This window comes from Humulus lupulus, chromosome 2, assembly GCF_963169125.1.
Source record: "Humulus lupulus chromosome 2, drHumLupu1.1, whole genome shotgun sequence".
Taxonomy (NCBI): Eukaryota; Viridiplantae; Streptophyta; class Magnoliopsida; order Rosales; family Cannabaceae; genus Humulus; species Humulus lupulus.
This window is the reverse complement of record NC_084794.1, coordinates 294,529,828-294,601,916: the sequence shown is the minus strand read 5'-3', so window position 1 is coordinate 294,601,916 and position 72,089 is coordinate 294,529,828. Positions and strand designations below refer to the sequence as shown.

Sequence of the window (72,089 nt, the reverse complement as noted above, 5' to 3'; positions counted from 1 at the left end):
ACTATGAAAAATGTGACAAGATCAATGAGCATCATCTCAGGGGGAAAGGAAATAAGGAATACCTGACCCATGTCACCAAGTATTACATCACCTTCAACCTCTCTCTCCAATGCAACATCTACAATTTAAAACAAGATTAGAGAAAATATAATATACATACATACATACACACACATATATATATAATAGAAACAAAAAAAAATTATATTAAATACAAAACCAAAATAACTGAGTATATGTATTCACATACTAAGCATCGAGTCAGAGATATCCAAACCGATCCACTCGTGACCATTCTCTGTCAGTGTCTCTCCACTAAGTCCTGATCCGCAACCTGAAATCCAAACCCATATATATACATTGAAATCTCAAAGTGGACGCAAAAACCTGAAAATCAAATTCACTAAATTATTTCAATAGAAGAAAGTAAGGGGTTGTTTACCAATGTCCAGAAGCAGCCTGGGAACTCCATCGTCGGGCAAAGCAAGAAGCTCAAGAGCTCTCTCCGTGAGCTCTGATTGGATTTTGATGATACGAGAAGAAGAGGTGTACTTCCTAGCTTCACTGTCATCGTAAAATATCTCAGGCGGTGCTTGGAGTTCTGGCCGAGATGACATGTTGTTTAGAGAGGGACTGCTTCAGCTGGCAGCGAGAACAAGAGAGAGAGAATGTTTTTAGCTGAGTGCTACTGATGTTTTAATTGGAGTTGGATTCAATCATGGAGTTTTTAATTAATAATAAAAGAAAGAAAATAAAACAATAGAATATGTAGCCATCACTATAGATAACATCAAATATCATTCCATTTGAAGAAAATTTCTGGACTAGTCCATCCAGCTAGTAAAATGCCAATTTATTAAACATATAAGTAAGCACATAATTATATAATGCATAAATAGGTTCTTTCATAGTAGTTATTATTGCCTAATTATAAGATTAATTATATCGTCATTTTATTATAAGGAATACAAAAAAAGAATGAAAGTTTTAATTTTGACTTGCAGAACAGAACAGATTAAACACATACTGTTTAAGATGAAACATTCGATATTTTGAAGAGCATGGTGACTAATACTCCAAAAACACTACCACTCAATGGCATTCTCCGTGACTAATAACAAACCAACATAAATAATTAAATATACATCTATATGTGTATGCTGTTGCCTCCTCAGGAGATTCTCTTGTTATCAATTCGTTGAACACCTTAGCTGCATTATTTAACAAGTTGACTACATCTTATTCCTAGTTTTGGGAAGACAAATTAAACATACTGAAATTAACCTATTAAGTGGCTTCATTCCACAATGTATAACTATATACATATATATATTTATATGAATATATACATAAAGAGTCACATCTCTTTTTCTATTTCGCATGCTATAAATTAATAAAAGCCAAAAGAATCCAAAGTTTGAAACTTTCGAACACACTACTTCCATGTCCAAATAATTTTTTCTGGTAACAGAACAAAAAAGCTAAGCAACCACCAGACAAGTGAGATCAGATTCTTATATGTTTATTTTGTATCTTATAGGTAATCATGTATTTTATAGTGTTCAACCAACCCAATGTATATATCGGGTGGAAAAAATCCAATTGTAAACTGCCCAAACTGATCTTAGTTTTTTTTAGTGTTTAAAAATCAGATTGATTACAAGATCATGATATATATATATGTATATTCTCTGAGACATTCTTACTATTCAAACAAACAATCATTTAAAATATGCTTATAATTCTCCGAGACATTTTGTGAAAACAAACAATAAGTTCAAAACATCAAATATTCCTAATATTCTCTGACACATTTTGCCAAACACTTGTGTGCTTTAAAAATGAAAAACTGAGCAAAATAAAAGATGTGAAACCAAATGTCCAAATGAATCTTCTCAAGTGGATACAAGATATTAAGCAATATATAAACCAGTAACCACATCAATTACTCTCATAATATAAAGTATAAACCCACTGCTCAATTCTATATTATCTATTTCAGCATTCAATCTTCTCAATGATAATTATTTCAGCTTTCAATCAATTCGATAATAACAAAGAAAAAGATGAATACAAAGAAAGAAGAGAGCTGACAGAACCTGTTGGAGGAGTCCCTTCCTGCGCCGCTGCTAGTCAGAGAGAGCGAGCCGAGAGCCTGTTGGAGAAGTCGCCGTCGGTGGGTGCTCTGCCTCCTCCGCTGCTCGGCTTGCTGGACTGTCCGATGCCGATAAATATGGAGAGAGAGTGTGAGAGCAGAGGTCGGGGGAGGCCGGAGGTACAGAGAGAAAGACACGCGAGGGAGTGTAGGTTTAGGGCTTTTTCAGATTTTATTACTTTAATTTTTTAAATTTATATATATAAAGGGGATTGACTTTGAACCTATAGTGTTCTATGCCTTTATAATCCGTAAATAATTTTCGGTGTGATTTTTTTTTATAACTGTCTATATTATAGTTACTTAGAGTATTTACAAATTTTCAGAAAATTCTGAATAGTTTATAGTAGCGAAAATTAGGTTCAAACATATTGTTACACACGTGACTAATTTTTTTTATGCGCGTGAAAAACAATATATTTGAACTTAATTTTTGGTATTGTAAACTATTCAGAATTTTCTAAAAATCTGCAGGAGGCTCTAAATAGCTACAATATATACGCTCATAAAAAAAATAGCACAAAAAACTGTTCAAAGGTCGAGAAACACTAAAAGCTCTACCAGGAGAAGGGGTGCCTCCTCACAAAGGGGGTCGCAGTGACCAGGCCTGGGCGACTGTTTACCAAAAACACAGGTCTCCGCAAAGTCCTAAGACCATGTATGGGGGCTGACGCCTGCCCAGTGCCGAGAGGTCAAGCAAGTTGGTGATCTGATAACAGGGGAGCCGGCGACCGAAGCCCCAGTGAACGCCGGCCGTAACTATAACGGTCCTAAGGTAGTGAAATTTCTTGTCGGGTAAGTTCCGACCCGCACGAAAAGCATAACGATCTGGGCACTGTCTCGGAGAGAGGCTCGGTAGTTCACAAATTTTTAAAAAATTACATATAACTTAGTACGAGGAAATCAATATTTAAATATATTGAAACTAATAATATAGGAATAAAGTAGATTTTCCCTTCTAACATTACTTAAAATTTTGTGGAAAATTTCGTATAATTACATAATAAAATAATTAGAGTTGTAACTTATTATGTATTAAAAATACTTATAAGTAGTAATTGAAAATAAACACTAGCATAATGGTACCTGAATAAAATATGTATTGATTGTTAATGCTCATTCGACATATCAAATTATATTGGGTGAGCTGAAATATATTTCCAAACCACTCAATATAACATATAATAACCAAGTTTAATTTTCATCAAAATCTTGTTTAGATAACTTGGATCAACAGTTTTATACAAAGAGATAATGAAATTTTCCTTTTTTTTTCTTCTTCTTAATATTGTTAGAAACATTGTTTGTGTATGTATTAATCCTCCTATTAATATAATAAGAAAAATGAATATGAATATAATATAGAAAAATCATAACTATTGTTTTGTATTATATTATTTATTAAAACTGAATGGAAAGATAATCAAAATTATTTTATCTTGATTACATAATCTTGGAAACATAATTAGAGTGGTCAAATTAACTAAATTGTCCTTTAAATTTAGAAATAATCTTATTTAATTTTTCTATTTATTAAAATATATAAATTAAAAAAATTAATTAAATATTTAATAAATGTATGTAGTATGGTCTATATATTTTTTAAAAGTAATGCTATAATTATAAAATATTGCACATAAAGATAGTAACATTTTTTTACATTATTTATCAAATCTTAGACTTACTAAGTTTAATTAGCATAATATTATTAAAATAAAATTACCAACATATTATTTTAAAAGTCACATAAAAATAATGAAGAAGACAAGAAGAGAATAAGATGATAAAATGATGTTCACCTTAGACACATATTTGTAGGATAGAAATGTCTTTTGATTATTGAATATAAAAAACAAAAAAGTTTTCCTCATTCACGTAGGTTCCACTACTCTTTTTCATTTTTAAATTTTAATAAATAAGTGTACGAGAACTATTACCATGCAAGTGAATCTTATTCCTTACAAGTAGATACGCTATTAATGTAAAGAATGTTGAAGAAGAAAAAAAGAGAATTGCTAAGGGGTACCAACACCATAAGTAGGTGGCATACTGTTATTGGTGCAATCTAATATCGGGTCTCACTTATTTGAATTTAATAAGGGTTATGGGGTATCGCTAACCAATCATGAGGCGATACCTCATGTGGTGTTGGACACTTTAAGATGCCAAATAGCAACACTCAGAAAAAAATAATAATAGAGCCACCAATTAATAGATTGGTGAGGGTTTTTAAGCTTAAACACCTCTAAACCCAAATGTTTGAAATTCAATCATTGGATGAATAATAAGTAGTAAATACCAATATATCATTAGGATTATTGGTTGGAAATAATAACTTGGGAATAATTAGTCTTGTAAATTCAAATTATTAGATAGATTCCACTCTTCAATTTTATGTTAGAATATTTATTTAAATGGTATATAAAATCAACTAATTGATTTAATATATCAAAGCCAATATTTTATTTATTAACAAAATATTCTAATTAATGGTCAACATTATTTGTTACCTGATTTTGGTTGTTACCCGATTTTGCATATCCCAACTGATTGAGAAAATATCTCAATCTGTGGCAGAGACTCTGATGGTAGGTCTCACTCTATAAATATAGAGTGCTCATTCTAACTCCATCTAAAAGAGTTAGTGAAAGCTTGGAAACCCGAGTACTCGCTCTAATTATTTTCCTTTTCTTTTGTAGATCTAAAGCTAGATCGAGGTTATCAATTGCAATGGCTGGAGGTATACAATATTCGATCCTCTTTTGTATATGTTCATTCTATATATTAATTTCGCCTACATATATATAGGATTGTTCATATGCATACATTTCATATTATTCTAACATTTGGTATCAGTCGCCAGATTTATCCCTGCCTTGTTAATTTTATTTGCATATACATATTTATTTGCTTTAAATATGCCTTTATATTCATATTCATATTCATATATATATATATATATTGTTTGAGGGCTATATTCATAATTTTTTTTTATTTTGATAGAGAGTTTTAATGTCTCATATTTTTTTATTTTTTGTTTCAAAACTAATTTTCCACATAAGTACCATTAGAAATCCTTCAGATTATTTTTTCTAGTGATTTATGTTTCCAAATCAAGTTTTGAGAATCCAAAATCTGTTTTGCAACCTTCATGTACCCGGTTATGGCCAAAAATAATTTTGATATTAAAGTTTGATTTGTTGTTGTTGTTTAATCAATCTAACGTCTTGAATCTCTGTAGAGTCCAAGAACTTTACTTAGCTAATTGTTTAGTAGTATTATAGTATGTTTAGTGTTATCATTGTTACTTTGGATTTTTGGTTCAGACCGGGAGTTATTTGGACACTCATAGTAGTACTTATAGATTTTCTAAGTTTAACCTATAGTTTAAGAATATTAAGTATAACCTAAGGTTTGATTAATGTGTCTGATATTAAGGATTATATTATTATATTATAAGGTTTAGACATCAACCAATAGGATTTTAAGCACATGTTTTGAATGGTAATTAAGGATTAAGTATTTTTGAGGATTAAATTAAATAAGGGTAAAAGTTTGAATGTATAGGGTCAGTCAGCAGCTTTGAGCACGTTGAGGGCTTAGTCAAGGCTGTTTACTCCATTCAAACTCAGCTAAAAATGTGTAAATTCGTGTTTAAATATTCAGCGTATGCCGATATATCGCAGCTATAGGGGGCGATATGTCGCAGCACGTAGATACGGAAAACACGAATCGATGCACGGTCGCCTCGGGAACAAAGGTCCAGGCGATATATCGCCTATAGGGGGCGATATATCGCCTCCACCAGCATGAATTCAAATACATTTGAATTCTTTTCCCTTCAGCCATTCAAACTCCTTCAACAGTCCAGCATCTTCTGAACGAGTCTTCAGCCTCTGCTGAACGATTATTCAAATGATTTTCACTTAAAAAGCCATTATTTTTATTCAAGTAAAATCAAGATATTTTCATTCCCAAACTCTATAAATAGGACCTAGTACCCAGCCATTATTCACCATTTTCTCTAAGTTCAGAGGCTGCTAGTGTTAAGTGAGTGTGAGAGTGTAAACACTTGGTTTGGGGAAAAACTATAAGCTTAAACATCATAAGCTTATCAAACACTTTGGGAAGTGAGTGCTATAGTATTTCGGTGGATGTTAGATTGGTCTTGCAATCTTTGAGGTAAACCCAAGACTCTAGTTCTTTTCTGTATTTTTATGTTATTTCCTTTCTCAAAACCTTCTACTCAGTCCCCTAACCTTATTCTTATTTTGGTTAGGGAATCCAAGCTTTTAAGCATATAAGTCGGTAAGTATGTTTTCTATGGTTTAGTCTTTCCATCTCTTTCATTTCATCTCCTTTCTTTAGACTTACTCTTTCTTATGGTTTTAGGAGTGTTCCAACAATCCCAACTCAGTCCATAATCTCGGTAACTTTGGTAAGGAAAATAGGCTAGAATTAATATGTTATGTGCTTATGTTATCTATATGTTTATGTTATTAAAAGTGTTATGATATGTATATGTGTATGTAGGCTTGGGCATATGACCCATATGACTAACAAGACCCCAAATGGGTTATGGGCATATGACCTACTTAGCTAGTAGGACCCCATTAACCCCATGGGCATATGCTTGTTTAGTCTATGGGACCCCAAGTAATAATGGCCATTATAATAAGTGTATGTTATGTGTATTATGTTAAGTCTTTATGTTTTCTTATGAAATTATGTATGTAACTTTGTGTTAGATTTTCCTTACTGGGCATTAGGCTCACTCCTTTCTGTTTATGTGCAGGAAAATAAGTTTAGAGGCGGAAAGATTCGTGACGCTTGGAGAATGTGTATCGATGATGAATGGAGTCAAGGATCCGAGCGTTATTCGATTCGAGGATATAGTCTCCTTTTATGTTTTTATGGTTTTTATGTGTATTTTCCGCATTATTATGTAATGTCTTTTATTTTAAATCTTGTTTTGTTTTAAAGACAATGGGATCCCAAAATCCTTCTTAGTATTCTGTTTATTTGTAAATAACTCTTATTTTCAAGTTACTTAATAAATTATGGTATTTTCGTAAAAATGTAAGTTTTATGTATAGTTTCGATAATGGTCCAATTAGTCTAGATTAGTGGGTCATTACAATCTCTTTAGACATGAGTTTCGAACCAATATGGACAAAAATATATGATTTTGGACGTGAAAATCATTGTTTTCCATCGGGTTTTTTCATTCGGACCCGTCTATGGCCAAAAAAAAATTTGTAATTAAAACCCCGATTTTAGTTATTTTGTATGCAAAATAATCCCATGAATCTCTTCATATAAGGTTTTATAATTGATCTGGGCTTTAAAATCTTGAAAATAGACGTCAAAATGGGGTTTTAAATTCGGGTTGGAGACCAGGTTCCGTACGACCCGTTTGCAGGAAACCGGGTCAAAACGACCTGGATTGGCTGAAGAAGATGACGAAAACGACATGTCGTTTTCGTCTTTGCTGCAGAAACGACCCGTCGTTTGACGGGTCCTACGACGCCAAACCGGGGAAAACGACATGCCTGCTGCAGAAAAACGACTTGTCGTTTGACGAATCCTTTGACGATTATAAGGGGAAAACGACCTGGTACATTTAAAAAATAATAATAATTAAGAAAAATTGAAGAAAATTCCAAAAAATTAAAATTTTCATTTATTTTGGGATTTTATTATTTTCTTGATTTTAATGCTTATCTAGATAATAAATTTCATGTTTAATTTTTGCAAATTTTATTAAAACATATAATTTTGGTATATTATATATTTGGAAATTAATTAAAATGTGCAATTACTTGATTTTGGTGATATGATTTCATTATGCAATATTAAATAATTGTGCTATTTTAAGAATGTAATTGCCTTTTGTTTTACAATTAAGTTTGTACAATTATTTTATTAATTCACCAAATTAATAAATGATTTTATTGTCTTATTTATCATGAATTTTTCTGCCATTAAGTATATATATATGAAATTATTGTATTTTCGTACATATAATTAATTATACTAATTTGTATGATTATTTTGTTCGTATTCATGCAAAATTTATTCTTAGTATAATTATCTTTAATTTTATATGTATGCATTTATAATTTTAAATACGTTGTATATTCCATAATCTTGCTAGATATATTTAGATTATATTCAAACATTAAGATAGGTTGAATAATATTTAGCATATTAATCTTCATAATTTATTCATAAAACATTTAGGGTGAATAAAATTATGAATAATTCATAAACAATTTTGTGGTTGACATAAAAACGCATGAAACTAAGACAAATGCTCAATCTAGAACGGTTTTTAATGATCTTCGGACGACCACACTAGGAGCACTACTCTCTGTGATTGCCTATTATGTTATAACGAAATTGTTCTTAGGTTTCCTTAGAGCCTAAAACATAATGTCTAGTGAACCATATAATTTTAAATAATTAGGGATTAGCCACAACATCTTTAATTATATAAAATTATATATTAATTTGAAAGGATCACATAATGGACATAAATTGTAATTGATTATATAGATATAATAATTTTACCCCACAGGGATTTTATTAGATTTATATAATTAATTAGGATAATATATTAAATTAATTTTCTTAATTTACTCACAGGAGTTATGAAAATTAATTTAATAGTTTTATCATAAAGTTTAATAAAGATAGAAGTATCAAACCTTAATTTAGCCCAAATAATTCGTTTGAATAATCTATCATTCTTTACATCCAATTTTATTAAATAAAAAATTTAGCCCACAGACAATTTTTGTTTAATAAAATTTCATTATTCAGCATGTTATACATTGGTAAAACATGACTTCATTTAGCCTCAATCTTCGAAATCTAAGTTTGTAATCCTATTCATGCAACTTCTTCATTATCCTCTAGTTTCGCTGAAAGGAACAAGTTCTTCATTTAGGCTGCGCCGACATGGACTACGCAATAAGGAAGGACGAACCTGCTACAATCACTGCGACTAGCACTACTGCTCAGATCGCACTATATGAAAAATGGGAGCGGTCCCATCGCCTCAGCATCATGTTCATCATGTCCAAGATCCCTCTGGGAATGCGTGGATTGGTGGAGCAACCTGAGAAAGTCAAAGACTTTATCAAACTGATCGATGAGCAGTTTGACACTTCGGACAAACCACTTTACACCAACCTTATCCACCAGTTCTCATCCACAAAACTCACTGGTGTCAAAGGAGTTAGAGAACATATTTCAAGGATGAGGGCATTTCTTCTCAACTGAAGAAGCTCGATGCAGTCATTCCTGAAACCTTCCTGGTCCACTACATCCTTAACCATCTTCCACCTCAATACGGGCCTTTCAAAATTTCCTACAACACACATAAGGACAAATGGAGTATCAATGAACTGATAACCATGTGTGCTCAAGAAGAAGCAAGGCTCCTGCAGGAACAAGGTGAAAGTGCTCACATGACCACCCAAGGCAAGAAACGCAAACCATCCAAGAAGGACAAGGGGAAAAATAAAGTGCCTCCCCAAGGCGATATAAAGAAGGATTCCATCAAGTGTTTCTTCTGTAAAAAGAAGGGACATTCAAAAAAGGAATGCGCCAAGTTCAAGAAATGGATGGACGGCAAAGGTAATCCAATTTCCTTCGTATGTTATGAATTTAATATGGCTAATGTTAATATTAACACATGGTGGATTGATTATGGATCAACAATTCACATTTCAAATTCCTTGCAAGGTTTACAAAACCTAAGGAAGCCAGTGGGAAGTGAGCAAAGCGTCTTATCTGGAAACAAGATGGGCTCACATGTGGAGGCTATTGGAACGTGCCATTTAGTTTTAAGTAGCGATTTTGTTTTAAAGTTAGAAAATACATTTTATGTACCAAGTTTCTCTAGAAACTGTATTTCCGTTTCAAGACTTGTATCTTTTGGTTTTTCCTTTACATTTTCAGACAAATCTTTTAATTTATATAATAAATCTGAATGTGTTGGAAATTGTATTTTGTCTGATGGTCTTTACTGCCTTAATTTACAAAACAATACCGCTTATAATATTGTGCACGTTCACGCTGGCATTAAAAGATGTGTTATGAATGAGAATTCCTCTACATTATGGCACCGAAGATTGGGACATATCTCCATTGATAGAATTAGAAGGTTAGTAAACACTACAAAAAACGGGACTTTTGCGCCAGCAAAATCCAGGAAGTTTTTGCCGACACAATTTTGCGCCGGAAAAGGACAACGACGTACCCCCGTCGCTAATTTCACTTTTGCCGACATAAATGTAATGCGCCGGTAATGGTATCTTTTGGCGACGCAAAAATACGCCGGAAAAAATAAGAATGCGCCGGCAAATTTTTTTGTCACGTTGTTGTGGAAAACACTTTTAGCGGCGCAAAAATGCGCCGGTAAAAGTTGACTCTTTTAGTGGCGCATTTTTGCACCGGTAAAGGTGTATATATATAGTGAGGATTGAAACTTTTGCCGACGTAATTTTGCGCCGGTAAAAGTATTTTTTAAATAATATTTTTGATTAAATTACTAATTTTATTTTCAATATATTAATATTAATTAATAATTTTTTATTTTAATATATTAATAATTATTTAATTTTTTAGTAATATTATTTAATTAGAAATAAAATTAAAATTAAAATTTTATAAATAAATAAAAATTACAACTATTAATATTTATTGTCTCCACCAAACATGAAAATATAAAAGTAGTTTAGTAAAATAAATGTCTCATAAATTAAACTTTAAATAAATAAATAAAAACTTCTACAAACGAGTATTGCCCACCTCATCATCCCCGCCCCCGTCAGCATCATCGTCATCGTCCAGATCCTAGTCTGGTAAGTCAACGGTAAAATCAGGAGTCAATTCACCAACTTGCTTCAACAAAGCACTGAGCAGGAGATCTTGACGCCGTTGCCGACTCTCAAGTATGGTATTATGCTTTTTTAGGTTATGATTTTCTAGCATAATGTCTTCAGTTCGCTGCAAAAGGCTGTCCATTTCAGGTGGCAATTGCCCGGACATTTGAGAAGTTGACAAAAAACATATATTATAAAAGTAACTTAAATATAGTTGTTATTAAGATAAACAAATAACATATAAAACATTAAAATAAAAATTAATGTTAACGGCTATATTTTTTGTAATTAATGTTAATTTTCCTAACACTAACAAAATTTGGGCAGCATAACAACTATATTTTAAACTATCACAAAATTTTATAAAACATGCAAACTACACACAAAAATATACATAATATTACTAGATCAATATAGAGAATATTCCCAGAGCATGCACAACATAAACGTATATTTACTTAAAATTTCTAAAATATTTTAAAATTTGATTTTTAATTGCTAAAATTTAATCTTATTATAATACCAAATCTAATCTCATAATCTTAAGATTAATCGAATACTAATTAAATTAATTTCTAATTATGAGATTATATTAGATCATCTAATGTAATGATTTTTACTATACTATCATGCACAACATAAAATTTGATTTTTTCTTGTACCTCTTTTTCTAAAATTTAAAACAGAAAAAAAAAATTAAATCATATATAAACAGAAATAAATAAATAAAAAATAAAAAAATACAAAACAGAAAAAAAAACATAAATATAAATATAACCATATACATTTTTCGGTTTAAATATATATCAGTTTATATAATATATATATATATCCGTTTATATATATATAATATAACATATATAAATATATATAGGTATATCTGTGGTCCGGTCGGTGTGGTGGTCTGGTGGTGGCGCGGTGGTCCGGTCGGCAAGGTGTGGCGGAGTGGTCCGTCGGCGCGGTGGTGGCGTGGTGGTGGTCCGGTCGGCGTCCTAAAACAGAGAAAAAAAATGAAATGAGTAGAAAATTTAGGGGCAAAAAAAAAATTAATAAAACAACTTACCCTTGAGAGAGATAGAGTCGTTGAAGAAGATAGTGTCTGAAAAAAAAAATGAGAGAAAGAGGGTCGGAGAAATTAACACAGAGGAGAGAGAGACTTTCATTTTTTGTGAAAAATGGAACTGAAATGGGGAAGAAGAAGGCTTGCGGCTGTATAATATCGTTATGACTTTTGCCGGCGCGTTTCGTTGCGCCGGCAAAAGTCAAAAAATGCGCCGGCAAAAGTATTTAGTAAACCCTACCACAAAACGACATCGTTTTACTAATGCCCTCTTTTGCTGGCGCATTTTTTGACTTTTACCGGCGCAACGAAACACACCGGCAAAAGTATACCCACCTACTTTCTTGAAAATGTGCAAAATTCAAAAAACACGTTTGACTTTTGCCGGTGCGTTAGGTGAAATGCGCCGGCAAAAGTTTGTGGGTTTTATTTAAAAATATGATGATACTTTTGCCGGCGCAATTTGGGGTTGCGTCGGCAAAGGTACTGCCTTTTTTTAAAGCGATCACTTTTGCCGGCGCAACCCCGAATTGCGCCGGCAAAAGTCACCTGTGCCGGCGCAATTTTGCGCCGGTAAAAGTATTTGTTTTTGACGGCGCAATTCGCCAGTTGCGCCGGTGAAAGTTGCTTTTGCTGGCACAATTCCGAATTGCGCCGTTAAAAAGCTTGTTTCTTGTAGTGAAAAGATGGGGTACTCAATACCTTAGATTTTACTGATTTTGATACTTGTGTGGATTGCATTAAGGGAAAGCATACCTCCAAGTTTAAGAAAAGTGGTGTCCATAGGAGTTCCGACCTATTAGAAATCATACATACTAATATATGTAGTCCAGACATGGACTCATATTGTAATGCCCCAAATTTCCTAATAAGGTTTAGGACCTTGATTAGGAGGTCGGGAGGGCCATAATTGATTTATTATGGTATTTAATGATTATATGCATGTTTACGTGAATTATATGGGAGTATTTATTATTATAAGGGTATTCTGGTAATTTGGCCACTGTGGGCGTAATTGTATATTTTGGGTGCATGGTTGCGATTAATTAATATAGCCACATTATAAGGTGGATTGGTTCGAGCTAATTGACATGAGACGATCATGAGATGTAAGTGTTCGGTCTAGTCATAACGGGTTTAAGTTCGGGGCTCGGGGTGAGTCTCGGGGTGAATTTAATGGTTAGAGCATTACTGGGAATTAAATGGTAATGGGATATGATTTATTGGTATTTGGGAATATTGAGAATAGCGGGAATTGGAGAGCGTTAATTACAATTAACGAGATAGGCGAAAAAGAACGGTTTTACCCTCGGAAGCTTTTAGAGGGGTTTTAAGGGCATTATGGTCTTTTGACCTTAAGGATTTATATCAGCCTAAGGGAATTTGGGAATGCTGTGGAATGATAATAAAACAGAGCCTATCTTCATCTTTCTCCCTTTCTTCCCGTACAAGTTCTTCCTTTATCCTTTCCTTGAATTTTGAGAGCCATTTTGAGGAGTTGAGCTAGGAGATCAAAGGTGGGAGTTAGGGAACTTGATTCAGACATTTAAGGAGACTCAAAATCGTTTCTAAGGTGATTTCTAGCCATTGAATTCAGGTTATGCTCTGTTTTCCTTTTGGTTTTCAGCTTAAGGTTTTTGATGTAGAAAGTGGGAATCAAGGGGAGTTTTTGTGTATGTTTGGTTGGGTTTTGATGAGGGGAGTTATGGGTGATGTTTAGAGGTTTAATTGAGTGTTTGGAGAAGGTTTGGAACTAGTTTGAAGGCTTGGTTCTAAGGGAATATGCAGGGGAAGTCGAGCTGGTGCGTTGCTGATTTTTGGCTGATCTGGGTAATGAGCCGCGGCCTAAGGTGACTTATGAGGAAATTATGCCTCTGTCAGGGAGATGAGCCGCGGCATGGTTGTGGTGAGCCACGGCCCATCAGGGCATATTTGGCTAAAATTGTGTTTTTAACTAAGGGATGCTTACCATAGGCCTCGGGGTTGAACCTAGTACCCGGTTAAGTGGGGATTGATGTCCCGGAGGCTAGATATTGATTTGGGAACTTATGTTGATCATTTTTATTGATGATACCTTATATTTGGTTATGACTAGATGACCGCTAAAGGACTAAAAGTTGATCGTTCTCAATGGTCGTTCTTTTAATCGTTCTAGCTCGACTTTGAGGTAAGAAAACTACACCCTGTGTATATGTGACATGCATGGCTACTAATGATGCATGTTGGTTGATTATTGGGTATGACATGCATGACTATTATGATGCATGTTGGTTGATTATTACGTATGACATGCATGGCTATTCTTGATGCATGTTGGTTGACTATTAAACGTGACATGCATGGCTGTTATTGGTGCATGTTGGATTGCTGGATATATTGCATATGATGCATAAGAAACATGTGATTAGGACATGCTTTGTATACTGAGTATGATATCGTTCAGAGCTTGAGCCTCTGTGTTTATGCATGGTCCTAATTGTACTAATACCTGTCTAGTAAGCATGCTGAATACCTTGTTTATGGATATGGAACATGTGATATATGATTGGAGCATGACTTACTTGTGTATGACACTGACTAGTCAGGGACCGACTCTAAAGTCGAGAATCACGCATTGAATGGATCTATGGCATTAATGCTAGACCGACCCTAAGGTCGATGAATCATGCATTGAATGGCTCCATGGCATTAATGCTGGACCGACTCTAAAGTCGAGAATCACGCATTGAGTGGCTTTATGGCACTAATGCTAGACCGACCCTAAGGTCGATGATCACGTATTGAATAGCTCCATGGCATTAATTCGGGACCGACCCTAAGGTCGAAGAACTTATAAGCGCTTGCCTTGTCTATGACCAGATGTTTATAGCCAAAGTATATGACCCCGGTGACTGTTTGTCACATGGCTAGGGGACGCTGTCCATAGCACGACTTTAGAGTCGGGAGGAAGGTTATGTTAGTGACCATTCACCATGCACCTGTCCTAATCAAACTTATGGAAGAATCACTTATTAGTTAAGCCCTGGTGATCCTATCGTCACATGGCTAGAGGGAGCTATGCTCATTATTGTGACTTTTGGCTATTGTCACCTATTTTCTTGGACTGATAGTTCTGAATGGTTATTATGATCGTTGTTGATATTATATCATGCTTTATTGTGTTTTCTTGCTGGGCTTTGGCTCACGGGTGCTACGTGGTGCAGGTAAAGGCAAGAGGAAGCTGGACCATCCTTGAGTTGAAGAGCTTAGGTGATGATGTGTACATATGCAGCTGCTCGTCCTCCATGGCCAAGGTTTAAAGTGGAACTAGGGTCGAACCCTGTTTTGCCGCTTAGAACGGCTTGTTGTAAATATTTTCTGTAATAGACTCTGAAATTAAATTTTCGGGATCCCAAAGTATAAATTAAACGTTCTAGTGAAACGTTCTATCTTATCCAAAGTTTTTAATCCCTAAACCGCTAATCATACTTAGTTCACGATTTTGGCCAAATGACTCGATTAGCGAGTTTAGCACTGTTTACAAGGCACACCGTAACGGTCCCTGAACTTTGGGGAGTTACACATATGGTAAGAAATACTTATTCTCTTTCATTGATGATTACTCACGCTACATGTATATCTACTTACTTCATAACAAAAGTGAAGCGTTAGATGTCTTTAAGATATTTAAAGCTGAAGTAGAGAAACAATGCAATAAGCAAATTAACTTAGTGAGATCAGATAGAGGTGGAGAATATTATGGTAGATACACTGAAGATGGACAAGCACCTGGCCCTTTTGCAAAGTTTCTTAAAGAAAATGGGATTGTTGCCCAATATACCATGCCCGGTACACCCGAGCAAAATGGTGTTGCAGAAAGGAGAAACCGAATATTGATGGACATGGTGCGGAGTATGCTTAGCAGCAACCCTAAACTTCCTAAATCCTTGTGGACTGAAGCTCTAAAGACATCCATGTACATATTAAATCGAGTTCCAACCAAGGCAGTCTCCAAAACTCCTTTTGAATTATGGAAAGGTTGGAAACCGAGTTTGCAACATGTACGCATTTGGGGATGCCCATCTGAAGTTAGGGTATACAATCCACAAGAAAAGAAACTGGACCCAAGGACCATAAGTGGATACTTTATTGGTTACGCTGAAAGGTCTAAAGGTTACAAGTTTTATTGTCCATCTAATAGCACTAGGATTGTGGAATCAAGGAAGGAAAAATTTATTGAAAATGCCTTGATTAGTGGGAGTGATCAATCCAAGGACTTAGGTTCTGAGAAAGATCCTTCAGAACCTTCTACCTCAAGAGCAAGATTGATTGTGGTTGATAACACTCCTCTAGTCCAAATGGATGTTGAACCACCACAACCAATTGTTGAAGATCCACAAGTCAATGATGAAGTTCAAATGGATCAAGTTGTTTAAGAGTTGCCTTTGAACAACAAGCTGAACCACCCGCTCCCCAAGAGCCTGTTGGTGTATCCTTAAGAAGATCCACTAGGACGACAAAATCGGCGATACCTAGTGACTACATTGTGTATTTGCAAGAATCTGACTACAATAATGGAGCCGAAAATGATCCAGAAATGTTTTCACAAGCTATGAATAGCAAAGAATCGGAACTGTAGTACAATGCCATGAATGAAGAAATGAATTCTATGAAGAGCAACAGAGTCTGGGATCTTGTTGAGTTGCCTAATGGGGCGAGGGCTATTGGGTGTAAATGGGTCTTCAAAACAAAGAAAGACTCATTAGGCAACATTGAGAGACACAAAGCGAGACTCGTTGCTAAGGGATTCACTCAAAAAGAAAGAATTGACTACACGGAGACCTTTTCTTCGGTATCTAAGAAAGATTCCCTCACAATTATCCTGGCATTAGTTGCTCATTTCGATTTAGAGCTGCAGCAGATGGATGTGAAAACTGCCTTCCTAAATGGTGACCTAGAGGAGGAGGTATACATGAAACAACCAGAAGGATTCTCCTCTCGTGATGGTGAGCCTTTGGTGTGCAAGCTTAAGAAGTCCATTTATGGTTTAAAACAAGCGTCCCGCCAATGATATTTAAAATTCCATGATGTCATCTCTTCTTTTGGATTTGAAGAGAATGTCATAGATCAATGTATATACCAGAAGGTCAGTGGGAGTAAGATTTGTTTTCTTGTTTTATATGTGGACGATATTCTTCTTGCAACTAATGATCAGGGCATGCTACATGAGGTGAAGCAATTTCTCTCAAAGAACTTTGAGAAGAAGGATATGGGTGATGCGTCTTATGTCATTGGCATTAAGATCCATCGAGATAGATTCAAAGGTATCTTAGGTCTATCTCAATCTATCTCAAGAAACCTACATTAACAAAGTTTTAGAGAGATTTCAGATGAAAGATTGTTCACCAAGTGTTGCTCCTATCGTTAAGGATGATAAATTAAATTTGAGCCAGTGTCTAAAGAATGATTTTGAAAAGGAAGAAATGAAGAACATCCCATATGCTTATGATGTTGGAAGCTTGATGTATGCTCAGGTGTGCACACGACCCGACATTGCCTATACTGTCGGAATGCTAGGAAGATTTCAGAATAACCCGGGATTAGACCACTGGAAAGCTGCAAAGAAAGTTTTGAGGTATCTTCAGGGTACTAAGGATTACAAACTCATGTTCAGACGAACCGACAACCTAGAAGTAGTTGGCTACTCAGATTCAGACTTTGCTGGTTGTACTGATTCACATAAATCAACCTCTGTTTACATGTTTATGTTTGCCGATAGAGCTATATCATGGAGGAGTAACAAACAGACCTTGACTGCTACTTCTACTATGGAAGCCGAGTTCGTTTCGTGTTTTGAGGCTACATCGCATGGTGTATGACTAAAGAGTTTAATTTAGGCCTTAGAGTCATAGATTCTATATCTAGGCCATTGAGAATGTTCTGCGACAATTCAGCTGCTGTATTCATGGCTAAGAACAACAAGAGTGGTAGTCGAAGCAAGCACATCGACATCAAGTACTTAGCTGTGAGAGAACGTGTTAAAGAAAATAAAGTGGTCATTCAACACATTAGCACTGAATTGATGATTATTGATCCTATGACGAAAGGTTTGCCACCTCATAAATTCAAGGATCATGTAGTGAACATGGGACTTGGTTCCCTTATGTAAATTTATTGTACAAACTAAAGTTATTATCAATGAAACTCTAATTTTGATGTTTTCTCATATTTATGCGCATCTTAATTTTATTTGAGAAAATTTTATCTTCATAGGACCTGAATAAACATAAGGTTTATTCGTTTAAGTACAAAGCCACATAAATTACATTGTTATGTAATAAATATATTGTAATACATGGAAGATAATACTCGTCATAAAAAGAGGACCTATCGCCATGATTCGTGTGTTTATTATCTAACAGGGATGATCGTCAAGCTTAAATAATACATTAATTTAAATGCTGACCAAGTGGTAGAATGTTAGAATATTTATTTAAATGGTATATAAAATCAACTAATTGATTTAATAAATCAAAGTCAATATTTTATTTATTGACAAAATATTCTAATTAATGGTCAACATTATTTGTTACCTGATTTTGGTTGTTACCTGATTTTGCATATCCCAACTGATTGAGAAAATATCTCAATCTGTGGCAGAGACTCTGATGGTAGGTCTCACTCTATAAATATAGAGTACCGGTCCCCAAGCTCACTGCTCATTCTGACTTTCAGTAACTCCATCTAAAAGAGTTAGTGAGAGCTTGGAAGCCCGAGTACTCGCTCTAATTATTTTCCTTTTCTTTTGTAGATCTAAAGCTAGATCGAGGTTATCAATTGCAATGGCTGTAGGTATACAATATTCGATCATCTTTTGTATATGTTAATTCTGTATATTAATTCCGCCTACATATATATAGAATTGTTCAAATATAGGATTGTTCAAATGCATACATTTCATATTATTCTAACATCTTACACATTAGATATAAGGAATATTGATTTGTATGTTATGCCTCATAAATAAAAATCAAACAAAATCAACTACCTCCACCAAACCAAAATTTCCAAGAAGGGAAAATTACTCAAACCAATCTTCCAGCCATCCTTAAAAAGGATCTAAAAACAAGATAAGATAAGGCGCTTTCAAAATTGAGCCTTTATTTTCCTAGCAATGTATTTTGTATCTGCAAGTACAACATTTCTTCTTTTTCTCATTTGTTCTTTCTTTTTCAATATTAACTCCATTCATTCCTTTTTTTTTCCCGCTATTCTCTACTTTTTCCTTGACCTATGCCTGTTAGAACACATACTTGATAAAAAAAAAAACCTAATTCGAATCCACTCATGATCCAACCTCGCTAAGCAACAAGCCTTGAATTCTGAGACCAAAGAATGTGTGAAGCTTTTGTATAGAGATAAGTAAAGGGAGTAGTGTTCTGTAAAAGCTTATTGTTTGGTTTTCTTCATCTCCCCTAGTATCGTCGTCTTCAAAGTAACTTTATCTATCCCAGCCTTTGCCTTTTGGAAGACTTGTGTCAAGAGATGGTGGGTTGCAAGTCTAAACAAGGTATTCTTTTCTTGGGGTTAGAACGGTAACAATCAACACCAATCACAAAACTTTAACTACTAATAGGTTAACTTTTGTTGGCGCTTTGCAAAAGAGTTTTTCCTGGCGCTTTTTGTCAAATATGAGTCTGGAAAAATCACCTTTTTGTTCGGAAGTCTAAAGCCATCTCTCTTAATAGTTTTGGTCGCTTCCTCCTGATTCATAATCATCTTGGTTGACATTAAGTGGCTAAGCGGCACTTTGATTTCTTTTTCTCTTCTCTTTTGTTTACTACCCAAGATGTTGTAATGAGCTTCACTAGCTCATATTCAATAACATATGACATTTTTTTATTTATTAAATTTAATATCATGCATCATATATTCTAATTTAAAAATTAAAGTCATTAAAGTTAATCGTCTATAGGATATCACATTAACGAGCTTTTGATATCATATAGTGTCCCATAACAATAGGAGAGATTTGGATTTAAATTCAATTACACACAATATACCATCTCACTATAATTATGAAGTGACGTGGCTTTTTCCCATTAAATGTTGGAATGAGAATTTAATTTCACCAAAAGTTTCTATGGAAGAACCAATAAAAGAAGGCTATAAAGCCACCTCACCTCTTATTGTTGGTGGGACTCACTACAACAAAAACCTGGTATACCGGCGGCACTATTACTGGCGGAGTCAGTCCGCTGGTAATAATACTATCTTTACCGGCGGAAAACTGAATCCGCCGGTATTAATCACGTTTTTTAATTTTTTTTTAATTTTTTAAATTATTTGATTATTACCGGCGGAAAATCTATTATTACCGGCGGACAATCCGCCGGCAATAACCAAATTTTATTCACGCGGTAAACCAGCCGCCCAATTTAATTTTCGATTATAGCTGGCGGATTATTCCAGGCGGGCTCCGCCGGTAATAATAATAAAATATTACCGTTAAATACTATTACCGGCGGAACTATTATTGCCGGCGGACCTCCGCCGGCAATAATATTCTATATATTGTGGCCATCCGTCTCCTTCGCCTCCGTTCGTCCGAGTGCCCAGAATTCTCAAAAAACTCTAAAAATCTCCGTTCGTCCGAGGCAATATCCACCATTTTCAAAGGTTTTTGGGATTATATTCAGCATTATTTCATCACAAGCTGTCTGGGTATGTAGTTATATATTTTTTATTGTAATCTATTTTATTTTTCTGATGTTGTTTGAGTTATAATTACAATTTTTTGTTTTTCTAATATCATGTATATCTTTACATATCTTTATATTTCAGGGCTTTATTGGGAGAGTACTGAATCTTGCTATTGTTTGAGTACAGGTAAGTAATTTTGTATTTCATACATTTTTATTTAGTTTATTTAGTTTTAAAATATATGAAAATATTGTTAGATATTAGGATATGGATAATTTTTTATTATTGTTAAATTGTTATTATAATGTTAGAATGTTATAATGTATTATTGTTATAGTTTAATTAAAATTATTTTAATTTTATGAAGTTTAGATTTTAATAAATTTGTTATTAATAAATTGTTATTATTAAAAAAATAGTTTAATGGTAGATAAATAAAATATTAATAAATAATATAATAAATATTAAATTATAGAAAAAAGTTATTTTAATAACTTAGAAAGGAATTGATATGAGAATATGATAAATAAATAATTAAATAAATAAATAATTAAGTATTAATTAAATAATTTATTTTAAGTAAAGGAAAAATTAGATAATAGATAAATAATTAAATAAATAAATAAATAATTAATTAATTTAGTAATTAATTAATTTAATTATAATTAATTAAATAATTAGGAAAGATTTAAATTAATAATATGATAAATAAATAATTAAATGAATATTAAATAAATAAATAATTAAGTATTAATTAAATAATTTATTTTAAATAAAGGAAAAATTAGATAATAGATAAATAAATAAATAATTAATTTAGTAATTAATTAATTTAATTATAATTAATTAAATAATTAGGAAATATTTAAATTAATAATATGATAAATAAATAATTAAAAATTAATTAAATAATTTATTTTAAGTAAAGGAAAAATTAGATAATAAATAAATAAATAATTAATTAATTAATTTAGTAATTAATTAATTTAATTATAATTAATTAATAATTAGGAAAGATTTAAATTAATAATATGATAAATAAATAATGAAATGAATATTAAATAAATAAATAATTAAGTATTAATTAAATAATTTATTTTAAATAAAGGAAAAATTAGATAATAGATAAATAATTAAATAAATAAATAATTAATTAATTTAGTAATTAATTAATTTAATTATAATTAATTAATAATTAGGAAAGATTTAAATTAATAATATGATAAATAAATAATTAAATGAATATTAAATAAATAAATAATTAAGTATTAATTAAATAATTTATTTTAAATAAAGGAAAAATTAGATAATAGATAAATAATTAATTAATTAATTTAGTAATTAATTAATTTAATTATAATTAATTAATACTTAGGAAAGATTTAAATTAATAATATGATAAATAAATAATTAAATGAATATTAAATAAATAAATAATTAAGTATTAATTAAATAATTTATTTTAAATAAAGGAAAAATTAGATAATAGATAAATAATTAAATAAATAAATAATTAATTAATTAATTTAATTATAATTAATTAAATAATTAGGAAAGATTTAAATTAATAATATGATAAATAAATAATTAAATAAATAAATAATTAAGTATTAATTAAAAAATTTATTTTAAGTAAAGGAAAAATTAGATAATAGATAAATAATTAGATTGCTTAAAATATGATGACAAAACATAAAATAACATAAAACTATTAAATGTTTATAATAGACTATTATAAACATTTTATAACACTTTAAAATATAAGACTATTCACATATCGTAAACTTATATACTTTTATAACACTTTAGATGGCGATTGACAAGACTTGGACGACATTGAGAAATCGTGCTTGTCGAGAATATTGGAACGGTCTACAAGCTTTCTTGACGATGGCGTCGGAATATAAGGATTCCTCTGGTAGAATTAGGTGTCCGTGTGTTAGATGCATAAACAATAGGCTTGAAACTTTACCTATGGTGAAAGCACACGTATTCGATTGGGGTTTTCATCAAGGTTACGAGAAGTGGATATATCACGGTGAAGCAGAAGCAGATGTTGCCAATGTGGTGGACGCCAACGATGATGATGTTGATGAGATGATTCCGATGGTCGAAGACTTCCTTCTACCTACAACCGAAGAAGTTGAAAATAATCCTGCGGCGGGACAATTTTATGACGATCTGTTTGACGAGATAGAGGCTGAGTTATATCCTGGTTGTAATTGGATATCTTCTCTTAACTTTTTAGCAAAATTATTGCATTTGAAAGTTAGAGGCAAGATTCCGAATAAAATCTTCGATGAATTACTGAAATTACTAAAGCTTGCATTTCCGAAGGGAAATAAAATTCCATCAACCTACTACGAGGCTAAAAAAAGATTACAGAAATTAGGGTTAGGGTACGAGTCAATTCATGTATGTGAACATGACTGTTGTTTGTTTTACAAAGAGCATTCAACTAAAGAGACTTGTCCAATTTGCGGAAGTAGTAGATGGATTTCTCCTGAAAAAACGGATGGAAAAAAGGTACCACATAAGGTGATGCGTTACTTTCCATTGACTCCTCGATTAAAAAGACTGTACAGTTCAAGACTTACAGCGAAGCAAATGTTATGGCACTATACTGGGAAATCAAAAGACGATGGGATAATGAGACACCCAGTGGATGGGTTAGCGTGGAAGGATTTCGATGCCAAACATCCTGATTTTGCTAGTGAACCTCGGAATGTTCGTTTAGGTTTAGCTGCAGATGGTTTCAATCCGTTTGGCAACATGAGTCAAGCATATAGTATGTGGCCTGTGGTGTTGGCTAACTACAATCTTCCACCTTAGATGTGTATGAAAGATAATAATTTCATATTATCCATTCTTATTCCTGGACAAAAATCACCGGGAAAGGACATGGATATATTCTTGAGACCATTGGTTGATGAGTTAAAGGAGTTGTGGGTTAATGGTGTCGATACAAGAGATAGTATAACCAACACTATGTTCAAGTTGCGTGCAACCTTATTGTGGACAGTTAACGATTTTCCTGCTCGTAGCTATTTATCTGGATGGAGTGGTCAGGGATACAAAGCTTGTCCGACGTGTAATGAAGACACAACTTCTGTTCGAGTAATCGGTAAGACATCCTACATTGGTCACAGAATATTCCTTCCAAGTAACCATCGAATGAGAAGAGACACTCAGTTTGACGGACAAATCGAGAGAAGACGTCCACCAAGACGTTTTACTTGTGACGAAATATTAGAACAAGTAAACAAACTTGTACCACAAGTTCCTGGAAAACACGAGATGTTTGGAGGTGTCAAACGTAGGCGTATTGCAGAAGATCAAAATTGGAGGAAGAAAAGCATATTTTATGAGCTTGATTATTGGTCTTCGAACACGTTAAAACACAACATTGATGTCATGCATGTGGAGAAGAATGTGTGTGATAGTTTGTTAGGCACTATCTTGGATAATGATAAATCCAAGGACACCACTAATGCAAGACATGATTTGAAAAAGTTTGGAGTAAGGGAATCGTTGTGGATATATGAAGATGACAGCGGAAAGTTAATGAAGCCTCATGCCCCTTATGTTCTCACATCTGATCAACGAATGCAGTTTTGTAAATTTATTCGAGATGTGAAATTTCCAGATAATTTTTGTTCCAATTTAAAGAAGAAAGTAAATGCTGATTTAACAAATATCAGCAGTTTAAAGTCCCACGACAGTCATGTAATAATGCAACGATTACTATCAGTGGGTGTTCGCAAGTTTCTTTCAAAAAGTATATCGACTACCATTTCTGAGTTATGTAACTTCTTCAGGCAAATTTGTGCAAGAACTATAAAGGTTAGCGATATGGAGGAAGCACAAAAAGATCTTATTCTAATATTATGTAAAATGGAACTCATATTTCCTCCAGCCTTTTTTGATATAATGGTGCATTTGATTTTACATTTGCCTGAATAAGCAATTCTGGGTGGACCGGTATTTATGCGTTGGATGTATCCTTTTGAAAGATACATGAAAAAATTAAAGAATTACGTTGGAAATAAAGCTCGTCCTGAAGGGTCGATAGCCGAGGGTTATGTTGCAGATGAGGCTTTGACATTTTGTTCGATGTATTTCAAAGGTGTTGAAACAAGATTTAATCGTCTTGATCGCAATGAAGATGAGGTGACACCAAGAAATCTTTTTGTATTTCAATCGCAATGTCGACCTATAACAAAAGAAACTCTAAAGCCTCTTGATCGTGCGACTCGTGAACAAGCAGAGTGGTACATATACAACAATTCACCTGAAATTCAGAAATATTTGGAGTAAGTTTCTTCCCAAAAGTTGCTTTTATTTCATTGAAAATGCTTTCAACTGATTCAAAATTTTTGTTCTTATTTAAAGTGAACACTTAGAATAAATCAAACACAAATATCAGGATGGAGATCATAACATTTTACATAAGAAATATTTTCAGCGATGGTTTCACAAGAAGGTGAAAAAAAAAACCTACCCTATATTCTTTCATCCTTTTAAGTATTTTTTTCAATTCTAAAATAATTTTATTCATTCTTTTAGATATACGACTTACAAAAGCTTGGATCGTTAGATAATGGTGACGAGTTGCTAGCTTTAGCATCTGGATCAGATCATTTAGGAGCTTATTACGAAGGTTGTATAGTGAATGGTGTTCGATTTATGTCAACCAAACGAGATTTAAAGAGGAGCACTCAAAACAGTGGAGTATTTGTTGCTGGAATAGAAGATTTTAACTATTATGGAATACTTGAAGAAGTATTAAAGTTAACATTTACTGGCACATATTCTGTGACATTGTTCAAGTGTAAGTGGTTTAATACAGATCCAAGAAGGAAGAAAATAATTATAGAGAATAATATTACTAGTATAAACACTAGCGGGGAATGGTACAAGGATGACCCATATATACTTGCAAATCAAGCGAAGCAAGTATTTTATCTCGATGATTTACTTAGAGGAAATCAGTGGAAAGTTGTTGAGGGTGTAAACCATCGACAAATTTGGGACGTCGAGAACTGTGAAGCTAATTCAGATATTGATGTGGTACATGATATTAGCTCATCAAATTTTGTGTTGACTGTGGATCTTGGCGAGTTGGTTATGCTACCTACTCAAAATTCGATTGACATTAGTACAGTACAAAATTTAAATGTTAGTCAAGAGGATCATGAGTTAGGCGATGAAGAAGCAGATGAAGAATTAGATGAAGAAGATGATTTATTAATTGATTTTTGTGAAGATGATGTTAATGCTAATTTAGTTAATGATGGAAGCGATAGTGATTATTAGTTTTATGTAATGATTACCTTTGTAACAAACACAAAAATTTGAATTTGATTTGTATTTTCCAATTTATGCTGATTTTGATTTTGTTTAATGTTATTTAATTACTTAATTAAATTTGATGATATTAAATCTTAAATTTGATTTCTATTCTTATTATTAAATCTTAAATTTGATTTCTATTCTTATTATTAAATCTTAAATATTTATGAATACAAGAGACATGTCAGCTGATATAGTATCCCATCACGGTGGAGATGGTGGTGGTCAAGACCCCACAGATCCTAGCAGGATACCCTCAACTTGCGAGTCAGGTTAATATCTAAATTTTAGTTATGAGATATATTATAATCGCAATATGTTTAAATGTTTAAGATTTACTAATATTTTTATTTTTATGTATTAAACAAATTAATAGATCGTCTTGCAAGAAGGAGGGGACGTGGCCCTGCCAGTAATGTTAATATTGAAAAACGAAGGCGGGATGCTGGCAAACCACTTGAATTGCAACTTGATCCGGCGACAGACAAAGTGGTTGGTACTGAGCACCAAGCTTTTGTTCGTCAATTGAGTACTGAAGTTACATTACTATTGCCGGGACATTATTTAGATTTTAAAGATGTTCCTCAGCAATATAAAGACCAGGTCGTTCAAAAGATGAAGGTAAAAAAAAATATATAATTTTTTTATATTATACATTTTAGTCTATAAAAATTTAAACTAACAATTTTTTTTTTTTAGTATTACTATAATATCGATGGGCATCCAGAACCTGAAAGAGTTATGGGAACTCTGTATACGGAGATGCGCAAAAGATATTCAGAGAGAAAGAATATTAGGCATTCTCATTTCCAAAAATATTATTCTGGAAATCCGAATGATTTGGATAGTGCTCTCAATGCTATTCCTGACTTGTGCTCAAAGGAGAGCTGGAAAGAAATCGTCGATTTGTTTCTGAGCCCAAAGTTTGTAGCGCGATCCACGCAGAACAAGAAAAATAGAAAGGAAATGAAGTATTTGTCGACGCAAGGCTCTAAATCAATGGCAGCGATCCGTAACGAATATGTAAGTAAAATACTTAACTTTATTTGATATTATTATATTATTAATTAAACTAACACTATTATTTTGTAGGATGAACCTGATGATCATGCTATTGATGCTTGGAGAGATACTCATATAAAAAAATCTACGAAGACTTGGGTTAGCGAAACTTGCAAAGAACTACATGTAAGTTAAAGTTTTTTCTTTCTTTATTGATCTTAAACTATAGTAATATTGGTTTTTTAACATTTTCTTTTGGCAGGAACAAATGACCCAAGAGATGGAGAGGCAAAATATTCAAAGTAGTCGGTCAGGTTCGGAATCTGCTTCTAGTGAAGGTTCTACTGCTAAATCAATACAGTATCAGGTTATGGATAAAGTCCTTGGCTCGAGATCTGATTATCAAATAGGAGTGGGATACAGGCCTAGAGGCAAAGGGAAGAAATCAACATCTAGCTCCACAAGTCAAAGTTCAAGCCAAACTCATTCACAAGTTCCTACTAATGTGACTCCAGAGATGATGGGAGTTTTGGCTGAGATGTGGGTTAAGATGCGTGATAAGGTCGAGTCAGGAAATTTGCAGACTGATTCTTCCCTCCATGACCCACGCTATGAAAGTTTATTGCAGCAATTCTTACCTTCTCAACAACAAGGTAGTACATCTAATCAAAGCCCGGGGACGTCGTCGATGCCACAGCAACCACAACAAAATTCTCCAAACATATCTGGTGGTTCCTCTCAGTCGCCACTTTTTAATTATATGTTTGGACTTTCTTCCCAGTTTCCTCAGACACAACCTATGGGAAGTCAGTTTGGAGGATTACCGCAGCAGCAGCAACAACAACAACAACCTATGTATGGTCAATTTGGGCCGTTCATGCAGCAGCAGCCGGTATATCCTCATTATGGAGGATCGACACAGTAGCCCGTTTATAATCAGCAGTACTACACTTCTCCGAATCAACAACAGCAGCAGTCTCCTTTGATTCGCCCACAGCCTCGGCCATATTATCCTTCGCCACCAGCACCACAGTCTCATGAAGGTTTGAGTCGAAGCACGAATGTTGAAGATTTTCTAAATGAAACTCTTGATGAAGACAATAATAATTAGTTTAGGTTTTATTATTTATTATTAAATTTAAGTGTATGTTTTTTTATTTTGAAAAAACAATTTTAGTATTTTAAAGTTGTATTTTTAATTTGGATATTAATTTAAATAATATTGATTTTATTTCTAAATTTTTTTAATTATAAATTTAGTTATTTAATATTAATTATATTATAATTTATAAAAATTAATTATTTTTTTTAAAATATATTTTACAATTACCGGCGGATTATTACCGGCGGAAACCGCTGGTAATAACGTGTCAGACGTGAATTCTGACCAAATTATTGCCGGCGGGATCCGCCGGTAATTATTCGCCGGTAATAATATTATTACCGGCGGGAGGCTAATTCCGCCGGTAATAATGGCTTTTCCCGACCGGTTTTTACCGGCGGATTTTTGCCGGCGGAGACCACCGGTAAAAGTATTACCGGTGGTTTTTCTGACTATTTACGGCGGTTTTCTCCGCCGGTAATAACTTGTTTTCCTGTAGTGACTAGTAATAATGTTCTATAACATTAATTATTTTCTTATTACATATAACATGTTTGTTGTTGGATAAAAAAGAGAATTGCTATTTCGAATAACTGATTCTTAATACTATAAAGAAGTGTCATATTGTTATTGGTATAATTTAATATCATATTTATACATTTAAATTTAATAAATATTATAGTATATCGCTAACTAATCATAAAGTGTCACGTATTCGGTATCTTAAAAGGCTATATAACAGTATTTTATAAAAAAAAATGTATAAAACAACACCAATTTTATATATAATATATATATATATTTAGAAAAATGTATTTGCAACGAGGGACAAAAAAAAACTAATTTAGAAAAGGAACACAATGGTGGCCAGATCCATGCCTACCTTTTGCATGTGAAATTCATTGTCTTTCCCTTGACATAACAACACATGCCTCTCTTTATTTTAACATAACATTTTGATTTGAAAACACTTGTGGCAGAGCATAAAAACAAATTTAGGAAAAAAAATATATAGATTAAAATAAAAAAAATATTTTATTATAGTTGTATAGCTGTATGCCTTTTTTTTTTAGTTGTATAGATTGTTAAATAATAGGGATAGAAGAGAAAACACATTTTTTAGAATTATTTTCATATATTATAGGGTACGCACTGGTACATATCTTTTGTGGTTTTTTGTGTTTTTTGGCTCGTGAATATTTTTCACCACAATTTTTTTTATGACTGCGTTTATTGTAGTTATTTAGAGCATCCTGCAAATTTTCAGGAAATTTTGAATAATTTACAGTGTCGAAATCTAGGTTTAAACAGGTTGTTACACACGTGATTAATTTTTTTTATATGTGTGGAAAACAGTTTGCTTGAACCTAGTTTTTGGCACTGTAAATTATTCAGAATTTATTGAAAATTTGCAAGATGCTCTAAATAACTACAATAAACACAGTCATAAAAAAAATCGCGCCGAAAATTGTTCACGAGCCAAAAAACACAAAAAGTCACAAAATGTATGCACCATAAAATTATTCTATATTTATATATTATTTTTAAAATTTGTGTATAAAAGCTTTTATCTTGACAAAAAAAAATTGGTTGTCTTAAATATATATTTTTACAAAAGTAATGATATGTGCATCCAAAATATGCAGTAAAATAATACACACATTGACATGTCACTACTTTTTAAAATAATGAGTCACATCTTAATTGACTATGCTAAACTGTTACATAGTGTATATTTTGAGTGAACAAATCATTACTCTTTTTACAAACGTTTCTCTCTTAATTTTTTTTTTCTTTCAAGCTTTCACTTTGTTACATTTTCAAAAAAAAAAAACATATTCACTTTGTTCCAAACATAGCCTTATTTTCTTAATATTTAAGTTAGTTCGTTCATATATTATTTTGAACATATATTATTATCTATACTTTAATTATAAGAAATCTAGATGTAAAATCAGCATAAGTCCACGTGAATATTCGTCGTCATCCGTAACTGAATATTAAAAAAAAAATCAGTTACAAATATATTAATAACAAAAATTAAAAAATACAAAACGACAATCTAAGCAAAAATAATATAAAACGACAATTTATACTAATAAACGACACTAAACTATGCTACTACGTCATTGCTAACGTACTTTCTCTCCTTCATCCGATAGTATAAAATAAATCATAAAGAGAGATCGAGTCGTCTGAGTCACCACCGCTCTCCGATCATACAATGGCACGGCTCCGATTCATCTTGGTTACGTACCCAGCTCAGGGCCACATAAACCCAACTCTCCAATTCGCCAAGCGTCTAGCCGCCGCCACCGACGGCGGCGCCGACATCACCTTCACCATCCCACTCTTTGCCTACCGCCGCATGTCAAAGGGACTCGACTCGAAAACAATAGAAACTTCGAACGGGTCGGTCATATCCTTCGCCGCATTCTCCATTGACGGCTACGATGATGGTTACGACTCTCGAGTAGGTGATCACCAACACTACCATTCGGAGACCAGTCGTTGTGGAACACAAGCCATAACCGATCTCGTCGTTTCCGCCAGAGACGACGGTCGTCCGTACAGTTTCTTGGTCTGCACGCTTCTCCTCCCGTGGGCAGGTTTCGCCGCCGACAAACTCGGTCTCCCGTCGGCGATGCTGTGGATTCAGCCGGCGACGGTTTTTGCTATATACTATCACTACTTCTATGGTTACGGTGATATGATCAGAGAAGTGTTTGACAAAAAGGAGTATCGTTTGAAAACGACAGTGCCTGGATTGTCGTTAGAGCTGACTCAACGGGATTTACCGTCGTTTATGGATCATGAAGATACGTACCACGAGGCTATGAAGATCTTTGAAGAACAGTTTGAGATGATTCGAGCGAGAAATGAGAAGAGAATACTTGTCAACACTTTTGATGAGTTGGAGACTGAGGCGTTGGGAGCTGTTAGCGGTATGAGTTTGATCGGAATCGGACCGTTGATTCCGTCGGCTTTTCTGGACGAGAAAGACCCTTCTGATAAGTCGTTCGGTGGAGATCTTTTCGAGAGATCAAAGGGCAAGTACATGGAATGGCTAAACTCGAAGCCTGAAACGACAGTGGTTTATGTGTCGTTTGGGAGTCTACTGGATTTGCCAAAGCAACAAATGGAAGAAATAGCTAAAGGGTTGCTGGATTTCGGCAGTCCGTTCTTGTGGGTCATCAGAAAAAAGACTCAGAACGACGAAAAAGGTGGTGGTGGTGATGGTGATGATGGTGAACTGAGTTGCAGAGAAGAGTTGGATAAGCTTGGATTGATAGTGCCATGGTGTTCTCAAGTGGAGGTTTTGTGTAACGAGTCAGTTGGGTGTTTCGTGAGTCACTGTGGCTGGAACTCGACGCTGGAGAGCATGGCTTCGGGGGTTCCGGTGGTGGCGATTCCGAGGTGGTCGGATCAAGGGACGAACGCTAAGCTGATCGAGGATGTGTGGAAAACAGGTGTGAGAGTTAAGCCCAACGAGGATGGAATTGTTGCGAGTGAAGAGATTAGGAGGTGTTTGGAGTTGGTCATGGGAGGAAAGGAAAATGAGAAGGAAAGTGGGAAGGAAAATAGGGTGGAAATGAGAAGAAATGCAAAGAAATGGAAGGATTTGGCTAAGGAGGCTACTAAAGAAGATGGATCTTCGGATCAAAATCTCAAGTCCTTTGTTTCGAAAATGATTCGTGAAACTACAGTTTGCAACGATTCTATTGCTTTTTAAATTTAATTCATTTTGATTTTTTTTTTTTTGTGTTCTTTTGAATCCTAAAAAATAAAATAGCTTACGGAAACTTGCCAACTTTATATATGTTTTGTCCAGTTTAATTAATCCAAATTTATCTAAGGTAATTACCCCTCAATTGTGTAATTACACTTACTAATTAATCAAGGGATATCTTTAGTTAAATTATGAGCTATATACTACAATTCTAGATCTCGCACAACTATATATATATAAATTATATTATTCCTGTTAAAATATTATTATTATTGTTAATAACACGTTTTTAGAGTATTTTACAAATCAGAATTGCTAACAGACATTATTAGTGCTAAACACCACCAGTGTCATTCGATTATTAGTGCAATTAAATATTGGCTTCCACTTTTTTAAATTTAATAAGTATTACGAGATATCGCTAACTAATCATGAAATCACATCATGTGGTGGTGTTAGACACCTTAAGATCTTAATTAGTAACCCTTTTTACAAATACTTTGGTTAGAGAATATATTATAGCCTTAATTCAACTTTTCTTTATGAATGTTTTATTTGAGACTCATCAAATGTGTTTGACTTATATGTAGGACTATACTAATTCAACTTGTCTTTCAGACTCTATTTTCCTAATTTTAATTATCAACAAATAACTCTCGTTATCACAATGAACTCGGTGTACTCTTTTATGGTATAAAAGTTTTATTGTTTGAATAATTTAGGGGCATCTTTATCTCATGTGGATTAAAATGATAATAAAATGGCCCATAATGGATTGGTTAAACATGCTCTTAGATTTGACAATAAATTTAGTCAGATGAAATTTATTCCCCACCTATTTGTGATATATTCTCTTTTCAATCTTAATAATAGCTTAATACAATCATTTTTTTTAAAAAAAAATTATCATCATTAGTATGTTATTACATATAATCAAATATCCTAATAAAACCATCAAACAATTAAACATTTTTTTAATAAAATCTCTCTCATCTTTCTTGTTAACTCTACAAAATAGAGTTATTTTACCACTTTTTATGTGCTAATTGTTGCTTAATTCTTGAGTTTTTAATTGATTTATTAAGTTTTTAAGTAATTTTGAATTTAGTAGTCATATCATGATTTTATATAATTTTGTGTGTTTATATAAGTATTTTGTTGTAAAATATTATAGTTGATTATTGGAATTATTATTATTAAGTTAGTGGTAAAAAAAAATTGTATTATTGAACTTAAATGTAAAATATAAATTAAGTTATAATTAATATTTTCAAAGAATTAAATTGATTTATTTTATAGTTGAAAATATTGTATTATGATTTATTTTATATTTATTTTGTAAGGAATGCATGCTCTTCAAAAGAAAGAAAAATAAAGAGGAAAGTGGCATTTTCAAATGAAAGAAATGAACAAAATGGCATTTATAAAAAAGCTCATTTGGGCCCAAGCCCAACAGCCCCATGCAGCTTCTCCACATGCCTTCCCACGTTGACTCCACATGCCAGCACATCAACATGTTCAGCATATACTCCAACCATGCATATACACCCAACATCACCAAATGCACGCCCAGCCACTTCTCTTCAGCAAGCCATCAATGCCCAGCATTTGCTTGTCCAGCCCAGCTCCAAGGCCCATTCGGCCCTCACACCTGATGCAGCCAATTGCCCAAGCCATTTACCAGCCACGCCTGGCTCTTCAACACCAATTCGGCCCAAGTTAATCAAGCACCAAACAACCACCAAAAATGCCAAAAAATCATATTTTTCCTTCCCAATGTTTTTTTTTCTTCTTATCACTCAAATATCAATTCACTCTTCCCTATTTTTCTTACCTAAATAAACATTCCTAATTTATTTTTTTACCCTAGCTTTTCACTAATCTTTTACCCAACCAAACATTTCATCTTTCCAATACTCTTACACTTACTCTATTTATCCTACCACTTCCCAACACAATTAAATTAATCAATTTATTTATTTTAATTTGATTAATTTAATCTCCATATTTTGCCTATAAATAGAGTCTTGTAAGACCATTTGGAGAGCTCTTCTTCTTCATCTTTTTTTCAATATCTTCTACACATTTTTCTCTCTTCTTTTCACTAGTTTGTCTCTACCATTTTCATCTTTTGAAGAGCATGTCAAGTATGTTATTTTGTAATTTTTATCTAGTTATGAGTTTCTAATCTTTTTCAAAGGTTATTAAGATGATGATGAAGCAAAATGTAACTAGATAGTATTTTTTGTTGTATGTTGATTTCCCATTTGTACAACATTGTTTATGGATTTTTCTATCAAAGATATGCATTTTTTCATCTATTATTGATTGTTAAAGCATATTACACTAAGTTCTTCATTATGCAAAAATATGATATTCTTTGATTAAATGTTTGTCATTAAATTGTTCACATCTAATTCTTAGAGCATAAGTATCATATTTTGCCTAAACATAATCTCTTTGATTTTTTGTAGTTCCATTAGGTTGTAACACAACTAATGCTTAGAAATTATATCTTATATAAGTGAAGAAAAATCCTACCTTTTTGAAAGAGTAACTTGTGCTTGAATAGAAAATATATTTTGAAAAAATATATAGTGTGATTTATTTCAACTATATTAAAACTTGTGAATCAATATACTTATAAATACTATTGAACTTGCATTTTGTGGATTCTAACATCTTAATAATCTTATTTTTTATATATCATTTGAAAATAATTTTTCTATTTAATCTTAAATATTTTTATTACTTGTCTTTTATTTTTCTAAAACAAAATCTCATCAAATATTTAGAACTAGGTTAGAATATTATTGCTTTGTTTGAAATAGTTTCTTTTGATGTTAGTCAACTCCCATGGGTTCGACCTCATACTTACATGAACATTATATTCCGAAATGATTCGTGCCCTTCCGAGTTTAAATATTAAAACACCCTCTTTAGGGATCAACATCTCTTCTCCCTCCCTCGTCCCTTTATATTTGAAATGAATAAAAAAGATTAAAAATATATTATTTTAATGATATGAAAAAATAAAGAAATTAATGCATGTTTGATGAATTATAAAAAATTAATAAATAATAGAAAAAGTGAATTTTTTATGTATATTTTAAATAATAGAATAAAAAAGCCCCATGCTCTTAATCTTCAAGCATATATAATAAAATGATAAAAACAATTAATGTGTTTGTTATAATTTTAATAATTTATTTAAAAAAATATAAAGATATATAAATCCAGAAAAGATGTTATGCATTTACATAAATTCACATATTTTTATTTTTTCTCACACCTATATAAAAAATATTATTTTCTATTTCTTATACTTTTTTTTTTTTGATACAATCCAAAAAATAATTAATTCTCATTTTTATTACCTGTTATAATTGTAAATTTTACACATTCCTTATTCTCATCATCCTAATTATCTTTACCTATTCTTATCCTTATCTCTTTATTTTTATTACCTATATTTTAAAGTTTATCTACAACTTAATTTTAGTATTATTAATTTAATTATTTTTTTCTATTCAACTAAACGAATTGTTTCCATAATTTTGCATATATACATATATAATGAATATCTTAAATATTAATTAGTGTATTATATATTTAAGAAATAGCATAAATCCACATGAAGTTCCATGAACCTGAAAAATGCTTGGTAATACGTTTTTAAGAAGAAAACCAATTTTTACCAAAATTAGGTTATATAGATTCTGAATTAATTAATTTCTTGGGTGCTACAAAGGGAGGCTGTACGTACAGACAAAGCAAAGAAAATTTACCAAAATTATTTTTGATTGGCAATAAATCCATAATAATAAAAGAAAAGAAAATTTTATATCTTTTCTATATAATAAGTGTGTAGATAACAAAAATTATTGATTTTAACGGTTTTTTAATGTTAACTTTAACAAAATATTATTATATTTAACAGTAATTTGTAAACACTTAAATTTAAATAAAATAATTAAAATTTTTAAAATATGATATTTTTGAGATATTTTACAATAATAATTATTTTAAAATAATAAATAATTAAACAAATCAAAATAAAATATTTTTGAGATATTTTACAATGATAATTATCTAAAAATAATAAATAATTAAAAAATTATTAAAAATAAATCATTAAAAATAATAAATAATTAAACAAATTGAAATAAGATATTAATTTTTTAGATATTTTACAATGATAATTATTTAAAAAAAATAAAATCATATATTTTATAACTTAAATAAAATTTAATTAAACTTAAATTTACTTATTAAAATAATATCTTATTAAATATATAATATAATTTAGTAACAATTTTTTTAAAAAAAAAAACTAGCAAGAAATTTAAATTTAAAATCCACGTATAATATTTAATATTACATTAAACATATAATATATAATTTATTATTGTCACTCCCAAATTCAAAAACTAGAACAAATATAAATTTAAACAAAAATAAATAAATTATTTAATTAAAATAATATATTTATATCACATTAATATAAATTTAATAAAAATAATTAATAAATTCTATAAATAAATATAATTAAAATTTGAACTAATTAGTTTGACTAAATTCAATTGGGATGAACTCCTGTTTTTTATTATTATTATTATTATTATTATTTTTTTATAAAAAAGCTCAGCAATATATAACACTATCGCTTACAACGTGAAACTCATCTATGACACCAAGAATTTGACAATATAAATATATATATATATATATCCTAGTTGGTCTTTCTGATAGAAACTTCCAAATTTATTACAAGACCATCTAGGACACAAATATCAGGTACACTAATTGGTGAGAATGGACTCTCTTCAAGTTATTTTGTATTAATTCTAGTTTTGGTAATTATTATTTTTAATTACATTTATCAAAATTTCAATTTATTGTCTAAAAATTTCGGTTAATTATCTGAATTTTTTTACGAACCATATAAAAAATTTCGACTTCCTGTCTATCTTGGAAATGATTTAAATAATTACTTCTATCAAAATTTTAATTTGTTGTCTAAAAATTTCGGCCAATTATCTAAACTTTTTGAAGACGGGCTGTCTAAAAATTTCAAACGATGGTCTAAAGCCAATATTATTTAAAATAGTAAGGTGGTTTTGACGACCAAACTATCTGGTAACTGTAGTCTTTGATCATCAGTATCAGAAATGACCATATATGGAAAAAACATTCCGCTCACACTATTCATCCACGTCAAGAGATTTTGTGGTTCAAGTTGGCTTGTATATAAGGTAATAATAAAACGTTATGAAAGACTTATTTTCATATTCTGTGACTATATATATATACATATATATATAGTATAGACATGTGTTACAAGTTTTTCTTCACATAAACCCTAGCCGCCACTCTCTTTCTTTCGTTCTGCATCATCATCATCAGGTCATCATCTTTCTCACTCTTCAATATATATATATATATGTGTGTGTGTGTTCATACTGGTCTCCAATGATTAACTTGATTTTATTTTTACTTCTGAGTGAGTTTCATTGTTTGGACAAATCTCTCTGGATTTTTCAACTTGGCCAACTTTTTTTTTTTAATCTACTTTATCAATATTTTTTATTTTGTCACTATATACACATGCATACATATATATAGTGATATATATATATAATAGTATAACTGCAGAAGAACTTATATATATATATATATAGCGATGGCACGGCCACGGTTCATGCTAATAACGTACCCAGCAATGGGACACATCAACCCAACCCTACAATTCGCCAAGCGACTCGCCGCAGCCACCGAGGCAGACATCACCTTCGCCATCCAACTCTCGGCCTACCGCCACATGTCGAAGGGATCCGACGAGGCGATGAAAGACATCGAAACCGCAAATGGGTCGCTCATATCCTTCGCGCCATTCTCCGTCGACGGTTTCGACGACACTTTCGGCATGGGCTCTCAAAAGACCGTCCAAAACCTTATCTCCGAGACGGCGCGTTGCGGCACGCAAGCCATAACCGATCTCGTCGTTTCGGCCCGAGACGACGGACGTCCCTACAGTTTATTGGTCTACACACTTCTCCTCCCGTGGGCGGGGGTCACCGCCGACAAGCTCCGCCTCCCGTCGGCCATGTTGTGGATTCAGCCGGCGATGGTCTTCGCCATTTACTATCACTACTTCTACGGTAGTGGTGATATCATTAGGGAGCTTTGTGCCAAGGGTGACTACAACTCTTCGAAAACGACATTGCCTGGATTGTCGTTGGAGCTGACTCGCCGTGATTTGCCGTCGATTATGGATCCCGAAGATACTTATTACGTAGCTCTACGTTCCTTTGAAGAAGAGTTCGAGATGATCGAGACTAGAAATCAGAGGAGAATACTTGTCAACAGTTTCGACAAGTTGGAGACTGAGGCTTTGAGAGCTGTTCCTGGTCTGAGTTTGATCGGAGTTGGACCGTTGATTCCGTTGGTCTTTTTGGATGATAAATCACCTTTTGAAAACAAGTCCAAGGACAAGTACATCGACTGGCTGAACTCGAAGCCTAAAGCGACGGTGGTTTACGTGTCGTTTGGGACTCTTTGGTTACCTCCAAAGCAACAGTTGGAGGAAATAGCCAAAGGGTTGTTGGATTTCGGTCGTCCTTTCTTGTGGGTCATTAGAGAAAGGACTCAGAACGACGAGAAAGGTGATGATGATGGTGAACTGAGTTGCAGAGAAGAGTTGGATAAGCTTGGAATGATAGTGCCATGGAGTTCTCAAGTAGAGGTTTTGTGTAATGAGTCAATTGGGTGTTTTGTGAGTCATTGTGGTTGGAACTCGACGCTGGAGACCTTGGCGTCGGGGGTTCCGGTGGTGGCGATCCCGAGGCGGTCGGATCAATGGACTAGCGCTAAGCTGATTGGGGATGTGTGGAAAACAGGAGTGAGAGTGAAGAGCAATAAGAATGAAATCGTTCCAAGTGACGAGATCAAGAGATGTTTGGAGTTGGTCATGGGAGAAAATGGTGAGGAAAATGGGGTGGAAATAAGAAGAAATGCAAAGAAATGGAAGGATTTGGCTAGGGAGGCTCCCAAGGAAGGTGGCTCTTCGGACAAAAATATCAAGGCTCTTGTGGCGGAGATGATTCAGGGAACTCAAGTTTGAAACAAAATTAATCTAATTAGCAATGCTTTTGTGTGTTTTAATTCCATTTCAATTATTTGAATTTGTTTAGTTTCGTTTCGTTTCTTAAGATTATATTCAGACTGCTTGGAGTTGGTGTATAAATCCTCAAAGATAAGTTACAATTCTTTCAAGCTAGTCAAACCAGTTTCTTGGGACCAAAATAGTCGAAGGAGTTTTAAAGTAAAAAACCTTTCAATTTTGAGCAGTTCTGCTCATCCTCAATATATAACTATGCCAAGTGTTCAACTTTTATTGAGTATGACCAGGTCATTATCTTTTCTTTTGAATATAAGTCAGTCCAACTCAGCTTATAACACCGAAAAAGGCGGGTAGTTGACATATGGTGCAGTATAATATCGAGTCTCACTATTATTTGAATTTAATAAATTTTATGAGGTATCGCTAATCAATCACATGGTGTTACCTCATGCTGTGTTGAACACCTTAAAATGTCAAATAACAATACTCATTTTGATATGAAAACTATATTTGATATCCTTTCTTTGAAAATGTTGCAAATTATTATAATTTTTCTTAATATATCTCAAATTATATACTACACTAGTTTTGCTTATTTGACACTTTACAATGCCCAACACCATATGAGATGACACTTAGTTGGTTAGCAATACTCTATAATATATAATAATTCAAATATGTACATGTGAGACTCAATATTTTATTGCACCAATAATAATATATCATATCCTTTTAAGTTAGGTACCAATAATATCTTTCAGCAATTCACTTACTATCGAAGTAAAAATTTCTCAATCATAAAGTTTTAAGATTCTTTGGGTACTTGTTAAATGTTGATGATTTTGATATTGGATAAGATGTAAAGCCTGAAGGTAGGTGGTATATATATATATATATATATTTATTCTCAAGATTAATGAAATTTATAATTTTGCCACGTTTGTTAAGTATAGTGTGGTGGTAGGTGTTATTTTCGAAAAAAAAATCAGTTGTCCCCGATATATTCTCTCATCTTGTCCTACTAACTAATTTAAGACACATCATCTAATTTAATTAATTATTAATAAAATTATTTGACAACATTAAAATAAATTAATGAAGCTTTTATTTATCTCTCCTCAATTAATGCTAAATTCTCTCGACAATAAAAAAAAATAATAATATCAATTTATTTTTAAAAGAAAAATAATCTCAATTTAAATTTAGCAATAATATCCATCGGTTAAATATAAATTAATTAAAAATCCTTATTAAAATTTAATCTCAATTAATTAAAAGTCTTATTTTTTGGTGACATTTGTCAAAAACCCTTATTAAAATTTAATCTCAATTAATTAAAAGTCTATTTTTGTTTTTTTTGTAATCAGTCACGTTAAATGACTAAAAAAAATTAAAATATTTTTGGAATTAAAAATAAAATAGAAAACCACATTAACATTATTGCTCTCAACTAGCATTTCTTTATAAAAGTTAAAATCTTATCATAAGTCAATACCAACATAACATAACTATTTAAAAAATGACACTTACATGTATTCTTCTGCAATAAAATAGAAGCGAAGAAAGAGTGTTTTCTTATGCAAAATAATAGGAGAAGGAAAAAAATGAAAATTTGATTGTATAATCTTTATTTGAATAAGAATTGATATTCCCCTAATTTAAATGGAACCAATATTGTATTTTTTTAATTTAAATTTAACATTAATATCTCATAATTTTAACCTTTTTTTTGTTTTGAAAGAAAAAATCACAGTTATGTTATGTTGGAAATAACTTATGATTTTAACTTTTATAAAGAAATGTTATGTATTTTATTTCCTTTAACGTTGAGAGCAATAATATTAATGTGGTTTTTTATTTTAAAAAATATTTTAATTTTTTTTGTCGTTTAACTAGACTGATTACCAACAAAATTAGACTTTTAATTAATTGAGATTAAATTTTAATAAGGGTTTTTAACAAATGTCACAAAAAAAGAGGACTTTTAATTAATTGTAATTAAATTTTAATAAGGATTTTCAACTAATTTTATATTTAACCGATGAATATTATTATATTTAAATTGAAATTAATTTTCTTTTAAAAATAAATTGATATTATTATTATTTTTATTTGAGAGAATTGAAAGCTCTATTAATTCATTTTAACGTTGTCAAATAATTTTATTAATAGTTAATTAAATTAGATGAAATATCTTAAATTAGTTGGTGGGACAGAGATAAGACAGTATAATGGGGACAACATAATTTTTTTCATTATTTTCAAGACTCATTTCCTAAAATGCTCACGAAAATTCTTGTTATAGAGATGTTATACTGTTAATGTTGAAATTTAATATCGGGTCCCACACAAATTAATTTAATAATTATTATGGGGTATTACTAATCAATTATATGATGTTACCTCTTGTGGTGGTGTTAAACAAATTAAATCTCAAATAGCAAAACTCTATTTATTTTGGTGAGTTAGAGTGAAAGAGGACAACAAATGAGAGAGAATGAAGTTAATATACTATTCTAGAGGGGCTTTTTTTGTTGTTGTTCATTTGGGCTATTCTACTTTCAAATTATGTTTCTAGCATTTTTTTTATGGCTATATTGTGTTGTCTCGACATTGCAGCATCTGCCAAATGCTAAAAATAAATTAATGGGTGCCAAAATGCAATTTTTTTTAATATTAAGTAAAAGTAAAATATTAAGACCATCTCCAACGTAATATTGTAAATTTTGTGCCAAATTTAGCACAAAAAAATAAGTTAATGTTATATTTGGCTCAATATTTGTAATTGTTCTCCAATGCACAAGATGCAAATTAACACAAAAACGTTAATAATTAATTTAACATGTATTGAGAACATACAAAAATCAATTTTTTTTATTATTCTTTATCATCCAAATTATGTACTCCAAAAAAATTGTTATTAAGAAAAGTAAATAAAAAATGATGTATGGTTGGTCATTAATTGTCAGCTATTAAATTATAATAATTAGTAGCAATGTAGTATAAATATAAAAGTAGCATTTATTGATGTCTAAAATTTGGTCCATGCTATATTTTGTGTCAAATTTTGTACAACTTTTAACATATGCTAAATTTGACACACTTTTTAAAACATAAGATACATTGTTGCCCAAATATATCATACATTCATACTATAAATTATTATGATGAATTTTAGAGGCTTATTTCAACACAAATCTGAAAAGATAAAAATACGAAAACAGGCTTGATTTGCACCACATTTTAATCAAAATTTCATAATTGTTGTTTGGTTAGTTGTTTTAAATCATATTTTAAGAAAAAACAATAATAGATGGAAGAGATTTCACATACATATTTTTTTATTTGAGAGAGTAATAAGTTTGAAAACTTTGTTAAGGTTTACACAATGAGCCACATAATGAGGTGACATCATATAACTTATTTAAATTGAATTATTTTAATATTTAATTTTTAAATACAAACAACACATAAGATGTTAAATTTTTTATAATGAGTAAACAGAAGACAAATGTCAAACATAGTTGAGATCAAACCATTTAAAAATACCAATAATATTATTGTTATTTAGTTAAGCTCTTACAATATATTATAGTACCAACTGTGAGTTGCATGCCCAATGCAAATTTAAGAGTAGAAAAAAATAATATTATATAAACCTAAGATCCACTTTTTGCAAAGTATTTTTAATTAATAATATAGGATAATTATACACTAGGGAGATAGAAAATACTCTTATTGTAGGATCATTTTCTATTTTTTATATTTGGAAAAATTATAACTCAATTGTTTCTTCATGATTATAGTTATATAGCAGTTATCTTATTAATTTTTAAAAAATTCAGAATAATTTACAGTGCTCAAATGAGTATTCAAACAGTCTGTTTTTTACACTTATAAAAAAACTTAGTCACGAGTACAATTGGTTGATTAAACTCTGATTTGGGCATTGTAAATTATTCAAAATTTCTTAAAAATTAGTGGGATGTCTGCTATAACTATAAAATATAAGATCATAAAAAAAATTGGTTTTAATTTGTCCCAATACCATAAATAAAAAACGCCCCTATATTAGGAGTATTTTCTATGATCTTATGAAAGAATTGTCCAATAATATAAGATAAAATTCTAAGTAAATAGCATAATAATAATAAGGTATATTTGCGGGAAAAATACTTAAATTATTATGTTTGTGCACTTAAGTATCCAAGTTATTTTTTTACCGGGGAAAGTACCTTTCGTCCATATTTTGTTGCAGCCGTCAGTTTCAATCATTAAGTGTGTTTGTGACATGTTGATGAAAGTATCAAATTAAATAAATATTTGTGGTGAAAGTACCTAATTTAATAAATATTTGTAGTAAAAGTACCTAATTTAATAAATATATGCGGCAAAAATATTAAAGTTATGAAATATTTACAACAAAAGTACCAAAATTATAAATAAATTTGACATCAAGTGGTGTAATTAGCAACAAAATAAATAATTTTAACAAAATATTGACGAAAAATCCTTTCGACTTCAAACAAATAATTTAGTACTTAAGTACTACGTATTATTAACAAATAATTTGGTACTTAAGTAGTATATATTATTTAATAATATGGGAAAAATCCCTAATAATGACTTGGTAGTTTCCCAAGTATATCCTACTTCGTCAGCTCAAACGTCACTATTCTTTCCTTAAATACCAGAGACATTTACTTTGTTCACTCACCAACGCCCACTGCTTTCAATTCTTGATCAAACGACATCGTTCGTCTTTTCAAAGCAATATAACCCCACGCGCCGCCGTCTCTTACAATGGATAGGCCGCGCTTCATGGTTATGACATACCCAGCTCAAGGCCACATAAACCCAGCTCTACAATTTGCAAAGCGTCTCGCCAGCATCGGCGCCGACGTCACCTTCGTCTTACCCCTCTCCGCCTACCGCCGCATGGCAAAGGGCTCGGGTTCGGAACCGGAACCTGGTACACCGTACGGATCGGCCATAACTTTTGCACCGTATTCTGTAGACGGATACGACGACGGGTTCAAGCGCGGAGGCGACATGAAACACTACTCGTCGGAGGTGAAGCGTTGCGGGTCTCAATCCATAACCGATCTCGTCGTTTCGGGGCAAAACGACGGCCGACCCTACTGTTGCTTTGTCTACACGCTTCTCCTCCCCTGGGCAGGGAACTCCGCCGCCGAGCTCGGACTCCCGTCGGTTATGTTGTGGATTCAACCGGCCACGGTTTTCGATGTGTACTATTTGTACTTCAATGGTTATGCGGATATCATCAAGGAGAACATGAGCAAACGACAATCTCATACAAAAACGACACTTCCGGGGCTGTCGTTGGAGTTCGACCGACGAGATTTACCGTCGTTTATGGACGCCGAGGATGCTTATTCCTTCATTCTCCCGCACTTTCAAGAACAGTTCGATATGATTTCGAAGCAAAATCACCAAAGATCAATACTTGTCAACACTTTCGACGAGTTAGAAGTTGAAGCTTTGAGAGCGGTTAGTGATCTGACTTTGATCGGAATCGGGCCTCTAATTCCGTCGGCTTTTCTAGATGAGAATGACCCGTCCGACAAGTCTTTCGGCTGTGATATTTTCCACGGGTCCGAAGGCAACAAGTACATCGATTGGCTGAACTCGAAGCCCAAAACGACAGTGGTGTACGTGTCGTTTGGGAGCATATTGGATTGGTCAAAGCAACAAATGGAGGAAATCGCCAAAGGGTTGCTATCTTATGGCCGTCCATTCTTGTGGGTCGTAAGGGAGAAGAGAGACAAAGTGGAAAACGACAAAGATTGTGATGAGGATAACGATGAGTTGGTGAGTTGCAGAGAAGAATTGGAAAAGCTTGGAATGATAGTGCCATGGTGTTCTCAATTGGAGGTTTTGAGTAACGAGTCAATCGGGTGTTTTGTGACTCACTGTGGCTGGAACTCGACGTTGGAGAGCTTGGCTTCTGGTGTTCCAATGGTGGCGTTTCCGAAATGGTCCGATCAAGGGACTAATGCCAAGCTCATAGAAGAAGAGTGGAAAATTGGGGTGAGAGTGAAGCCCAACGAGGATGAAATCGTCGAGAGTGAAGAGATTAGGAGGTGTTTGGAGTTGGTTATGGGGAAGGAAAACGAAGAATTGAGAAGGAATGGAAAGAAATGGAAGGATTTGGCTAAGGGAGCTGTCAAAGAAGGTGGTTCTTCTGATAAAAATCTCAAGTCTTTTGTGGCACAAATGAATCATATATCTTAATTATTTGATAAAAAAAAACATAATATTTGTTGTTATTCCTTTCTAGATATAATTCTCACACTTTAAATCGATTATAATAGTAAAGTTTTGAAATTTTAATTAACTGTATTTCATAAGTAAATTATTTCTCATCTTCTCTGTTATTATCATTCATACATTTTTTTTTATGAGTTATATTGTATCTAATGATATCTTAAAATATATATATATTTATAAGTTGTAAATAGTCATATACTACATCTGTATGAGCTTAAAAAATGTCTGTTGAATATATATAAATATATTTACAGTGTTTTTGTTCATTATTAATTAGATTATAATTTCTGAAAGTACAGAAAATAAAAAATGTTTTATTAATTAGAGGCTCTGTCTAATTTTTTTATATATATTTATATAGTATGAATCTACAACTTCTCTCCCCCAACTATTGAGTCTAGAGCTCAAAAGAGTTTTGGTGTTTGCAACACGAAGTTGAGCGATTACAAAGCATTTATTTTTTTATAGTACCAGTGCATTATTTTTATTTTTGATACCTAGATAGATATAATCTCAATTTTTTTTATATGATGGTATACATTGTAACTATTTAGAGCATCCTACAAATTTTCAAAAAATTTCGAATAAATTATAGTATTGAAAACAGAGTTTAAACAGCTTGTTGCACACGCTTTTATTTTTTTATATACGCATGTAAAAGTCAATTGTTTAAATCTTGTTTTCGATATTCTAAATTATTCGGAATTTCTTGAAAATTTCCAAAGTGTCTTAAATGATTACAACATACTTTGTCATATAAAATAATTGGAAAAAAAAATTATCGAGATACAGAAAATACCTGGCTGTACCACAATGTAGTCGTTCCACTAAATTATAATTCAATTTTATTCATACATGCATACTGGTATTAATCATAGTTATAGTTACTTTCTGCGAGTAAGTATGTTATGTTGTAACGACTCCCTTTGTATTCCTCTCTGCCTATAAATAATGTGAATGGTTTAGTGTTGACTTTCTACTTTGAGTGGAATAAAATTTGTTACTAAATGCAAAAACACAATAAAATAAATGAATAATGCCCAGATAAATTCAAGCTTTCAATCTCTTAGGATAAAAACGTTGATATCAGGGTTTGAATAATTGATAAAAACGACATAATGGAACATAAACGACAAAGTTCTTAAAAATGACTAAATTCGAGAACAACGACTGCCATAAGAAGAAAACACACGAAAAAACAACAAACGACAGTATTTGAAACAACGACATAATTGGAAGAAGAAAAATGACAAAATTTGAGAAAAGGACAAAAAAATATTTTATTAAATAAATCCTAAAGGTAAATAAAATTTTAACGAACAAAAAAACATACCACTCTTTTTTTATCTTTTAATTAATTAATTATTATCAAATATATTATTTTGATAATTAATTTAAATATTCTTTTGAAATATTAAAAAATAATTAAAAAAACATAATTTTTATTATACTTTAAAATATTTAATATATTATTTATTTATATTTAAGCTAATAACTAAACACACACTCATCATCGGTTATTATCATTCATAATTTTTTTGTCTAAGTTATGATGCAAAAACGTTGACTTTTGCTAACAAGACAAAGTTAATTACTGAAAAGTATAAATATAATAAGGACTAAATTTGTAAATTTATATTAGAAGAGGTCCTGCTAGTGAAAAAAACTAAAAGGTAAATCTCTTAGCCAATAATTTTAAGACTGATCGTTGTATATATTATTTAGTACATAAAAACTCTAATACATTTTAAATGGATAATCACAGCATTTTAAATGATTCAATGCAACATATGCTTAATAATATATATATGTGGCAAATTCTCCGGTGCACCCTTTGATGTTTTTGGCACCGTAAGTATTTTCCGTGAATTTTTTTTTATATCTGTGTACATTAAATTTATTTAGAATTTTTTGTAAATTTATCAAAATATTTAAAATATTTTACAGTGTCAAAAATAAAGTTCAAATATATTATTTTTCACTCACATAAAACAAATTAGTTATGCATACAATAATTTATTTTGAACCTACCTTTCAGAATTATAAATTATTTAATTTTTTTAAATTTATAAAATACTCAAAATAAATAACTACAATATACTAAATTAGCTGAAAATATTATATACTGCTGCTTGCATGGTGGAGTTATAGTACTGTGTTTTTTTTTTTTTTTTTTTTTTCTACATGCACGTGCATAGACTAAGTTGTATAAGCTTAGAAAAGTCTGTTGATCAAAGAAGAAAACGACAACCTTTGACCAATCTCTGTCTTAGGAAACGTGATGTGAATTTCCTCTTACATTTGAATGATTGTGACAAATAGGCTATCCCTTTATCTTTATGGATTTGTATGTAGTAATAGTATGACTCTACTAAGACCCCAAAAGGGTTATGGTGTTTGCAACACGACAAACTTTGATAAAACGACAATAGTTAGTATAAATAAACGACAAGATTGCAGGAAGCGATAACAGTTGAAAGAAACGACAAAAGTTGAGAAAAACGACATTATTTGGAAGAAACGACAAAAGTTGGAAAACTAAGGAGGATGATCTAGAAGACGACAAAAATAATACGAATATACCTCTTAATTAATACGATTTTTTTGCAAAATTATAGTTTTAATAATTCTTTACAAAATAACCTCTCATAATTTAGAGAGCTAGTCAAAAATTTAGATAGGTGGTCAAAAAATTTAGATGACTGATCAAATTTTAGACAAACTATTTTGCAAAAAAATATCAAAAATAGACCAAAATGCAAATTTACTTAAAAAAAATATGTAATTTTCACCAATTTCTCATATTTAATATATTTTTAGTATAAGTTCCATATTGGTTGGTTTCCATTTTGAATTTAAAATAAAAAATTATATTTTAATTTGACGAAAAAAATCTAATATTGTAAAAAGAATTCTTTTTTCTCATTTAATATTTTCAAATTATAATTTACAAAATACACAAAAACATCATGCTTTGATTGTTTTTTTCCTACAACAAAGATTTAATATTTTTAAATTATAATTTATCAAACACACAATAAATTAATGCTTCAATGATTTTATTCTTAAAACACAGCTAAAACTAATTGTTGAATAAATTATAGCTTTACTAAACTAGCATGTTGTGTGGTCTAAAGATTTGCAATGTACTAGTTCACTATAACGTGACCTTATTAGCACGTGACGTGATGAATAGCTTATGAAGTGAATTCATAAACTCTCTTATTCTAATAACTATATATTGATGAGCATTGGTGACAAAGCCTTAATTGATATATCGAGGGTGTTACAACAAATTTTTTTAATAAAGATTATACTAACACATATGCAATATTGGGAAATTCTCTGGTACATCCGAGTTTTGGGTGTACTAATTTTTTTTTAATATATATATATATATATGAGTATATTATAATTATTTAGAGCATTAAATATTTTTAAGAAATTAAATAATTTATATCCTACTTTGTCAAACGTCACCATTCTTTCCTTAAATACCAGAGACATTTACTTTGTTCACTCACCAACGCCGCCCACTGCTTTCAATTCTTGATCAAACGACATCGTTCGTCTTTTCAATACAATGGATAGGCCGCGCTTCATGGTCATGACATACCCAGCTCAAGGCCACATAAACCCAGCTCTACAATTTGCAAAGCGTCTCGCCAGCATCGGCGCCGACGTCACCTTCGTCGTACCCCTCTCCGCCTACCGCCGTATGGCAAAGGGCTCGGGGTCGGAACCGGAACCGGAACCTCTTACACCGTACGGATCGGCCATAACTTTTGCACCGTATTCTGTAGACGGATACGACGACGGGTTCAAGCGCGGAGGCGACATGAAACACTACTCGTCGGAGGTGAAGCGTTGCGGCTCTCAATCCATAACCGATCTCGTCGCTTCGGGGAAAAACGACGGCCGACCCTACTGTTGCTTTGTCTACACGCTTCTCCTCCCCTGGGCAGGGAACTCCGCCGCCGAGCTCGGACTCCCGTCGGTTATGTTGTGGATTCAACCGGCCACGGTTTTCGATGTGTACTATTTGTACTTCAATGGTTATGCGGATATTATTAAGGAGACCATGAGCAAACGACAATCTCCTACGAAAACGACACTTCCGGGGCTGTCGTTGGAGTTCGGCCGACGAGATTTACCGTCGTTTATGGACGCCGAGGATGCTTATTCCTTCATTCTCCCACTATTCGAAGAACAGTTCGATATGATTTCGAAGCAAAATCACCAAAAATCAATACTTGTCAACACTTTCGATGAGTTGGAAGTTGAAGCTTTGAGAGCGGTTAGTGATCTGAATCTGATCGGAATCGGGCCTCTAATTCCGTCGGCTTTTTCCGATGAGAATGACCCGTCCGACAAGTCTTTCGGCTGCGATATTTTCCACGGGTCCGAAGGCAACAAGTACATCGATTGGCTGAACTCGATGCCCAAAACGACAGTGGTATACGTGTCGTTTGGGAGTATATTGGATTGGTCAAAGCAACAAATGGAGGAAATCGCCAAAGGGTTGCTATCTTATGGCCGTCCATTCTTGTGGGTCATAAGGGAGAAGCGTGACAAAGTGGAAAACGACAAAGATTGTGATGACGATAACGATGAGTTGGTGAGCTGCAGAGAAGAGTTGGAAAAGCTTGGAATGATAGTGCCATGGTGTTCTCAGATGGAGGTTTTGAGTAACAAGTCAATCGGGTGTTTTGTGACTCACTGTGGCTGGAACTCGACGTTGGAGAGCTTGGCTTCTGGTGTTCCAATGGTGGCGTTTCCGAAATGGTCCGATCAAGGGACGAATGCCAAGCTCATAGAAGAAGAGTGGAAAATTGGGGTGAGAGTGAAGCCCAACGAGGATGAACTTGTTGAGAGTGAAGAGATTAGGAGGTGTTTGGAGTTGGTTATGGGGAAGGAAAACGAAGAGTTGAGAAGGAATGGAAAGAAATGGAAGGATTTGGCTAAGGGAGCTGTGAAAGAAGGAGGTTCTTCTGATAAAAATCTTAAGTCTTTTGTGGCACAAATGAATCATATATCTTAATTATTTGATTAAAAACATAGTATTTGTCGTTATTACTTTCTTGATATAATTCTCACACTTTAAATCGATTATAATAGTAAAGTTTTGAAATTTAGTTAACTGTATTTCATAAGTAAATTATTTCTCATCTTCTCTGTTATTATCATTTATACATTTTTTTTCTGAGTTATATTGTTTCTAATGGATATCTTAAATATATATATATATATAAATTTATGAGTTGTACATAGTCATATGCTACATCTGTATGAGCTTAAAAAATGTCTGTTGAATATATATAAATATATTTATAGTGTGTTTCTTGTATAGGAGTATTACTGTTCACCATGATGCAGGGGTATTTTTTATTTTCGGCATTTAGAGAAAATATAAACTAATTTTTTTAAATAAGAGCATACATAAGAGTTATATTAAGCATCCTGCTAATTTTCAAGAATTTTTAAATAATTTACAATGCCGAAATCAGAGTTGAAATATTTTGTTTTATACGCATATAAAAAAAATCAAGCACGATTTCATAATTTTAGTTTCGCAACTGTAAATTATTTAGAATTTCTTGAAAATTGGCGGGATGTCTATTATAATTATAGTGTACGTCATTATACAAAAAAAATTGAGTTATAATTTCTCCAAGTAATTAAAATAAAAAATGTTCCTATAGTTAGAGGCAAAAATAATGACCCTCTGTAAATTTTTTTATATATATTTATATAGTATGAATCTACAAATTCTCTCCCCTAACTATTGAGTCCAGAACTCAAAAGGGTTTTGGTGTTTGCAACACAAAGTTAGATCTAAATTATAGGAACCGATTACAATGCATTTACTTTTTTGATACCATCAGTGTATTATTTTTCTATTTCCAGTATCTGGATAAATATAATCTCAAATTTTTTTATATGATGGTGTACAATGTAGCTATCTAGAACATCCTACAAATTTTCAAGAAATTATGAATAAATTATGGTACCGAAAAAATAGTTCAAACAACTTGTTGCACGCATGCTTATTTTTTTTTTATACACTTGTAAAAATCAACTGTTTGAACCTTATTTTTAGTAGTGTATATTATTCGGAATATCTTAAAAATTTGCAAGGTGTCTTAAATAAGGTTATTAATTATTTATAGTATCTTACAAATTTTCATAAAATTTTGAATATTTTACAATACCGAAAATAAGGTTTAAACATGTTACTTTTAACGCACATAAAAAAATTAATCACGTGTGCAATAATCTATTTTGAACTTAGTTTTCCATACTATAAATTATTTAAAATTTTCTAAAATTTTATAAAACTAGGTATAAAATACGTGCAATGCACGTTATATTTCGGAGAAGCAAAATATAGAACATGATGCCTCCATTTGGTGCCTTGTTATATGCACGTACAAGGCACGTGCTATAGCATTATAAAATCATCATCATTATAAAATTATCATAATCATATATAAAATCCAACGAAATCTTCAATAATTTTGGGCACGATCGAAATTCTACTTCTGTTTGACAATATCATAAGTCGTCTGAAATCGTTCACTGGGACATACTTTCTCCATGTCAGTGAAGAATTGAATCAGGTCATTCTTCAATGGATTTTCATTACTAAACACCTCTGCCTCCTTCTGAGTTATATATAACACATATAATTAATTATTATCTTGTTAAAAATATATAAACAATTAAATAAAAACAAGAAATTGTGGCGAGGATTGTTTTACCATCTTAGTTATCGAAAAGTCGATTTCAGTGTGGAACCTATCCCAAACCTGAAAAGTAAAAGAAAAAAAAACATCAACACTTAAAAAATAAAAAATCAAATAATTTTTCTTTTTCTTTTTCTTTTAAGATAATTGGAACATATATATATACCCTGTCACAGAATTGAGTTTTACAAATATCAATCAATGAATGATTTTCTAGATGTAAATGCGCTGCAACTTTCTCCACACGAGCAAATATTATCTGAAGATATCTTTTGTATTGTTCTAGCTCTGTCCATTGTATCACAATTTCAATCATGAACTCTTCGCCGTACATATCTTCCAATGAAGGAATCACCTACACCAACACACAAACTTAATAATATCATGTTTTTAATAAAGAATCTATATGATTTCATTTTTATTCTAGTTAAAAAAAAACCTATGAATTAAGTCACGGAGCTTACATAGTTTGAAATCCTTTGTGTCAAAATGCTCTCATATTTATCATAAAACTCACGAATTACATAATGCCAAAAACCATGTATGTCTTTCGTACAAAAAACGTTGTAAACAGCTCTGTATAACATGGAAATGGGTAATATGTTAAAATATAATTAACGCAATCTATTATTAATATATGTTTAAACTTTGAAAATCAAAAGAGAATATTATATTTACATATATATATATACTTACGTGTATGCATTTATTCTGTCCTCCATATTCCATTCGTCTCTAACATCTTCATCAAGTTTCATATGTATTTTACGAATCGATGCATTCACAACCACCATTGTATCTCTTATAATTTTCTTAACCACTTCTTCACGATTGTTTCTTCTAGTCTCTTCGTCATCAGCAGTAGTAATTATCAACAACTTGGCCATACTTCTTGATTTTGATGACTTGAGTACTTCTTGCTAATCACCAAATATATATATATGAAAACAAAATCAGGGAAATTTTTTATGGTTGTGTACTCTTGAAAGGATGTGTACTTCTGAAGTGTTGTATTGTTTAATTTTTTTAACATTAATTATTTGATTGTGTTTTTTGGGAATAGAAGCAATTGTTCAGTTGGGATGACTTATCTAAATTTAACATTTTTTTTAACATATTCGGTTAAATTCATAACAAATTTTGTTAAAATATACCAAAATCCATTAAATACTAAACTCTGTTAGATAACCACTTATATAATAACTAAGATACTCTAAATAACTATAATATACAACATCAAAACAAAATTCGTAGAAAATATTATATACTGCTACTTGCTTGGTGGAGTTATACTACTGTATCTTTTTTTCTACATGCACGTGCATAGACTAAGTTGTATAAGCTTAGAAAAGTCTGTTGAGCAAAGAAGAAAACGACAACCTTTGACCAATCTCTGTCTTAGGAAACGTGATGTGAATTTCCTCTTACATTTGAATGATTGTAACAAATAGGCAATCCCTTTATCTTTAAGGATATGTATGTAGTAATAGTATGACTCTACTAAGACCCCAAAAGGGTTATGGTGTTTGCAACACGAAAAACTTTGATAAAACGACAGTAGTCAGTATAAATAAACGACAAAATTGCAGGAAACGATAACAGTTGAAAGAAACAACAAAAGTTGAGAAAAACGACAAAAATAATATGATTATACCTCGTAATTAACAATTTTTGCCAAAAAAAAAAAACAAAATTATAGTTATGTTAATACTATTTTGTATCATGTATTGTACAAAAGATTAGACTCTCTATTTTATTAAAATAACAACTATAATCCAATATTTTGTAAAATAGAATAAAATAATATCAAAAACTTGATTTTGGTCAAACTTCTTTTGAATATGACCAAAATATCCTCATGTTTTTTTGGCAGAGGAGATCAGCACGACAGCTTTATCTAGTTCGATTGGGGCAGCTGTTGAGGCTCTTAGGCCCGGTCGATGCAACTTTTGGCCAGTGATAGGAATAAGTGGAGAGCTTTTTCAGGTAGCAGAGGCATGGGCGAGCCCTGTTCGACCACGTCTCTTCAACTTCTCCTTCTTTTTTTTTGAACAGATCTGAGCCAACGAGTGAGGCTATATCTGACGTTGGGTGAGGCTGGACACTCGTCAGTCTTTTGAGCGAGTTCTTCGACTTGCTAAAGATGAGCACATCTCTTACAAGGTTTCTTCAGTATAGAGAGAGGATAATAAATACAAAGATAAAGTGAGAGCTAATTTCAGTTCTCTATTTCTTTTCAATTTTTTATTTTTGTTGATACCTGATTTTGGATATGATTTTAAATTGTATATGAATATAAGTTTTTGTTCACCCAATCAGCCTTGAGATCTATTGTAATAGTCTCTGGTTTTAAAGTTTTTGATAAAAATTGTTGTAGTGATACTTGAATCTGGATTTGAATGATGAACTTGAACATGTTAATGAGTTTGTTCTTGAGTTTAGATTAAAAAATCTTGGTTATGTGTGAAAAATTTAGATTTTGATGTTGTAATGTTATTAATAATTTAATTTTTGGTTATAATGTTTAGGTTTTTTAATATAAATTTGATTTTTTGTTTATTGAAATTATTTGAATGAATTTAAATATGTTTTCAATAATTATTTTTATTATTAAAATATATTTTCTTATTTTTATTGTTTTTAATTAATTGATTTATTAAAGTAGGGGTATTTTGGTCATATTTAAAAAGTGTAATTAAAATTAGGTTAAGATATTATTTTGTTCCATTTTGCAAAGCATAGGATCCGAATTTTCATTTAACAAAATAAAGAGTCCGATCGGTAACTTTTACATAACACAGAGTTCAAAATGATATTTACTCTTTATTATTCATTTTTTTTTCGTATATGTGTTTGGTTGTTTTGGTATATATTTAATGGGTCATTTGGCAAAATGACTTATTTTTTAAAGTCATTTTGCACTCTAGCTTAGTTTTAATAATTCTTTGAAAAATAACCTCTCATAATTTAGACAGCTAGTAAAAAATTTAGACAGGTGGTTGAAAAATTCAGACAGCCGGTTGAAAATTTTAGACAGTTAGTCGAAAAATTTAGACAACTAGTCGAATTTTAGATGTATGTCATTTTGCAAAAAAATATCAAAAATAGGTCAAAGTACAAAATCACTTAAAAAAAATTTGGCAATTTTCACCAATTTCTCATATTTAATATATTTTTAGTATAAGTTCCATATAGGTTGGTTTCCATTTTGAATTTAAAATAAAAAATTATATTTTAATTTGACGAAAAAAATCTAATATTGTAAAAAGAATTCTTTTTTCCCATTTAATATTTTCAAATTATAATTTACAAAATACACAAAAACATCATGCTTTGATTGTTTTTTCCCTACAACAAAGATTTAATGTTTTTAAATTATAATTTATCAAACACACAAGAAATTTAATGCTTCAATGATTTTTTTCTTACAACACAGTTAAAACTAATTGTTGAATAAATTATAGCTTTACTAAACTAGCATGTTGTGTGGTCTAAAGATTTGCAGTGTACTAGTTAACTATAACGTGACCTTATTAGCACGTGACGTGATGAATAGCTTATGAAGTGAATTCATACACTCTCTTATTCTAATAACTATAAATCGATGAGCATCGGTGACAAAGCCATAATTGATATATAGAGGGTCTAACAACAAATTTTTTTAATAAAGATTATCCTAACACATATGTAATATAGGGAAATTCTCAGGTACATCCCGAGTTTTGGGTGTATCGGTACACCTTCTCTCAATTTTTGTATAATTTTTTTATGACCTTGTATATTATAATTATTTAAAATATTATATAAATTTTTAAATTTTTTTAAATAATTTAAGACATTGAAATCAATATTTAAATAATTTATTACAATTTTACTTTTTTTTTTTTTTTATACGCGTGTTTGGCACAACTTTCCAAAAACACTTTTATGTAGTATTTAGTTACAAAAGCTCTTGTAAGAACTATTTGGACTTAAAAATGATAATTGCTTATTACTGTTTAAGTCATTTTTAGAGAAGCTAACGGGAGATGTTTCTTGAAAAAGTACTTCTACAAAAGCTAAAAGTTAAAAGCCAAGTCTTGCCTATATAGTAGTGTGTTTTTTGTACTTATCACATTTATAATATTAATTAATTCAAATTTCATTAATTCTTTTCTTGCACATAATTTTTCATTAAAATTCGTTTACTTCTTGCTTTTGACGCACAACACCTTAAATTTAGTAAGTATTAATAGCTTTATTAACATGAAGAATTAAGTATATCTTCTTAAATGATTCAATATAACATTTGAGTGTTTAATATAAGAGTGGCTACTTATCATCTTAATGTGTCTAACATCACTTGAAATATCTATAATACTTATTAAATTAAAATACGTGAGTCCCACCGATATTGAATTGCACCAACTATAAAATGTCACTTTTTTGTGATGTTGGACACCACTTGTACTCTTAGCAATAATTTTAATAAGTAATGATTTGTGCACCAAAAATATGTCATTGCTTTTTAAAATAGTGAGTTTCAATTTTGATAAATGATATTAGTTAGACTAAACTGCCACCTCAATGTAAGTAATATTTGGATTACTCAATTTTAATAGTGTTGTTATTTGGCACCTTAAGGTGCCCAATACCACAAGAGGTGACACCCTATATAATTGATTAGCGATACTCCATAATAATTATTAAATTAAAATATGTAGGACTCGATATTAGCCACCTCGTGGTATTGGGTGCCAGTAGTGTGATAGAAGACCTACAGGTCATGAACTTCTTTTCCCGGAGAAGAAGCAATGACGATATTTGAGGAATAAGCATCAGCTAACTCTATACCAGCAGTCGCATCAATACAAAGAAATCAAGCGTTATCTGGAATGATTGAGCGTAAAGCGTCCGTAGATGGATTTTAAAGTGCGCCGTCAAATCCCAAGGCTCAACCCTAGACAGGTCGTGGAAACTAGCAAGTTGGAGCGACCAATCAGACGGGATTACGACATATATATGCCGTGACACTGCATATATACCTCCAACCCAACTTCAATTAATACCCCATTTAAGTGTGTGTGAGCAGTGCCACGATATATATGTTGTGCACTGTTCACACGACAAAAACTTTTATATATATATCATATATATTTTAAAATATATATTTATATCCTATATATATAAACATATGGGTATTATTTGGGTTTATATTTTATGTTGAGTTTTTTAAATTATAAATACACATGTAATTTAATTTTCTAAATAAAATTTCAAATACTTCATAATTAGTTTTTTATATAATTTATTTTAATTTGTGTATGAAAATTCTTACTCTATACTGTAAGAAAATAAAATTAACATTGAAATTGATTAAAGGTACAAACAATAATTAAAATATAACAAACTTACATTCTAATATTAAAAAATAATATTATAATAAAAAATATATTTTTTGGTGTTGTGGTTGGAATGGAAAAAAAATATAATCTTAAAATTCCTTAATTTTAGTAATGATGCAACTCCAAATACGATGTTATGGGTAGGGGATTACCTTTTGTCAATTCATATTTTAATATAAAAAAAAATATGTTGTTCCTAATTTCCTATCTCTTCCATGTCCCACCAATTATTTTAAGATACATCATTTATTTATAGTGTTAATATAGTTAAAAAAAAAATTGTAAATAAATAAATGATATGTCTTAAAATAATTAATGAGACATGGATCGACAAGAAATTAGGGACATCAATTTTTTTTTCTTTTAATATACCTACTTGGTTGGTGGAGTTTTTGCATACTACCTAGTAGAACATATAGGAGCTTAACTAATTAAACATGTCCCACTGCACCACATGCATGCATGTGCATAGACCAAGTCTAAAGTACATTGGATGAGTAGAAAACGACATCACCCTGACTGACTCTGACTTTGGAAACGTGAGGAGTTTGTCTCTTTTCTTTATATTTGCTTTTGGGGCCAATTTTTTTTTTGCCGAGTATCTCAGAATTTTATAGGAGTTTGTTTCTTTTTTATATTTGCTTTTGATTTGTAATTATTGGTTGTATGAATCAGTTGGAAAGTTGTTGGTGATGTGAGTATAAAAAATATGGGAAAAAAAGTAATTCATTGTCCAAAAATATGTATCTTGATCGTAAACTTAATATAAATTTGAGAAATATTTATAATTTTGGTAACGTAAACATTGTGCTTCCGCTAAGTGATTTATATATTATGTTGAGTAAGACGTAACAATAACCACGTATATAAAACTTATATATATTTTGTAGTTGTTTTATAAGATTTTTTAAAGTTTTTTCCATGGAGATGTTCATTTATTCCCCAACAATCCTAACTCTCTCCTCATCAATCATAAATATATATGCATATATATATATATCATTTTCAACAACATATGCGAAAAATTTAAACAACATTCATAAAAACAAATTATAAAAATACACACAAAACCTTATTTTGAACTAACGCAAGGCCACCAGCACGTGCGAAGAGCTCTGTTAGCCACTGTTAGCGAAGAACTCGACCCACCGTAATGGAGAAGTTGAGCTACTGTTTCTAGCCTTGTGCCTATGCTCTACGCCTTGTCGCCGCCAACCCAGGAGAATGAAAGAGATAGACATATTTTACAACCAGTAGAAATGACTAATTCATGGAGAATATCCAAAAGCAGAATCAACATATATCTAATGCCCAATCAAAAATACATAAACAAATAATAGATATAATAAGAAAGGGAGATTCAGAGTTAGAGTCGACTTGACAGTTGGGTGGAGTATAAAATCGATTGGGTCCACTAAGTTAGAGTTGCATTCTTGAGGTTACAGCAGCCATGCTGACAATGATTGAGATGGGAAGACAAAGATAGTCTTTTAAAGTGAGAAGGAAAGACATGCATGGATGATGGAAGGGAGGGAGGAAGAGAGACAAATGATTGCTTTTTTTTTTTTAAGCAATTGATTGATAAAGAGTAATAGACCCCACCAAAAAAAAAATCTAACCAGTTACAGGTTTTTAAGGGTAGTGTGGTATTTTAACAAAATTTTTCAAAATAAATTAATCTGATTGCTGACAATCTTTATAGCTAAATCTATTGGTTAAAAATCTAGGACGGATTTAGTTCCTCAAAAGCAAATGAGGGACTAAAAAATTACCCATAATAATAACAATAAAAGAAATTGTTGAAAATTTGATTTTTTTTTTAAGAAAATAGGGTGAAATTGAAATATTTTTTTTAAGTGGTTATGTACTCTCGACTAGTTTTAATAGTTTTTTGCAAAATGATTTTTGTCTAAAATTCGACCGGTTATTTAAAATTTTCGACTAACCGTTTAAATTATGAGAGATCATTTTGCATAAAATTATTAAAACTAAACTAGAGTGCAAAATGACTTTAAAAAATAGACTATTTTGCCAAATGACTATTTTTTAATTGATTTTGGTCTACTTTTAATAATTTTTTGTAAAATAATTTCAGTCTAAAATTTAATTAGCTGTCTAAATATTTTGGCTAAATTTTGAGAGATCATTTTATTAAAAAAAAAAAAAAAAATTCAAACTAGCCCCGAATATAAAATAACTTAAAAAAAAATAAAACATTTTGACAAGACACACTAATAATAATATAAAGCAAGTGTACAAAATCAATTAAAAAAAATAGATTCCATCTTTAAAAAAATTTCTCATCTATTATTGAACTTATTATATGTACAACTAGAAATATTATAATATATAATTTAAAAGACAAGTTGGGTAAAGTTTATGCATACACAATGCATAATAACCTTCCATAGCAGTAGTAAAGTTAAGGTTGAATGGCAAAACGACATCGTCTTTCCTAAGAAATATAACCCCACGCGCCGCCGCCGCCTCTGAACAATGGATCGGCCGCGCTTCATGGTGATGACATACCCAGCTCAGGGCCAGATAAACCCATCTCTGCAATTCGCCAAGCGTCTCGCCACCGTCGGCGCCGACGTCACCTTCGTCCTACCTCTCTCCGCCTACAGCCGCATGTCAAAGTGTTCGGAACCGGTTACACAGAACGGGTCGGCCATGAGTTTTGCACCGTTTTCCATAGATGGATATGACGACGGGTTCAAGCGCGGAGGCGACATGAATCACTACAGGTCGGAGATGAGGCGTTGCGGGTCTCAAACCATAACCGATCTCGTCGTTTCGGGGCAAAACGACGGCCGACCGTACTGTTGCTTTGTCTACACACTCCTCCTCACGTGGGCAGGGAGCGCCGCCGCCGAGCTCGGAATCCCATCTGTTCTGTTGTGGATTCAACCGGCCACGGTTTTCGATGTGTACTATTTTTTCTTCAATGGTTATGCGGATATTATAAAGGAGACCATGAGCAAACGACAATCTCCTACGAAAACGACACTTCCGGGGTTGTCGTTGGAGTTCGGACGACGTGAGTTACCGTCGTTTATGGACGTTGAAGACGCTTATTCCTTCTTTCTACCACAGTTTGAAGAACAGTTCGAGATGGTTTCGAAGCAAAATCACCAGAGATCAGTACTCGTCAACACTTTCGATGAGTTAGAAGCTGAAGCTTTGAGAGCGGTTAGTGATCTGAATTTGATCGGAATCGGGCCTCTAATTCCGTCAGCTTTTTCCGACGAGAACGATCCTTCCGATAAGTCGTTCGGCGGAGATATTTTCCGCGGGTCCGAAGACAACAAAGGGACTAGTATTTTCCAGTGGCTGAACTCGAAGCCCAAAACGACAGTGGTTTACGTGTCGTTTGGGAGTATTCTAGATTTGTCGAAACAACAAATGGAGGAAATCGCTAAAGGGTTATTATCTTTTGGCCGAACTTTCTTGTGGGTCATAAGGGAGAAGAGTGAGAAAGTGGAAAACCACAAAGATTGTGATGACGATAACGATGAGTTGGTGAGTTGCAGAGAAGAGTTGGAAAAGCTTGGAATGATAGTGCCATGGTGTTCTCAAATGGAGGTTTTGAGTAACGAGTCAATCGGGTGTTTTGTGACTCACTGTGGCTGGAACTCGACGTTGGAGAGCTTGGCTTCCGGTGTTCCAATGGTGGCTTTTCCGAGATGGTCCGATCAAGGGACTAATGCAAAGCTCATAGAAGAAGAGTGGAAAATTGGGGTGAGAGTGAAGCCCAACGAGGATGAAATCGTCGACAGTGAAGAGATTAGGAGGTGTTTGGAGCTGGTTATGGGGAAGGAAAATGAAGAAATGAGAAGGAATGGAAAGAAATGGAAGGAGTTGGCTAAAGGAGCTGTGAAAGAAGGTGGTTCTTCTGATAAAAATCTCAAGTCTTTTGTTGCAGAAATGAATAATTATATATAGTAACTTATTATTTAAAAGCAATTTATCTTAATTTAAAAGCACAATATTTGTGGTCATTATTCCTCTCTAAATTATATCACTTGTAACGATTTAATCGATTCTCCAATTTTCAGATTTATAATTGTTTATTATTAAGTAATTTATTTAAACTTAAAACAAAATATGCTCTTTTTGTTTTTTCTGAGTTATTATGTGAAAACTGTTGAGAAATAAAAATTTTAGAATTGATATTTGTGTTACTGACGGATGAGGTGTCAAGAATATTCCAAATTCTGTTAGCATAGTTTTCTGTGCTAAATATCCTTGTGGTCCCCCATGAATTACAATGTAATGATTATGAATATTGTTAGGATTTTATACCTTTTTCTATGAATCTGTAATGGCTTACTGCCAGCTGTAATGGCCTTAACGGCTCTTTGAATGTAATTACCATACTCTATAAATTGAATGACTCAGTCTCATTAATAGCAGAGCTGAGATTTTATCAATACATCCCTTCATATTCATTTTTCTTCTCTTGGTATCAGAGCAAGAAAGGTACACGCCCAATGGCCTCCCCGCCGAATCCAAAGGATGGAGCCTCTGCTCAAGAAGCAAGCTCAACTGCAGAAAACCCTGCTGCTCAAATCCCTTCACTCACCCAAAATGAAGCCTCTGCATCTCAGCTCCCAAATGATTATCCTCAACACTTTAGCACCCTCAACCAGCCCTTTTCTGTCAAGTTGGACCGTTACAACTACACCCTGTGGAAAACCATGGTATCCACCATTGTAAGAGGTCATAGACTAGAAGGTTATCTTACTGGTGCTAAAGTCTGTCCACTTGAATTTTTGCCTGCAGGTCCCGATGGAGTTGTTTAGGTTAATCCTGACTTTGAACACTGGCTGATCAATGATCAGCTTCTCATGGGCTGGTTGTACAGCTCCATGACAGAAGCTATTGCAACAGAGGTGATGGGTTTAGCCACAGCAGCAGGGTTGTGGCAAGCTCTGGAGAATCTCTATGGAGCTTATTCCCGAGCAAGAATGGATGATCTGCGCACCTACATTCAAACCACAAGGAAGGGAAACTTGTCTATGACAGAATATTTGAGACAGAAAAAGAACTGGGCAGATACTTTGGCTCTGGCTGGAGACCCTTATCCTGAAGCTCACCTGGTGGCCAATGTCTTATCAGGTCTTGATGCTGAATATATTTCAATTGTTGTCCAGATTGAAGCCCGATCTAAAACCACCTGGCAGGAGTTGCAAGACATTTTGCTGAGTTTTGATAGCAAGATTGAAAGATTGCAGACATTAACCTGCAACAACTCCTCAAGCAAACATGGCTGCTAAAAACACGAATCCTGGGCGAGGACGCAGTACTTACACCAACACTGGAAGTGGCCATCGTTTTACTGGCCACAGAGGAGGCCCAAATGGAGGTAGATCTCATGGAAGGGGTCGTATTGGTGGTGGCTCGAGACCTACTTGCCAAATCTGTGGCAAGTATGGTCACTCAGCTGCTGTCTATTACAGTAAGTATGATAAAAGTCACATGGGAGGAGATTCTAGTGGAACTCAGCAACAACAGTTCAAAACCAACCCCAATGCCTTCATAGCTGGACCTGAAGTGGTTGATAGTGATCTCTGGTTTGCTGATAGTGGGGCAAGTAATCACATCACTGCTGATGCCTCAGTCATGAATCAAAAACAGGAGTACGGTGGTAAGGAGACAGTTACTGTGGGTAATGGTAATAAACTTGCTATCTCTCACATTGGTACAGGCTATTTAAAAACTAATTGTGGGAAATTTTTGTGTTTAAAAGAAATATTACATGTGCCTAAAATAGCCAAAAATCTCATAAGCATTTCTAAACTTGCTGCTGATAAGGATTTGCTCATTGAGTTTTATGCTAATTGTTGTGTGATTAAGGACAAGGCAACAAGGAAGGCTCTGCTCCAAGGGGTGCTTAAGGAAGGACTATACCAGATCTCATCTCCATCAAAACCAGGAACTTCTCACCCAAGTCACTTAACCGAAAATAAACACACTCCCTTCTCTGGTGTTGCAGAAGTTTCTAGTGTCAATGTAACTCAGCCTAAAACTGAAAAGTCTTTAAATTCCAAAATAGATGTGTGGCATAGGAGATTAGGCCACCCCTCATCTAAAGTTCTAAGTCATGTTCTTGAGTCAACTAATGTAAGAGTCTCTCAAAATGAAATGAAATCGTTTTGTGATGCTTGCCAATATGGAAAATCTCATGCTCTTCCTTTCAAAAACTCTCATAATCGTGCAAAAAATATATTGGATCTGGTTCACACTGCCTTATGGGGACCAACACCAATTGCATCTAACACAAATTATCGATATTACATTCATTTTGTTGACGATTTCAGCAGGTTCACATGGCTTTACCCACTGAAATTTAAGCATGAGGCACTTGATGCTTTTCTTCAATTCAAAGCCATGTTTGAAACAAAGTTTGAAAGGAAGATTAAATGTCTAAGAACAGATTGGGGAGGGGAGTTTAGAGCTTTTACTGATCTTGTTACAACACATGGTATTGAATTTCAACAACCTTGTCCCCATACCTCAGCTCAAAATGGCAGAGCTGAACACAAACATTGACATATTGTCGAAATGGGACTCACTTTACTTGCCCAAGCTCACATGCCACTGAAATACTGGTGTGATGCTTTCACTATTGCTGTCTTTTTAATTAACCGATTACCAACACCAGTTTTGGCTCACAAATCACCCTATGAGATGATCCATTCCTGTAAACCTGACTATAATTTTTTAAAAACCTTTGGAACAGCCTGTTTTCCCAGCCTTCGACCATACCAAAGCCACAAAATTCCAATTCCACTCGATCAAATGTGTTAATCTTGGGTTCAATGAGTCTTACAAGGGTTATAAATGTTTGAGTCCCACTGGTCGTATATATATATCTCGCAATGTTGTCTTTAATGAACATGATTTCCCTTTTCAACATGGATTTCTTAACAATTTTCAAACTCCTGAACCTGTCATTATTCACAGTTCCACTTGGTCCTCTCTTCCTTCTCCAATTTTTTCCCAACCTGCAGGTTCTTCTCACACAACTTCCCTTGGAGCATCTGATGCCTCTCCTGCCTCATCACCACAACAGGTATCTCCAGCTTCTTCTTTTTCTCCTGGTACTGGTTCAGTTTCAGCAGGGGGTGAAAGTACCCATTCCACTTCACTCGCGCTTGCTACCTCACCCTTTTTTTTTTTATGTTGATGAGTCTGTAACAGATGCTGATCATGAGTGTCATGATACCGTTGAACCTGAACCACACCAGACACATCAAACAGCCACATTGCAGTCCATCCATCCTATGGTTACTAGAGCAAAAGCTGGTATATTCAAACCTCGAACATTCATCAGTCAAACTAAGCTTCCACAGTACCAAAAACTATCCAAGAAGCCTTGGCTCATGCTGGTTGGAAAGAAGCAATGGATGAAGAATATTATGCTCTTAAACGAAACAAGACATGGATACATGTACCACCATCTAACAGTTTCAATTTGGTAGGCAATAAATGGGTCTACAGAATTAAACAAAATGCTGATGGATCTTTCCAAAGACTCAAAGCCAGACTTGTTGCCAAGGATTTTCATCAAAGGCCAGGGGTTGACTTTGGTGAAACCTTCAGTCCAGTGATCAAACCATCCACTGTGAGAATCACTCTCACCATAGCTGCATCAAGAAATTGGATCATAAAGCAGCTGGATATAAATAATGTCTTTTTGAATGGAGTGTTAGAAGATGATGTCTACATGACACAACCGCAGGGTTATGAAGAAAAAGGGAAAGAAAGCTTTGTGTGTAAATTAAACAAATCTCTGTATGGATTGAAGCAAGCTCCTAGAGCCTGGTTTGATCAACTAAAAGACACACTTCTGACATGGAATTTCAAGCATTCAAAGGCAGACACTTCCTTGTTCTATCTAAAAACATCCACTAACATTATTCTTATTTTGATTTATGTTGATGACATTATTGTCACAGGGAACAATGTCAGGAGAGTTGAAAGCTTTATTATAAATCTGAACAAGAAGTTCTCAATGAAGGATCTAGGACCACTTCACTTCTTTCTTGGAATAGAAGTGTACAGAGATGATATGGGGCTGTATTTAACTCAAAGAAGGTATATTGAAGTTTTGCTAAAGAAAGCTAATATGTCTAATGCAAAACCATGTCCAACACCTATCAAAGTAGGCAAGCCAATGTCCCTAAATGAAGGTGCACCTATGCATAATCCTTCGGCCTATCGCAGCATCATAGGAGCTCTACAATACCTCTGTCACATAAGGCCGGATATAGCCTATGACTGGAGTGGAGCTAAAAGAGTCCTAAAATATCTCAAGGGAACTGTTGATATGGGACTCATATTAGCAGCAATGACAAACTCAACATCACAGGATTTTCTGACGCTGATTGGGCAACATGTCCTGATGACAGACATTCTGTGGCAGGGAATTGTGTTTACTTGGGGGAAACTCTAGTGTCATGGTCTTCAAAGAAGCAACAAGTGGTATCAAGATCGAGCACCGAGTCACAATATCGAGCCCTGGCTCATGTAGCAGTAGAAATTTCCTGGATAGAGTCATTACTGAACGAATTGGAATTTCCTTTAATCTTGCCATCTGTTACGTGGTGCGACAACCTCAGTGCTAGTGCACTAGCTTCAAACCCCGTGTTTCATGCACGTACAAAACACATAGAAATTGATATACACTATGTGAGGGACAAGGTGCTGCAAAAACAACTTGAAGTGAGGTATATACCATCACACGATCAGCTGGCAGATTTTCTTACCAAAGGGCTATCTAATTCCAGATTTCAATTTCTTATTAGCAAACTTGGAGTGAGAAGATCACCCCTGAGTTTGAGAGGGGCTGTTGAGAAATAAGAATTTCAGAATTGATATTTGTGTTACTGACTGATGAGGTGTCAAGAATATTCCAAATTCTATTAGCATAGTTTTCTGTGCTAAATATCCTTGTGGTCCCCCATGAATTACAATGTAATGATTATGAATATTGTTAGGATTTTATTCCTTTTTCTATGAATCTGTAATGGCTCACTGCCAGCTGTAATGGCCTTACAGCTCTTTGAATGTAATTACCATACTCTATAAATTGAATGACTCAGTCTCATTAATAGCAGAGCTGAGATTTTTCTCATTAATAACATTGACTTTACTTATTAGTCGTTTACAAGAAAAACTTAATTACTAAAAAGTATAAGGACTAAATTGTGAAAGTTAAAACTTAAGTAAGGTATTATATTTGCACTTCAAAAATATATATATAAACACCTCATTAATTAATAAAAAATTAATTTTAATACTTTTTCTCAATATTTTTTTAACATACTTTATATATATATTTTTAATTTCAATAATTTTATTTTATCTTGTTTTCATAATTTTTTAGAAAACAAAAATTTTCTTTAACAAGTTTTTTATTTTTATTTTAATATTTAAAATATATATTATTTATATGTATTTTTAAGAGTATGAAAAAGAAAAAAAATAGAAAAATGTGAGCATAAGTAAATAAAAATATATATTATATATTAATTTTTAATCAAAATATAGTATTTTTATCAAATTTTGGGAAGCAAGTATAATATCCTAAAGAGAAATGATTTAGTCCAAAGACAAAATTACCATCAAATCATGCTAAAAAATGAGATTTACTTGGAAATAGAAATTCTAAAGCCATTAAAAATAAATTTACCAAATATGGCTTGCACTTGACATTCTCATTCACCCTATTATATTGTATTGAATTACATTATATTATATAATATATTTTAATAAGGGAATTCTCCTATAAGGGCTTCATTTTAAGCCCTACTGGTAGGACTCTCAGTGTTCTCAATCCGTGAACAGTTTTCAGCGCGATTTTTTTTATGACCGTGTATATTTTAGCTATTTAGAGCATCTTGCAAATTTTCAGAAAATTCTGAATAGTTTACACTACCGAAAACTAGGTTTAAACATGTTGTTGCATGCGTGACTAATTTTTTTTATGCGCGTGGAAAACAACATGTTTGAATCTAGTTTTCGATACTGTAAACTATTCAGAATTTTCTGAAAATTTGCAAATGCTTTAAATAGCTACAATATACATGGACATAAAAAAAAGTCGCGCCGAAAACTATTCACGGGTCGAGAAACACTGAGAGCCCTACCGGTAGGGCTTAAAGTGAAGCCACTATAGAAGAATTGTCCTATTTTTATATAATATTATATTTGGTATTGATTTTTATTAAAATATTATATATTTATATATAAATACAAGTCAAATAATTAATGAGGCATTTGAGTGACTATCATTGTCTTTTTCAGTTGGATTGACTCAAATATTAAATCACAAGAATACACATGAATAAATCACAAGTAAGAATTCTGATAGTTGTCTTTGGTTGCCTTTATTTGTTATACCAACAACATAATATGAAGTGGAGAAAGAGAATAGTTCAAACATGATTCTAGTTTTTTATCATTGGGGAGACAGAGAATGTTTTTTATCATGCAGGGAAAAAATGATTCTAGTTTCAAACTGGAAGAGAAACTAAGTTTAACCTAATCTTTATATTAAGTGAAGTTTACCATCTAATATATACATATTTTCTTTACCAAAAACCAGAGTAACCACTATCCAGGCAAGAGGAATCAATAAAATACATGTACTCATTAATTAATGACCTCTTTTATAGTGTTCAATATAAATACATATATAACCTATACAATACAATGAATACATTTAGTTTAAAGATAAAAGAAATGGGTGATGAATATTAACCACCAGAATAAGAAAAAGACAGAAGAATCTAAAAAGTTGTAGCAGCAACAAATCCACATTCAATTTAACCAAGAATGAATGTCACTTGTACTCAAATAGCCACTCTTGTTCACTTTTGGTCCTGAAAGAAACTGGAGATTTCTTCTTGATCATGCTCATGCTCCTCTGGGATACAAGATGGCTAATAAAGTGGGAAAATGGTGCAAAAGGCTAGTTTGACAATGCCTCCAAGTAGGAAGGATCCAAAAGAAGAAGAAAAACAAAGGATGTGATTTGATGTGCATAGAAAACTAGTCTCAAAACTAAGAGGGGATTATCTAAAAATCTCCGAAGCGATAGGACAAGCCATGGTGATCAATGGGGAAGACGCATTGCCCTCGAGCTTGGTTAATAATGCACCTGAAGTGTAACGACCAAAATTCGCTAATAAGGCTTAAGGGCCTTGATTAGTGTGCCTGGAGGGCGTAATGGGAATTATGTGTGAATTTAATGATTAAGATGCATGATTATGATTTGAAGCATGTTATATGACTATTTGAATATTTGAGATGCATGACTATGTGTATTAGTATGCATGTAGGCCCTGATTAGGTTAGAAGGGCATAATCGTAATTTTGGCCATTACGGGCATAACTGCTTTGATATATGTGATAATTGTCGAGACCACATTATTATGTGGATATATCTGTGATCTGTGACTCGAGATGATCCTAGTGAGAAAAGTAGCGAAAAAGTCATGGTGGGGATTTATACCCGGCTCGGGGTGAGCTTAGGGGTATAAATGGGAATTTAGTGAATATACTGGAGTCTATTTTGACATTGAGGAATATTATTGGTGATTAGTGAGGTATCGAGAGTTAAGCGGGAAATATTAGAGACACTCGAGGAGTTAGCGGGAATTGGGTAAAATGACTAGAATGCCCTTAAGTGGATTAAAGGGTTAGGAATAAAGGGGAGGACATTAAGGTCATTTGGCTTTCTAAATATGGGAATTACTGAGACTTTATGTTAGTGGGATTTGTAGAGAGGTGTAGAAGTTAGAAAAGAAGGAAAAGGAAGGGAAAAGAAAGAGAGAAAAACAGAGAGAGTTTTCTAGGTCGGTTTACATTTCCTTCATCTGTTTCTTGAGGGTTTCTGGAGCAAAGCTCAGAGGAGAGCTGGGATAAACTAAGCATCAAGGATTCTAAGCTAAGTTTGGGGAATTGGCAGAGGTTTAGCAAGAGTTCATCAACACTTGAGGTAAGACTTTAGAGTTCTTCAGTTTCTGTTTCTGGTTTTTGAGCTATGGTGTTTAAGTTGAATTGGATGGAAACTTTAGGGAATTCAGGCCTACGGCTGAAGGAGAGCAAGCCAAGGAAGTCTAGGGGCACCTTGAGGTCAAAATTCCACCAAAGGTATAAATTCAAAACTCTAACTTTGATGATTCAACTAGTTTCTGCTGAGTTCTAGTGTCTAGAAGTGGCCATGGTGAATTTTGAGTTTGGGGATGCATGTGCTTGAATTCTAGGTATTCGAGGTGCTTGGGATGAGTGGAGTATGGTCATAAGGTTGTTTTTGAGTTTAGGAAAGATTTGGAGGAGTTTTGGTTGAAGTTGGTTCGAGGAAATCGCAGGAGGGAAAAACTGGTGTTAGTCTACCTGTGACTAGCGCTAGCCTTTGGGCGCTGTAGCGCTAGGTTAGCTTGCTGATGGGGTTTTGCTTTTGTTTGTAGCGCTGTAGCGCCCTCCCATGAGCGTTGTAGCGCTACCCTGTCTTCTGAAGGGGATTTTAGGGTTGTTTGCAAGGGCTTTTGACCTAGGGTTTGGGGTTTGATTCCACCACATTGTTTGGTGGAACTAGGACTTCCCGGGGGCTCGGGATTGGCCCCAAGGTTGGGTTTTGGACTTGAAGGTTGATGATGACTTTGGCCCATGATGGTGTTTAGGTGAGCGCTAGGGCTCGAGGGGGATCGTGCTCAAGGAGTCGAGGGATCAAAGCTAACGAATTAAAAGGTAAGAAAACTGCACCTAGTTATATGTTTGTGATGGGACTAAGTGCTCCCGATACTTGTATCGTGTCAATGATGGTATTATGCCATGGGGCATGTAAAAGCGGCCTAAGAGTGTCGTACATAATATTTGCGCACAGGGCGTGGCTTGGCCACTGGTAGCCGAGGACAGCTTAATATTCACTGAGCTCGGTTTAAGCGGACCGGAGTTAGTGCGATAACGGAGGGAGTAGCCTGAGAGCGCTAGCCCTAGTTATCATTTGTGCAGTGTTATATGATATGATTTGATATGTTTAGTATGTTAAATACTTGATTATACTGGATGATTATATGGATGAGATTATGTGATGTTGTAGTGGGATATTGATTCATCTGTTGATTACTTATGCTCTGTTGTTGTGTTTTCTTGCTGGGCCTTGGCTCACGGGTGCTACGTGGTGCAGGTAAAGGCAAGGGCAGGCTAGACCAATCCTGAGGTGGAGAGCTGCGGGGTTGAATGTACATAGCCAGCTGTTCGATCACCATGGTCGAGGAGTGGATCAGGACAGGGATTGCCTAAATGTCTGTTTTGCCTTAGTATGGCTTAATATTGTATATAAACCTTGTGTCTTTTGTAAACAGTCTTTAGACTTAATATTTTTGGGATCCCGTGTAAATAGAGGATGCTTCTTAATGAAAATGTGGCTTTTGAGACCAAAACATTTTTAACCCTAGTTCCTTTATAGTTTCAGTAACATGATTTTAATTAAATGACTTGATTAGCAAGTCTGGCACTTTATAAACACACAGTGTAACGGTCTTGGCTATCCAGGGCGTTACATGAAGAACCACGAAAGGAGGAACATACTTCGAAATACTTGGAGTAGAGGGAAATGATGTCAAGCGGATCGGAGAAGCCCGAAGAATCACCTGCTACTGTTAAAGAAAATATCTCCCATGAAAAGTATGTTAGGTACATTCAACAACGCATAAAAGCATATTGTTATCCTACCCATCACTAATTGGTGGTTTTGAGAAGGAACCCTATGTTTTTTAACATACACCCCATTCTACTTCTAAACTCATATTCCACATTCTAACGGCTACTTTTATTATGACTTTCAAGAACAAAAGACAAAATAACCTTTATATAGTAATGAATAATGATATACAATCAGTCATAACCAACAATCCTCTGTGGACAATAATATAAATATCATCCAAAGAAGAAGAGTGATATTGGTTCATTATTAATGGTTAAGTGGAAATAGATATTAAAAATGATAGGTTCATATACAGTTGCTTTACCACCATGGACTGTGTCTCGACTCTTAAGACCAATTTTATCCCCATCTAAGCCTTTCAATGAATACTAATTATTTTTTTAGCTTATTTGATTTTTTTTATATAATTATTTTTATATTAAATTTTTCTTTGGTTGTTTTGCATTTTTTATTTTATTTTTTGTAATATAAATTGTGTTTATTATTTTTTTATTATAAATATTTATTTTATTTTATTTTAGATTTTACGTTTTTTTTCAAAGTCTGGGTAAGGTACTTGATTGATTTTTCACAGTCATGTAAAAAAAAATCCTAGAACTAGGTTAAATAACATGTATCAGAAATGGTAACCAATTATTTGTTTGATTTTTCACAGTTATGTAAAAAAAAAGTCCTAGAGCTATGTTAAATAACATGTATCAGGAGATGTAACTAATTACCCTAAGAGGAGTAATCTTCTACCATAAGAGGGGTAATAAGTAACCATAAGAGGGGTGACAGTCACTCATATTATAAATGAAAAGAAACATCAAAATTGAAAGAAAAAA

At 32.7% G+C, this 72,089-nt stretch overlaps 7 protein-coding genes across 8 annotated transcripts in view; 6 read left to right on the top strand and 1 right to left on the bottom strand.

Moving 5' to 3' along the window:
• The window catches only part of LOC133819899 (18S rRNA (guanine-N(7))-methyltransferase RID2), a 4,223-nt gene extending 1,900 nt beyond the window's left edge, over positions 1 to 2,323 (bottom strand). For both annotated transcript variants that reach the window (XM_062253277.1, XM_062253278.1), the window contains exons 1-4: positions 2,100 to 2,323; positions 443 to 642; positions 251 to 334; positions 63 to 118 (exon numbers count right to left, since the gene is read on the bottom strand). In XM_062253277.1, the coding sequence (XP_062109261.1) occupies positions 63 to 118; positions 251 to 334; positions 443 to 617 (315 nt within the window). In that variant the 5' untranslated portion in view covers positions 618 to 642; positions 2,100 to 2,323. The remainder of the gene's footprint in view (positions 1 to 62; positions 119 to 250; positions 335 to 442; positions 643 to 2,099) is intronic.
• Positions 2,324 to 30,445: 28,122 nt separating this feature from the next.
• Positions 30,446 to 32,103, top strand: LOC133816801 (phloretin 4'-O-glucosyltransferase-like). Its single transcript, XM_062249107.1, has one exon. It carries the CDS (start codon positions 30,472 to 30,474, stop codon positions 31,978 to 31,980), a length of 1,509 nt encoding a protein of 502 aa, XP_062105091.1. The 5' UTR covers positions 30,446 to 30,471; the 3' UTR covers positions 31,981 to 32,103.
• A 5,557-nt stretch (positions 32,104 to 37,660) lies between these two features.
• LOC133815720 (phloretin 4'-O-glucosyltransferase-like) lies at positions 37,661 to 39,100 on the top strand. The gene has a single exon (XM_062248530.1). It carries the CDS (start codon positions 37,661 to 37,663, stop codon positions 39,098 to 39,100), a length of 1,440 nt encoding a protein of 479 aa, XP_062104514.1.
• Positions 39,101 to 43,817: 4,717 nt separating this feature from the next.
• LOC133819898 (phloretin 4'-O-glucosyltransferase-like) lies at positions 43,818 to 45,458 on the top strand. Its single transcript, XM_062253276.1, has one exon. It carries the CDS (start codon positions 43,904 to 43,906, stop codon positions 45,353 to 45,355), a length of 1,452 nt encoding a protein of 483 aa, XP_062109260.1. The 5' UTR covers positions 43,818 to 43,903; the 3' UTR covers positions 45,356 to 45,458.
• A 3,452-nt stretch (positions 45,459 to 48,910) lies between these two features.
• On the top strand, positions 48,911 to 50,526 carry LOC133819897 (phloretin 4'-O-glucosyltransferase-like). Its single transcript, XM_062253275.1, has one exon. It carries the CDS (start codon positions 48,975 to 48,977, stop codon positions 50,430 to 50,432), a length of 1,458 nt encoding a protein of 485 aa, XP_062109259.1. The 5' UTR covers positions 48,911 to 48,974; the 3' UTR covers positions 50,433 to 50,526.
• A 9,276-nt stretch (positions 50,527 to 59,802) lies between these two features.
• On the top strand, positions 59,803 to 61,601 carry LOC133819896 (phloretin 4'-O-glucosyltransferase-like). Its single transcript, XM_062253274.1, has one exon. It carries the CDS (start codon positions 60,018 to 60,020, stop codon positions 61,464 to 61,466), a length of 1,449 nt encoding a protein of 482 aa, XP_062109258.1. The 5' UTR covers positions 59,803 to 60,017; the 3' UTR covers positions 61,467 to 61,601.
• Positions 61,602 to 62,014: 413 nt separating this feature from the next.
• LOC133815719 (uncharacterized) lies at positions 62,015 to 62,800 on the top strand. The gene is made up of 2 exons (XM_062248529.1): positions 62,015 to 62,278; positions 62,366 to 62,800. The coding sequence occupies exons 1-2, from the start codon at positions 62,015 to 62,017 to the stop codon at positions 62,798 to 62,800; spliced, it is 699 nt and encodes a 232-aa protein (XP_062104513.1).
• Positions 62,801 to 72,089: the final 9,289 nt, after the last annotated feature.

Excerpts from the sequence above, each read along its gene's own strand:
- LOC133816801 (XM_062249107.1), top strand. The coding sequence starts at position 30,472 with ATGGCACGGCTCCGATTCATCTTGGTTACGTACCCAGCTCAGGGCCAC.
- LOC133815720 (XM_062248530.1), top strand. The coding sequence starts at position 37,661 with ATGGCACGGCCACGGTTCATGCTAATAACGTACCCAGCAATGGGACAC.
- LOC133819898 (XM_062253276.1), top strand. The coding sequence starts at position 43,904 with ATGGATAGGCCGCGCTTCATGGTTATGACATACCCAGCTCAAGGCCAC.
- LOC133819897 (XM_062253275.1), top strand. The coding sequence starts at position 48,975 with ATGGATAGGCCGCGCTTCATGGTCATGACATACCCAGCTCAAGGCCAC.
- LOC133819896 (XM_062253274.1), top strand. The coding sequence starts at position 60,018 with ATGGATCGGCCGCGCTTCATGGTGATGACATACCCAGCTCAGGGCCAG.
- LOC133815719 (XM_062248529.1), top strand. The coding sequence starts at position 62,015 with ATGGCCTCCCCGCCGAATCCAAAGGATGGAGCCTCTGCTCAAGAAGCA. Across the intron at positions 62,279-62,365 it reads GTTATCTTACTGGTGCTAAA|CTTCTCATGGGCTGGTTGTA; the intron begins GTCTGTCCACTT and ends ATCAATGATCAG.